Source organism: Sciurus vulgaris, assembly GCF_902686455.1.
Source record: "Sciurus vulgaris genome assembly, chromosome: 6".
NCBI classification, from domain to species: domain Eukaryota; kingdom Metazoa; phylum Chordata; class Mammalia; order Rodentia; family Sciuridae; genus Sciurus; species Sciurus vulgaris.
In genome coordinates this window covers 2336085-2408173 of record NC_136466.1, presented here as the reverse complement: position 1 = coordinate 2408173, position 72089 = coordinate 2336085, and the positions used below count along the sequence as shown (strand labels likewise).

Sequence of the window (72089 nt, the reverse complement as noted above, 5' to 3'; positions counted from 1 at the left end):
TGCACAACAGTGAATTCAGCTGCTGTATGGACTGAGATCTCTAAAACTATGTCAAAGGGACTTTCTCTTCTCCTCAAAAACAAGCAAACAAAAATATAAATGGTAGGTTTGAGTAAATCATAGAACAGGAGGATAATCATCACTACATTCCACATTATCCCACTGCTGAAGCACAATTGCGATAAGAAAGATATCCATCCTTGAACGTAGGAAGAGAGAAAGAAAATATTTTTATTTCAATAACCCATGTTCTGCTAAACAAATATAGAGGAAAACCAAAAATGGATTCAGTACACATTATAAAATCATTTAAATAGATAGCATGTGGTTTAAAATTTGCATCTCACTGTTGGAGGCAAAGAAACTGAATGAGTGAAAGTGCAAAATAATGACTGTAGATTGACATTTGGGTGAAAAATGGCAAAATGATGATCAATGAAGAGGGTGTCAGGGGCATATGAAGAGGTGGTTCTCCCCAAGGGCATCTGAGTCTAACGTTCAGGACAACCTGGAGTAGATGCTAGGAAAGAGTGATGCATGTTGCACAGATTTGAGCAAAGCTACCTCTTTCTACCTCACTTCTGTGAACAACCTGAATGTAAAGGGAAAGGAGGGCATGTGGGTGGAGTCACATGGCAGAGGGAATTACTATATTATTTTTCCAAGTCTGAGAACTTTCTAGGTCAAATTTAAACAAATCAATTTCAAGCAATGACATTGAAGAAGGCATAAAAACCCTATCAACAAAGAAAAGCCCAGGATCAGATGAATTCTCAGTCAAATTCTACCAGACCTTCAAAGAAGAGCTAATACCAATCCTCCTCAAAGTATTCCCTGAAATAGAAAAGGAGGAATCCCTTCCACACTCATTCTATGAGGTTAGAATCAAACTGACATCAAATCCAGACAAAGACATGTTAAGGAGAGAAAACTTAGGACCAATATCTCTCATGAACATAGATACAAACGTTCTTAATAAGATACAGGCAAATCACATACAAAATCATTGTTAAAAAAAAAGTGCACCATGATCAGGTGGAGTTCATTCCAGGGATGTAAGGTTGGTTCAACACATGAAAATCAATAAACACAATTCATCACATTAATAGACTTAAAGACAAGAATCACATGATTACCTTAATAGACACAGAAAAAAGCATTTGACAAAATACAGCACCACTTCATGTTCAAAACACTAGAAAAACTAGGGATAGTAGGAATATACCCCAACATTGTAAAAGGCCAAGATAATTCTAAATAGAAAAAAATTAAAAGTATTCCTTCTAAAAGTTGGAACAAGACAGGAATGACCTCTTATACCACTTCTATTCAACAGTCCTTGAAACCCTAGCCAAAGCAATGAGACAAATGAAAAAAATTAAAGGGATATGAATAGGAAAAGAAGAGCTCAAACTATTCCTATTTGCAAATGACATAATTCTATGTTTAGAAGGCCCCCAAAACTCCACCAGAAAACTTCTAGGACTCACAATTGAATTCAACAAAGTATCATGATATAAAATTAACACACATAAAGCAGATGTGTTCCTATACACCAATGATGAGTCAACTGAAAAGGAATTAGAAAAACTATTCCATTCACAATAGTCTCAAAAAAAAATCTTGGGAATCACTCAAACAAAAGAAATGAAGGACCTCTACAAAGAAAACTGCAGAACACTAAAGAAAGAAATCGAAGAAGACTTAAGAATATGGAAAGATCTTAGATGTTCTTGGACAGGCAGAATTAATATTGTCAAAATGGTCATACTACCAAAAGCACTATACAGATTTAATGCAAATTTATTAAAATCTCAATGACATTCTTCATAGAACTAGAAATGGCATTCATGAAATTAATTTGGAAAAATAAGAACCAGAAGAGCCCAAGCAATCCTTAGTGAGAAAAGTGAAGCAGGAGGTAACACAGTACCAGACCTTAAATTATACTACAGAACTATAGTAACAAAAATGGCACAGTATTGGCACCAAAACAGATATGAAGACCAATGCAGCAGACTAGAAGAAACAGAGACAAACCCACACAAATAAATTTAGCTCATATTAGACAAAGCACCATAAAACATACATTATAGAAAAGACCTCTTCAACAAGTAGTGTTTCCCAGCTGGGAAAACTGGAAATTCATATGCAATAGAAAAAAGTTTAACCCCTATCTTTCACCTTGAGTAAAACTTAAAGTGGATCAAGGACACAGGCATTTGACCAAAAACCCTGCATCTACTAGGAGAAAATGTAGGTGCAACTATCCATCATGTCAACTTAGGAACTGAGTTCCCCATCAAGACTTATAAGTTGCAAGAAGTAAAATCAAGGATCAGTAAATGGGATGGTATTGAATTAAAAAACTTATTCACAGCAAAGGATACAATCATAACATGAAGAGAGAACCTATGGAGTGGGAAAAAGTCTTTACATATGCACCTCAGATTGACCATTAATCTCCAGGATATACAAAGAACTCAAACAACTTAAAACCAACAAAAGTAAATAACTGAATCAATAAACGAACAAAGGAACTGAACAGGAATTTCACAGAAGAATAAATATGAACAATCAACAAACATAAAAAAGTTCAACATCTCTAGCAATTATAAAAATGCAAATTAGGGACTTTCAAGATGGCAGACTAGAGGGTCACAGCATTTCATGTTGCTCCAGGACTCAGGATTCAAGAAGAGGAGGTATTGAGAGAATCAGGACCAGCTCAGAGCAGATAGGTGAGTCTGTCCCACTGGGCAAGGCTACCTGGACTGGGCAGGAAACTTTGTGGGGTACAGTTACCCAACGAGACTCCCCCACTGGAGCTGTGAACCTGTACAACCAGGAGCATTGCAGAGGAGAGACCGCTCAGTGAGGGACTTCAGAGCAGAGCGAGGGTCACTGGTCCAGCAGCAGGATACACCACAGGCAGGTACTGAGAGGAGGGGCTGCCAGTGAGAGGCTTTGTTGCGGGGTGAGACTCTCTGTCACAGGCAGTAGTTCCAGACCCCAGGGAACATTGCAGAGGAGGGCTGCCCAGTCCAGGGGGTAGTTCTGGACTGAAGGAAACTTCTTGGAGGAGAGCTGCCTAGTAATACATACCCACCGGTGAGTCCTCCCCACTGGGTGGGTCTTCCCCACTGGGTGAGGCTTTCCCACCAGGATGGTAGAACTAGAGACATAGGCCCGGAACAGCCATGCCAAAGCCTGCAGCCTAGTACCCCTTCTGACTGACCATCAGTCAACAAGTGGAGGTGCCTCTGCTGACTAGCAGGAAATACACCCTACATGAAGGCCACCACCGCTAGAGGGACAGCTTCCTTGTGGAGCACTGCATTATCAAACTCCTCCAAGACTTCAGGCTACTGAAATCTAGGAGGTGAGTTATTGGAAATCTACAGGAACACTATCAGTCAATAGAGGAAATCTGCTATATCTCAAAGTTTCACTACTAGAGGGGTAGACACCTGACCAATATGAGAAAATAAGGGAAGAAAATGTCCCAAATAAACCTAGCTGCTACAACAATAAAATCCAATGACAACATGGCAGCAGAAATGTCAGAAAGGGAGTTCAGAATGTATGTAATTAAAGTGATCAGAGAAGCAAACGATGAGATGAAAGAGCAAATGCAGGCTTCATGATCACATGACTCAACAATTAAAAGAGCAAATACAGGAAGCAAAAGATCATTTCAATAAAGAGAGATACTGAAAAAATAACAAAGAGAAATCCTTGAAATGAAAGAAACAATAAACCAAATTAAAAGCTCCATGGAAAGCATAACCAATAGGACAGAACTCCTGGAAGACAGAACCTCAGACACTGAAGACAAAATATTTAATCTTGAAAAGAAAGTTGACCAAACAGAAGATGACAACAAATCATAAACAGAATCTACAAGAATTGTGGCATATCATGAAAAGGCTGAATTTAAGAATTATTGGGATTGAGGAAGGCTTAGAGAAACAAACCAAAGGAATGGACAATCTATTCAATGAAAAATTTTCAGAAAATCTCCTGCATCTGAAGAATGAAATGGAAAATGAAGTATAAGAGTTTTATAGGACTCCAAATATAAAAAATTACAACATACTCACACAAAGACACATTATAATAAGAATACATAACATTCAAAATAAAGACATAATTTTAAAGACGGCAAGAGAAAAGAATCAAATTACATTCAGGGGGAATCCAATATGGATATCAGCAGAGTTTCCAACCCAGACCCTAAAAGCTAGAAGGACCTGGAACATTTCTCAAGCTCTGAAAGAAAATGGATGCCAACCAAAAATCTTTTTTTTTTATTGTAAACAATTGGGATACATGTTGTTTCTCTGTTTGTACTTGGCGTAAAGGCATACCATTTGTGTAATCATAGATTTACATAGGGTAATGTTGTTTGATTCATTCTGTTATTTTTTCCCTTCCCCCCACCTCTCCCACCCCTCTTTTCCCTCTATACAGTCCTTCCTTCCTCCATTCTTGCCCCCCTCCCTAACTTTAACTCTAACCCTAACACTAACCCCTCCCTCCCCCCATTATGAATCCTCCTCCACTTATTAGCGATATCATTCGACCTTTGGTTTTTTGAGATTGGCTTATTTCACTTAGTATGATATTCTCCAATTTCATCCATTTGCCCTGCAAATGCCATAATTTTATCATTCTTTATGGCTGAGTAATATTCCAAAAATCTTATACCCCACAAAACTTACCTTCAGATTTGATGATAAAATAAAATCCTTCTATGATAAACAGAAGCTAAAAGAATTTACAAAAAGAAAGCCTGCACTACAGAACATTCTCAGCAAAATATTCCATGAAGAAGAGATGAAAAACAATGAGGTAAATCAGCAAAGGGAGGAACTAACCTAAAGGAACAACCAAATAAAGGAGAAATCAAGTCGTGTCAAAAAACAAAAAATGAGCTAAATGACTGGGAATACAAATCATATTTCAATAACTCTGAATGTTAGTGGTCTGAACTCATCAATCAAAAGACATAGACTGGCAGATTGGATTAAAAAGAAAGATCCAACAATTTGCTGCCTGCAAGAGACTCACCTCATAGAAAGAAATACCCACAGACTAAAGGTGAAAGAATGGGAAAAAACATACTGTGCACATGGACTCATCAAAAACCTGGAGTATCCATCATCATTTCAGATAATGTGGACTTCAAGCCAAAGTTAGTCAGAAGGGATAAAGAAGGACATTTCATACTGCTTAAGGGAAGCATAAATCAGCAAGAAATAACAATCATAAATACCAATGCCCCCAACAGTGGCTCATCCATGTACGTCAAACAAATCCTTCTCAATTCCAGAAATCAAATAGACCACAACACAATAATACTAGGAGATTTTTACACACCTCTCTCCCCACTGGACAGATCCTCTGAACAAAAATTGAACAAAGAAACCATAGATCTTAATAACACAATCAATAATTTTGACTTAACGGACATTTATAGAATATACCATCCAACGAAGAGCAAGTTCACTTTCTTCTCAGCAGCATATGGATTCTTCTCTAAAATAGACCATATATTATGCCACAAAGCTACTGTTAGCAAATACAAGAAGACAGAGATACTACCTTATATTCTATCAGATCATAATGGATTGAAATTAGAAATATATGACAGAAAAAAATGGAAACTACTCAAACAACTGAGATTAAATAATACACTATTGAATGGTGAATGGAGAACAGAAGACATCAGGGGGAAATTAAAAATTCTTTGAGGTAAATGAGAACAAAGAAACAACATATCAAAATCACTGTGACAATGTGAAAGCAGTTCTTAGAGGAAAATTTATTTCATGAAGCACATTCAATAAAAGAAGAAAAAATCAACAAGTAAAGGAACGCAGACTACAACTCAAATCCCTAGAAAAAGAACAGAGCAACACCAAAAGTAGTAGAAGACAAGAAATAGTTAAAATGAGAGTTGAAATCAACAAAATTGAAACAAAAGAAACAATCAAAGAAAATGACAAAATAAAAAGTTGTTTCTATGAAAAAAATAAACAAAATTGATAAACTCTTAGCTACACTAACAAAAAGAAGGAGAGAGAAAACTCAAAATACCAAAATTTGGAATGAACAAGAAAATATCACAACAGACTTGAATGAAATACAAAACATAATTAGAAATGATTTTGAAAATCTATACTCTAACAAAATAGAAAATCTTGACAACATCAACAGGTTTCTAGAGATATATGAATTACCTAAACTGAACCAGGAGGACATACACAATTTAAATAGATTAATTTCAAGTAATGAAATAGAAGAAGTCATCAAAACCCTACCAACAAAGAAAAGTCCGGGACCAGATGGGTTCTCAGCCGAGTTCTACAAAACCTTTAAAGAAGAGCTCATTCTGATACATCTCAAAGTATTTCATGAAGTAGAAGAGGAGGGAACCCTCCCAAACTCATTCTATGAAGCCAATATCACCCTGATACCTAAACCAGACAGAGACACATCGAGGAAAGAAAATTTCAGACCAATATCCTTAATGAACATTGACACAAAAATTCTCAAGGAAATTTTAGCATACAAAAATATATTAAAAAGATTGTGCTCCATGATCAAGTGGGTTTTAGCCCAGGGATGCAAGGTTGGTTCTTCAACAACCGGAAATCAATAAATGTCATTCACCATATTGACAGACTTAAAGTTTAGAATCACATGATTATTTCGATAGATGCAGAAAAAGTATTAGATAAAATACAGCACCCTTTCATGCTCAAAACACTAGAAAAAATAGGGATAGTGGGAACATTCCTTAACCTTGTAATGGCAATCTATGACAAGCCCATGGCCAATATCATTCTAAATGGTGAAAAAGTGAAAGCATTCCCCCTAAAAATTGGAACAAGGCAGGGATGCCCTCTTTCACCACTTCTGTTCAACATTGTCCTTGAAACTCTAGCCAGAGCTATTAGACAAACCAAAGAAATTAAAGGGATACAAATAGGAAAAGAAGAACTCAAACTATCCCTATTTGCTGATGACATGATTATACACTTAGAGGAAGTGGGAAATTTCACCAGAAAACTCTTAGAACTCATAAGTGAATTCAGTGAAGTAGCAGGATATAAGATCAATGCTCATAAATATAATGCATTTTTAGACATAAGTGATGAATCTTCAGAAAGAGATGTTAGGAAAACTACCCCATTCACAATAGCCTTGAAAAAAATAAAATGCTTGGGAATCAATCTAACAAAAGAGGTGAAAGACCTCTACAATGAGAAGTAAGAACACTAAAGAAAGAAATTAAAGAAAATCTTAGAAGATGAAAAGATCTCCCATGTTCTTGGATAGGCAGAATTAATATTGTCAAAATGGCCATACTACCAAAGACGCTACAGAGACCCTGCATCTTATAGAAGAAAAAGTAGGTCCAAATCTTCAACATTCCGACTTAAGGTCACACTTCCTTAACGGGACTTCCATAGCACAAGAAATAAAAGCAAGAATCAATAACTGGGATAGATTCAAACTAAAAAGCTTTCTCTCAGCAAAGGAAACTATCAGCAATGTGAAGAGAGAGCCTATAGAGTGGGAGAAAATCTTTTGCCCCTCATACTTCAGATAGAGCACTAATTTCCAGAATCTATAAAGAACTCAAAAATCTCCACACAAAAAATACAAATAACCCAATCAACAAATGGACTAAGGAAATGAACAGACACTTCACAGAAGAAGATCTACAAGCAATGAACAGATATATGAAAAAATGTTCAACTTCTCTAGTAATAAGGGAGATGCAAATCAAAACTACCCTAAGATTCCATCTCACCCCAATTAGAATGGAGATTATCAAGAACAATATGTGTTGGCAAGGATGTTGGGAAAAAGGTACGCTCATACACTGTTGGTGGGGTTGTAAATTAGTGCAGCCATTCTGGAAAGCAGTGGGGAGATTCCTTAGAAAACTTGGAATAGAACCACCATTTGACCGAGCTATCTCACTCCTTGGCCTATACCCAAAGGACTTAAAATCAGCATACTACGGAGATACAGCCACTTCAATGTTCATAGCTGCTCAATCTACAATAGCCAGATTGTGGAACCAACCTAGATGCCCTTCAATTGATGAATGGATCAAGAAACTGTGGTATATATACATATACATATATATATATATATATATGTATATATATATATAATGGAACATAACTCAGTCATAAAGAATCATAAAATTATGGCATTTGTGGGCAAATGGATAAAATTGGAGAATATCATGTTTAGTGACATAAGTCAATCTCAAAAAAAATCAGGATGGATGATCCCACTGATAAGCACATGATGACACATAATGGGGGGTGGGAGGGGGCAAGAATGGAGGAAGGAAAGACTGTATATAGGAAAAAGAGGGGTGGGAGTGTTGGGGGGGAAGGAAAAAATAACAGAATAAATAAAACAGCATTACCCTGTATAAATGTATGAGTACACAAATGGCATGCCTCTACTTCATGTACAAACAGAGAAATAAGGTGTATTCCATTTGTTTACAATAAAACAAATTTTAAAAAATGCAAATTAAAACTACACTGAGATTCTTTCTCACAATAGTCAGAATGGCAAGTATCAAGAATAAAAGTAACAATAAGTGTTGACAAGGATGTGGGGGAAATGATACACTCATACATTGCTGGTTGGACTGCAAATCCGTGCAACCACTCTGGAAAGCAGTACGGAGATTTGTCAGAAAACTTGAACTGGAACCTCCATTTAACCCAGTTATCTCAGTCCTGGGTATATAACTAAATGATTTTAAATTAGCAAACTACAGTGAAATAGCAACATCCGTGTTTATAGTAGCTCCATTCACAATATCTAAGTTATGGAACCAAACTAGGTGCCCTTCAACAGATGAAAGATTTAAAGAAAATGTATCATATGAACACCATAGAATATTGTTCAGCCATAAAAAATGAAATTATTCCAATTGTGGGTAAATGGATGGAACTGGAGACTAACATGCTAAGTGAAATAAACCAATCACAAACAACATAAGGTCAATTGTTCTCTTTGTTATGTGTGTGCTAATACAAAATAAGCAGGGGAGTGAAGAATAGAAGTTCATTGAATTAGACAAAGGGAATGAAGGGAGTGGAAGGTGATGGGAAAATCTTCTAGGTCAAAGATTTTATAAAGTCATTTCTGATGGCCTTGGAGTGCTCTGTATTTGCTGGTAGTAAGGTTACTGGTAAGAAAAATTATATTTTCTCTGACCTTTGTAGGAATGTCAGTGTGAAAGTCAATCAGAAAATCAAAGACAATTGAGAGATGAGTCTACAAGTACAATTTTACCTGGGGACAGAGAATAGGGTAGAAGTTTAGGACACTGGTGCACTGGCTTGGGTGTCTCTGGTGTGCCTGAAGAACTGAGGAAAGATTCACAGGTTTATCAGGAAGGGGACGTGCACATGCCTTTCAGGGAGCTGTCAATCAAGGAAGCACGTGTCCAGAGCTAGTCTGTGAAGCCCGTCTTCAGGTCATGTTCGGCAGTTGCATCAACAGATGGGAAGGGGAATGAAGTATGGTCTTAGAGATAACGAGCTGCTTTCCTGCACTGCTGGGGCAGTTCCTTGAAGCGTTGTTAGTGACCTATAGTCTAGGACTTTGTGAGACAACTCTTTATGACTAGAATGGTTTGCAAGAAATTTGAAAATGTATGGTACAAAACCATCTTTGTTTTAATTTCAATAAGAAAAGAATGCTTTATAGCCACACAGGAACTTACACTTTATCTAAGTCAGATGCTCTACTCAAAATATGGAAATTCAGTAAGTGCATACCATATGGGTATGTACTAGTTAGATTTTTGATGTTGTTGGCATGACCAAAGACCTGATAAGAGCAAGGGAGATGAAAAAAAGTTTATTTTGGCTCACTGTGATTTTTTTTAACTTCTAAATTTTTTTTTTTGAATATACATGACAGTAGAGCATTTTATGTGTACATGGAGTAAAACTTATTTTAATTAGGATCCCATTCTTCTGATTGTACATGATGTGCAGTTTCACTAGTTGTATATTCTTATATGCACAAGAGAAAGCAATGTTCAATTCATTCTACTGTCTTTCCTATTCCCAACTCCTAGATTCCCTTCATTCCCTTTGTCTAATCCAATGAATTTGTATTCTAACCTTCTCTACACACACCTTATTGTGTGTTAGCATCCTCATATCAGAAAGAACATCTGGGCTTTTTTTGTTTGGGATTGGCTTATTTCACTAAGGATGATAGTCTTCAGTTTCATCCATTTACCAGCAAATTTCATAATATAATTCTTCTGTAAGACTGAGTAGTGTTCCATTGTCGATGTGCACCACATTTTCTTTATGCATTCATCTGTTGAAGGACATCTAGTTTGGTTCCATAGCTTACCTACTGTAAGTTGTTGGCTCACAGTTTTCGAGGTTCAGTCCATGGTTGACTGATTCTGCAGCTGTGGGTCCATGTGTGAGGCAGAAAATGATGGTGGAAAGCAGCTCAGAAGATGGCAATCAGGAAGTAAAGAGAGAGAGCCACTCATCAGGCACAAAATATAAACCCCAAAACCAACCTGCAGTGACCTAATTCCTTCAGCCAAACCCTGCCTGTCAACAGTGACCCCTTCCTATCAGTGGATCAATGCACTGATCAGGTGAGGACTCTCATAACACAGTCACTGCACCTCTGAACTTTCTTGCATTGTCTCACACATGAGATCTGGGGGACTGGACCCCTCATATCTAAAACATAACATTTGTCCCTGAACCTCCAAAGCGAATGCCCATCTCACAAAGCAATACACATTTAGTCCCAGGTAAGGTCAATGAGCTCCGCAATGACTCTATCACCAGGGCTACCTTCTCAAGAGACCCATGAAGTCTACCACAGGGGCTGGACAGAGAACTGGCATATCCAGAAGAGTGAAAATACGTGAACTCTTTACCGGGTCTTCATAAAATGTTACAATACTGAATTGAACACTTACAACATATGGAAATAATCTTCCTAAAGGGTCCATTTATATGTGCCATTCCAAAATGTAACCATTCTAAATCTTGCTGTTCCCAAACCCCTTACTGGCCATTTGTCAGCACACAGATCTGGGACTCATCTGTACCAGCTCCACTGTGTCCCTTCCCGGACCTCCCACACTCCCAAAGTCAGCATGACATTCATGCCATTCTCTTGAGGACTGCCATCACAATAAGTGCCCCTGTGCTGGCAAAGTCTTTTCACAAGAAGCTCTTCCCCCTGGGAAACCCAGGTTTTCCTTCCCATTAAGTGTGAGGAATTTCCTGCTCTAAGTCCCGGGCACAAATGTACCCCATGTACAGTATTCTCTTACACTCTGGATCCCCTCCTGGATCACATTCACAAAACTCCTTACCCATAAGTTATTGTGAGGGACTGGGTGTGGGTGGCCCGTCTGTAATTCCAGCAGCTTGGGAGGCTGAGGCAGGAGGATCATGACTTGAAGATGAGCCTCAGGAACTTAGCAAGGCCTGTCTCAAAATAAAATATTTTAAAAAACGTGTGGGGATGTGACTCAGTGGTTAAGCATCCCTGGGCACAATACCTGAGACCAACAAAACAAAACAAAGCAAAACAAAACAAAACAAAACAAAACCAAAACTGTATTGTGACACACCACAGGGCCAAGTTGAGGTTCCTGCTCCTATTTTACAGCAGAGTCCAGTCATCCTGGCTTGCTCTTTTCTTCCACCATGTGTTGTTGATCCTCATGGATTTCAAAGCCTGCTGGGATTAGCTGAGCTGGCATCGTGCAGGTAAAGGCCCTGGGTGACATGCACAGGAAAGACAGAGCTGGGCACAGAAATGAGCAGTGACAGTGACAATTAAGAGCCCTGTGCACCTTTGCCTTACCCAACCCCAAATTCAAAGTAACAGAACCCACTTGTTGAGTTTGGTACGTTGTGTGTTTCCATGATGCTGGTTACAAGTATTGATTGAATAAAACTTCATTGAATAACATTGTCACATCTCCATTTTAATTTTTTTTTTTACTTTTACAGATTGCATTTTTATTCTTTGACAAAAAATGGGGTACAACTTTTCATTTCTGTGGTTGTAGATTCACATCATTCATGTAATCATACATGTACATAGGGTAATGATGTTTGTCTTATTCCACCATCTTTCATACCCTGCCCCCTCCTTCCTCTCTTTTCCCTCCATGTAATCTAAAATTCCTCCATTCTTCTCTCACCCCACCTTCCCACCCCCTTTATATATCATCATCCACTTATCAGGGAAAACATTGAGCCTTTGGTTATTTGGAATTGGCTTATTTCACTTAGTACAACAATCTCCAATTCCATTCATTTATCTGAAAATGCCATAATATCATTCTTCTTTATGGCTGAATAATATTCCATTGTGTATATATACTACAGTTTCTTTATTCATTCATTTGTTGAAGGGCATCTAGGTTGGTTCCACAATCTAGCTATTGTTAATTGAATTACTGAAAACATCGATGTGGCTGTGTTAATGTAGTATGCTAATTTCAAGTCCTTTGGGCCTAAACCGAGGAGTGGGATAACTGGGTCAAAAGGTGGGTCCATTCCAAGTTTTCTGAGGAATCTCCACACTGCTTTCCAGAGTGACTGCACCAATTTGCAACTCCGCCAGCAATGTAAAAGTGTGCCTTTCCCCCCACATCCACACTAAGATCTATTATTATTTTTATTCTTGATAATAGCCATTCTAATTGGAATAAGATGAATTCAGAGAGTTGTTTTAATTTGCATCTCTCTAATTACTAGAGATGTTGAATGCTTTTTCATATATTTTTTGATCACCTGTATATCTTCTTTTGTGAAGTGTCTGTCCAGTTCCTTGTCCCATTTATTGATTGGGTTCTCTGTATTTTTGATGTAAAGTTTTGTAAGTTCTTAATACATTTTGGAGATTAGTGCTCTATCTGAAGTGTATGTGGAAAATATTTTCTCCCACTCTGTGGGCTCTCTTTTCACATTATTGATTGTATCATTTGCTGAGAAAAAACTTTTTAGTTTGAATCCATCCCATTTATTGATTCTTGCTTTGATTTCTTGTGCTTTGGGAATCTTTTTAAGTAAGTCTGATTCAAAGCCAACATGATGAAGTTTCGGCCTGCTTTGTCTTCTCTTTGGTGCAGGGTCTCTGGCCTAATTCCTAGGTCCTTGAATCATTTTGAGTTGAGTTTTGTGCAGGGTGAGAAATAGAAGTTTAATTTTATTTTACTGCATATGAATTTCCACTTCTGCCTGCACCATTTATTGAATATGCTATCTTTACTCCATTGTATGTTTTTTGGCTCCTTTGTCTACAATGTGGTAACTGTATTTTTGTGGGTTCGTCTCTGGGTCTTCTATTCCATACCATTAGTCTAACTGTCCATTTTGGTGCCAATACCATGCATTTTTTGGTTACTCCTGCTCTGTAGTATTGTTTAACATCTGATATTGTGATACCTTCTGCTTCACTCTTCCTGATTAGGATTCCTTTAGCTATTCTGGGTTTCTTATTCTTCCAGATGAAGTTCATGATTGCTTTATTTATTTCTATGAGGAAAGTCATTGGGATTTTAACTGTAATTTCATTGAATCCGTATAGCACCTTTGGTAGAATGGCCATTTTGACAATACTAATTCTGTCTATCCAAGAACATGGGAAACCTTTCCATCTTCTAAGATTTTCTTCAATTTCTTTCTTAGGGTGTTGTGTAGTTCTCATTGTTTAGAGGTCTTTCACCTCTTTTGTTAGCTTTATTCCCAAATATTTTATTTCATTTTTTTTGAGGATATTGAGAATGGAGTGGTTTTCCTAATTTCTCTTTCAGATAATTCAGTACTTATGAATAGTAATGCATTTCCTTGATGCATATTGATTTTATATCCTGCTACTTTACTGAATTCATTTATTAGTTCTGGAAGTTTTCTTGTGGAGTTTTTGGGTCCTCTAAACATAGAATCATGTCATTGTCAAATAGTGATAGTTTGAGTTCTTCTTTTCCTATTTGTATCCATTTAATTTCTTTGGTCTGTCTAATTTCTGTGGCTATTGTTTCAAGGATGATATTGAATAGAAGTGGTGAAAGAGGGCATCCCTGTCTTGTTCCAATTTTTAGAAGGAATGCTTACAGTTTTTCTCCATTTAGAATGATGTTGGCCATGGGTTTAGCATAGGTAGTCTGTACAATGTTGAGTTATGTTCCTACTATCCCTATTTTTTCTAGTGTTTTGAGCATCAAGGGGTACTGTATTTTACAAAATGCTTTCTCAGCATCCATTGAAATAATCATACGATTCTTAGCTTTAAGTCTATTGATGTGCTGAATTATTTTATTGATATCCAGATGTTGAACCAACCTTTCATCCCCAGGAGAAATCCCACTTCATTGTGGTGCACTGTCTTTTAAAAACTTTTTTTGTATATGATTTGCCAGAATTTTCTTAAGGATTTTTGCATCTATGTTCATCAGGGATATTGTTCTAAAGTTTTCTTTCCTTTATGTGTCTTTGCCTGGTTTTGGTATCAGAGTAATACTAGCTTCATAGAATGAGTTTGGGAGGATTCTCTCCTATTCTATTTCCTGAAATATTTTGAGGAGTATTGGTGTTAATATTAAGAATGGTTTGTTTGATGCACATAGATACCCCATTGTTGGGGCATAAATATTTAAAATTCTCATGCCTTGCTAGTTTATATCTCCCTGAAGTAGTGTGAAATGTCCTTTATCCCTTCTGACTAACATAGGTTCAAAGTCCACTTTATCTGATATTAGGATGGAAACCTCCACATTTTTACTGAGTCCATGTGCATGATATGTTTTTCCCCATCCTTTCACCTTTAGTCAGTGGATTTTTTTTCTATGAGATGAATCTCTTGAAGGTGAGTTTTTCTTTTTAATCCAATCTGCCAGTCTATGTCTTTTGATTGATGAGTTTGGTCCATTAACATTCAGGGTTATTATTGTAATATGATTTGTATGCCTGGTCATTTTGGCTCATTTTTGGTTTCTAACTTGACGGTTTCTCCTTTAATTGACTTTTCCTATAGGGTAGTGCCTCCCTTTGCTGACTTGTATTGTTTTTCATTTCCTCCTCTTGAAATATTTTGCTAAGAATGTTCTGTAGTGCAGGCTTTGAATTTGTAAATTCTTTTAACTTTTGTTTATCTTAGAAAAATTTTATTTCGTCATCAAATCTGAAGGTTAGTTTTACTGGGTATAAGATTCTTCATTGAGATCCATGTTCTTTCAAAGAAATATATTGTTCCAGGTCCTTCTAGGTTCTAGTTCCTGGGTTGAGAAATCTGCTCATTTCCATATTTGTTTTCCCTTATATATAATCTGATACTTTTCTCTCACACCTTTAAAATTATGTCTTTTGTTTTGTATGGGAGATATTTTCAGTATAATATGCCTTGGTGTGAATCTGTTGTAATTTTGTATGTTTACTGTCCGGTAAGTCTCTTGTATTTGATTTTCCATTTTATTCTTCAGGTTTGGGAAGTTTTATGATATTATTTCATTGAATAGGTTGCTTATTCCTTTGGTTTGTGTCTCTGTGCCTTCCTTAATCCTGATCAATCTTAAATTTGGTTTTTCACTATATCCCATAATTCCTGGAGGTTTTGGTCATGATTTCTTACCATCTTCTCTGTTTGGCCAACTTTATTTTCAAGATTAAATATTTTGTCTTCATTGAGATTCTGTCTTTCATGAGATCCATTCTGTTGGTGATGCTTTCTATTGAGTTTTTATTTGGTTTATTGTTTCTTTCATGTCAAGGATTTCTGTTTTCTTCCCAAATCTCTATCTCTTTATTAAAGTGCTCTTTTGCTTCCTGCATTTGCTCTTTTAATTGTTTATTGGAGTAATCATGCATTGCCTACATTTGCTCTCTTATCTTGTCTTTTGCTTCACATATCATTTTAAGTATGCAGATTCTAATCTCCTTTTTTGTCATTTCTACTGCCATGTTTTCATTGGATTCTATCAAAATAGCGTCTTACTTTGTTAGGGACACTTTCTTCCCCTGCTTTTTCATATTGTTTCTGTATATTTCCCTCTAGCAGTGAAGACGCAAGGTTGCAGCTTCCCTTCTGTAGGCTTATTGTGACTCTGCAGGTTTCCAACACCTCTCCTTTGAGGGGAATATCAATATCAGCAGCCCCCAATACAAACATGCAGCCCTACACCAGATAGTCCCTATAAAGACATTAACAGTATTGCAACAAACAGGATGAGTTCCATTATCATCCACAGTATAGCCAATAGGCTTGCAATGAGCTCTACATCTTCTAGTGGTGGATGAACAGGATGGGGAGGGGTGTAGAATGTAATGTTTAATGGGACAAGAAGTGAGTAAACAGAGGAATCTATTCAAGGGAAGAATGAGACCAAAATCAAAAGAAGTTGATCTTTAGCATGAGAAAAGTAGAAAGGAACTCCAAGGAAAGAGGTAAATAAAAGGAAAAGAGTGATAAAAAAAGAAATAAAAAATAAAAAAATTAAAAAATCTATGGTTTACAATAATCCACCTCTTAAACCTCTCAGTCCTCCTGCCTGCTACTAGGAAGACCACGCACAGTCCAGGAGAGCAGGCCATCATCCCCTCTGAGCTCTGTGTGCCTTCACCTGGATGGAATGTGGACTTCAACATGTTTTGCAGGAGAGTAGTAATTACACACATTGAATTGAATGAATGAATGAATTTACACAAAGTGAGTCTTCATCAGTTCCTCAGTTTGGCATTTAGAAAGATAGAAATGTGAAGTAGGAATGCAGATTCCAAGTCTGATCCCAGGCACAGCTGCATTTGATAATGTCATTCTCCACGCCAGTGAGTCTGCCCTTTGTATTTGGAAAATGAGGGGGTTATTGTCTAAATATACAGTAGTGTGTTATGAATGGGCAAAAAAAATCATTACCATGTGAGAAGAGTTCAGAGAAATTATGGAACTGTGAAGTTTCATGAATAGAAAGAACATGTGAGTGTGTGGGTCTGTTGTCCACACCCATGTTATATTTCCATTATCACTCCACTTCTAGTTGCAAACTGCATGAAAGCCATGTGCATTATTTACTCTGTCAACTTTACATGGGCCATTGGCTTACTCAAAGAAAAGAGAATATCTAGCTGTTGGATATTGGGTTTGTAGGGCCTCAGAGAATGGACCCCTCATTAGGGAAGAGGCACATTATTATTGGGGTGATCACATAGGATACAGAACACATTTATAGTTCAAGAACAATGATGGTACATGGTGACACACTTGAAGCCCAGGAGACAATTGTCTTGTAGAAGGCGTGCAGGACCATCCTAGGGAGAAGATTCCAGTTTACTGAGTGGCAGTAGTGACATCTGTGGAGGGGAGATATGAAATGAGAGATGTGGAAGGGGAAGGTCATTGAGTACCTAGCAACAAGCTCACAGGAACACTGAGTCCACATACCATGTCTGTGGTAAACATGAGTGCTGGGTTGAGGTGATGGAAAGCAGTCCCCTGGCTTCCTCAGGTGCTGAGACCAGTTATTAGTCCTGATTAAGTTTCCTGCCAGGGTCAGGAACTACCCCATTTGTGTTTTATACTTATGGTATGTTTTCATATTATTGATACAAGACCGTAGAAGGTGTATATATGTATTATATGTGTATATATATATGTGTGTGTGTGTGTGTGTGTGTGCATATATATATATTATGTACATATGGAGAGTCACTTCCCATTCTTCTATTTGTATATATTATGGAAATTCAATTTTCCTCTATTCATATATGCACATAGAAACATTTTGTTCTTTTAATTCTAGTATCATTACTATTCACATATCCTTCCCTTCCTTCATTCCTCTTTTTCTAATCCAAATACTTCTAATCATCCCTAACAACCCCCCTTATTGAGTGCTAGCATCACATTTCAGAGAAAATATTTGGCCTTTGGTTCTTTGAGATTGACTTATTTCACTGAACATAATAGTTCCTAATTCCCATTCACCAGCAAATACCATAATTTCATTCCTCTTTATGGTTGAATAGATTCCATTGTTTAAATGTACCACATTTTCTTTATCCAGTTATCCAGGTGGCACTTGACTTTGTATTTCCTATGTGTGTCTATGTCATGCAGAGTTTGTTACTAGGGGGGATTGGAACATGAACAATCAATTCAGATTTTAAAATCACTTCCAGAAAAGGTACACTGTTGAAGGAAAAGCAATTCATTCTAATCAATAATAAAGTCAACTCCTTTTTTATTTTCCTTTTCTGTTTTATTTCAGGTTTAGTGACTAGTTTTTGCTTTTGTTTTTCTCTCAAGGAAATTAAAGCAGTGCATTTTCATGGAGAAATGGAACCAAACTTCAAATGATTTCATTTTGTTGGGGTTATTACCCCAAAACCAAACTGGCTTACTTCTCTTGCTCCTGATCATCTTTGTGTTTGTCCTCTCCTGTTTGGGGAACTCAGGAATGACTGCCCTCATCCTCTTGGACCCGCGGCTCCACACCCCCATGTACTTTCTCCTCAGCCAGCTGTCCCTTATGGACCTGATGTACATCTCCTCCACTGTGCCCAAGATGGCGTCCAACTTCCTCTCTGGACAGAAGAGCATCTCCTTCCTGGGGTGTGCCATGTAGATCTTCTTCTTTATAACCATGGGATGTTCTGAGGGCTTACTCCTGGCCACCATGGCCTATGACCGCTTTGTGGCCATCTGCCACCCCCTCCACTATCCCATCCGCATGAGTAAAATCATGGGTCTGAAGTTGATCCTGGGGTCCTGGACACTGGGTGCCATCAACTCCTTGGCATACACCATCTACACTTTTCAAATTCCTTACTGTAGATCCAGGGCCATCAATCATTTCTTCTGTGACATCCCAGCTATGATGCCTCTGGCCTGCATGGACACCTGGGTCTATGAGTACATGGTGTTTGTGAGCACAACTCTATTTCTTCTCCTCCCTTTTCTTGGCATCACTACCTCCTATGGATGGGTCCTGTTTGCTGTCTTCCATATGCGCTCAAAAGAGGGAAGGAAAAAGGCCTTTACCATGTGCTCCACACATTTGACTGTGGTGACATTTTACTATGCACCTTTTGTCTACACTTATCTTCAGCCCAAAAATCTCTGCTCACCAGAAGAAGACAAGATTCTTGCAGTTTTCTACAGTGTCCTCACTCCCATGCTCAATCCCATTGTTTACAGCCTGAGGAACAAGGAAGTCCTGGGTGCCTTGAGAAGAGTGTGTGGGATGTTCTCCTCCAGGAAGAAATAGCTTGCCTGTCCCTGCTTCTCTGCATGACTTCTCCCAAGCCACTGGAGCACGAGAGAGAAGTGCTGGCCAACAGAAGTATGAGACACATATGCAATTTAAGTTTTCTAGTCAAACATTCAACAATAAGATTTATTAAAGTAATATATTGATGATTATAAATAACTACATTATTAGTATTTTTATTTAATTGAAAAGATTGCAAGCAATGTTAATATTAAAATGGTGAAATTAATTATGAACAATTTATAGCAAATGATATTTTACATCATGTGTTGGGGCATACATTGATATTAATGTAATAATATTTGTTATGCTATTGACATTATCTTGTCTATATATTTATACATGAAATTATCACTGTACATTTCTAATTTTTTCATTCTAAGTTGTCAAATGTTGGGGGTATTTTATATTTTCAGCATATAGGAAATTGTACCCTCTGACTGGGGATGTAGCTAAGTTGGTAGAGTGCTTGCCTTGCATGCATAAGGCTCTGGATTTAATACCCAGATCCCCAAAAAAACAAAGAAGGAAAGAAAATTGTATCCTCCACATTTCAAGTGTCCACACCATATGTGACCAGGGCCTACAAAAGTGCATGAACTGGGGTGGGGGGGGAGTACCCTGCTCCTTCAGGGACAGCTCTTCCATGATCACTGTACTTAGGACAAGGAATTATCTCCTATACTCTTATCATTTTCTTTTAATTTTATTCTTGCAGAGACATGGAAAATCATGTGACTCCTAGAAACCACAGCTATTCACACCCCTAATTATTCTCCTCACATGTAATATGTAAAGAAGCTCTTTTTGCCTTGGGGACAAATGCTATACACTTTTGTTGTTGCTGTTTATTGCCCTGTTCAATTCCTGGGTTGAATATTGTGAGTGGTCCTTGACTTTCCTGAGGAATTCATCCTTGACTTTTATCATCGGTGGCTCTCTGAGCTGGATTTTGGGGTCTTGGGCTCCCTAAACTATAGACAGATACTGTTATGTGCCTCTCTAAGGGCACATGCATTCATCAACCAAAGGCTCACAGACAGACTTGTGCATATAACTGTGTTTTAGTTAGCAGCTTAGCACAGGACCATCAGAAGCAGAGAGAGCACTAAGTCACCTAGGAGAAAACTTACACCCCAAAGCCTTGTCCCCAGTGACCTACGTCCTCCAGCCACATGCTAACAGCCTACAGTTATCAACTAATTAAACCTCACCAAGGAAAAAATATGAACCCCAAAGGAACGACTGGAGGACACAATACCTCTAGACACAACCTACATGTCTGCAGTTATGACCAAGTGAACTCTAATAAAACTCTCAAGACCTGATCATTTCACATCTGAACTTTCTTACATTGTGTCACACAGGAGCTTGTGGGGGACACCTAATATCTAAATCATAACAAGTTTTCACTGTGTCTGATCTCTTCTAATCGGTTTTCCCGGTCATTTCTGTGAGCCCACAGTCACATGGAGGTAACTCCATCCTGTGACCTCTCCATATACCCCAAGTCCATGTTCATGGACTCTTGTTCGACTCTTGTTCTGAGAATCCTGGAAGAGGTAACAAAATTTTCATTTTGTCTCATGGGTGACAGTTATTAATAATTCTGTCACATGCATGTGCAGGGCACTGTCCTTGGTGTGCACATGCAACCTGATGGTTCTTTTGATGCATGTGTGGGACACTGTCCTTGGTGAGTACATGCAGCCTGATGGCTATTCTCACACATGTGGTGGAAACTGTATTTGGTGGGTACATGCATCCTGATGATGCTTCTCATGCGTGTGCAATGCACTGTCCTTGGTGCTCACATGTATCCTGATGACTCTTCTCTTGCATGTGCTGGGCACCGTCCTTGGTGTACACATGCATCCTGATGAATATAGTCCTGCAAGTTCTGGGCACTGTCCTTGGTGTGTTCATGAATTCTGATGACTCTTCTCATGCATGTGCTGGACACTATTCTTGGTGTACACAGGCAGCCTGATGTCTCTTCTCATGCATGTGCTGGGCACTGTCCTTGGTGTTCACATGCAGCCTGATGACTCTTCTCAAGTATGTGCAGGACACTATCCTTGGTGTGCAAATGCATCCTGATGTCTCTTCTCCTGCATGTGCTGGGCACTGTCCTTGCTGTTTACATGCACACTGATGACTATTCTCATTCCTACGATAGGCAATCTCCTTGGTGTGCACATGCATCCTGATGACTGTACTCATGCATGTGCGGGGCACTGTCCTTGATGTGCACATGCATCCTGATGACTCTTCTCATGCATGTACTGGGCATTGTTTTTGGTGTCAATATGCATCCTGATGACTCTTCCAATGAATGTGCTGAGCACTGTCCTTGGTGTTTACATGCATCCTGATGACTCTGCTCATGCACGTGCTGAGCACTGTCCTTCCTGTGCACATGCATCCTATGACTATTCTAATGCATGCGATGGGCACTCTTCTTGGTGTGCATATGCATCCTGAAGACTCTTCTCATGCATGTGCTGGGCACTGTCCTTGGTGTGCACATGCATCCTGATGAATCTTCTCAAGCATGTTTTGGACACTGTTCTTGGTGTGTACATGTATCCTGATGAATATTGTAATGCATGTTCTGGGCATTGTCCTGTGTGTACATTTATAGCCAGATGTCTTTTCTCATCACGTGTTGGTCACTGTCCTTGGTGTGCACATGCATCCTGATGACTCTTCTCATGCATGTGCTGGGCACTGTACATGCTGTTCATATGCATCCTGATTATTCTTCTCATGCACATTCTGGGCACTGCCCTTGATGTGTATATGCATACTGATTACTCTTCTCAGGCATGTGCTGGGCACTGTCCTTTTTGTGCACATGCATTCTGATGACTCTACTCAGGAATATGGTGGGCGCTGTTCTTGGTGTGTACATGTATCCTGATGACTCTTGCATGCATGTGCTCGGCATTGTCCTTGGTGTAAAGTTACAGCCTAATGTCTCTTCTCATTCATGTACTGGGCACTGTCTTGGTGTGTACATGCATCCCGATGACTCTTCTAATGCATGTGCTGGGCACTGTCCTTGGTGTTCATATGCACCCTGATGTCTCTTTTCATGCATATGCTGGCCTCTGCTCTTCGTGTGTACATGTATCCTGATGACTCTTCTCATGCATGTGCTCAGCATTATACTTGGTGTACACTTACAGCCTGATGTCTCTTCTCATTCATGTGCTGGGCACTGTCCTTCGTGTGTACATGCATACCGATGACTCTTCTCATGCTCTCATGCCTATGCTGTGCATTGTCCTTAGTGTGCACAGGCAATTTTATGAGTTTTCTCATGAATATGGTGGGTCTGTTCTTTTTGTGTACATGTATCCTGATGACTCTTCTACTGCATGTGCTAGCCATTATCCTTGGTGTACATTTATAACGTGATGTCTATTCTCATTCATGTACTGGGCACTGTACGTGGTGTGGATATGCATCCTGATGACACTTCTCATGCATGTGCAGGACACTGTACTTGGCTTTCATATGCATCCTGATGACACTTCTCATGCATGTGCTGGGCACTGTCCCTGGTGTGCACATGCATCCTGATGACTCTTCTCATGCATGTGTTGGGCACTGTCCCTGGTGTGCACATGCATCCTGATGACTCTTCTCATGCATGTGTTGGGCACTGTCCCTGGTGTGCACATGCATCCTGATGACTCTTCTCATAAATATCGTGGGCTGTGTTCTTGGTGTGTACAAGAATTCTGATGACTCTTCTCATGTATGTGCAGGACACTGTCCTTGATGTGCACATGCACCCTTATGACTCTTTTCATGCATGTGCTGGGCACTGTCCTTGGTGTGCACATGAATCCTAATGACTCTTCTCATGCATGTACTGGGCCCTGTCCTTTGTGTGTACATGCATCTTGATGACTTTTCTCATGCATGTCCTGGGTATTGTCCTTGGTGTACACATGCAAGCTGATGACTTTTCTCAACCACATCTGGGCACTCTTCTTGGTGTGCACATGCATCCTGATGACTTTTTTCATGCATATTGCAGGCACCATCCTTGGTGTGTATATGCATCCTGATGACTATTCTGATGGGTGTGATGTGCACTGTCCTTGGTGTGCATATGCATCCAGATGACTCTTCCCATGTATATGCTGGGTAATATCTTTCATGTGCACATGCAACCTGATGAATATTTTCATGCATATGCTGGGCAATGTTCTTGATGAGTATAGGCATCCTGATGACTCTTATCATGCATGTGCTGAGCATTGTCCTTGGTGTGCGCATGCATCCTGATGACTCTTCTCATGTGTGTGCTGGGTGCTGTCCTTCATCTGTTTCTGAATTCTGATAACTCTTCTCATGCACGTGTTGGGCATTGTCCTTGTTCTGCACATACATCCTGATGACTATTATCAAGCATGTGCTGGACACTGTTCTTGGTGTTTTCTTGCATCCTGACGAATCTTCTCATGCATGTGCTAAATATTATTATTTTGTGCAAATACATTGATGACTCTTCTCATGCATTTGCTGGGCACTGTCCTTGTTGTGTACATGCATCCTGATGACTCTTCTCATGCATATGTTGGGCACTCTTCTTGGTGTGTACATGCATCCTGATGACTCTTCTCATGCATATGTTGGGCACTCTTCTTGGTGTGTACATGCATCCTGATGACTGTTCTCATGCATATGTTGGGCATTGTCCTTGGTGTACATTTACAGCCTGATGACTCTTCTCATGCATGTGCTGGACACTGTCCTTTGTGTTTACATCCATCCTCATGGCTTTTTTTATGCATTGCTGTACCCTCTCCTTGTTGTGTACTTCAGTCAGGTTGCTCTTCCACACATGTCCTGGGCACTGTGCTTGATATGAACCTGTGTCCTATGTGCTCTGTGTTCTTCATTCCACATTTTTCTTCAGTATATGCCTTTGTATTCATGGAAAATGATTTGTTTCATTTCCTTTCCATTTAAAATCTGTCTATCACTAACTGATTCCAATTGCCTTTGAATTTAATTACTAAATTCTATGGATAGCATGAGTCATGATTACAGTGACTGAGGAGGTTAAAAATATTTCTAAATAATTAGGAGAGTAAAGAATAAAACAATTTGATTGTTTAGAGTTGTGGCATTGAAATAAATGACTCAGTTGAAAATCAAAATATCCAACCATGCTCCAATTTATGGGATACTTGCATATCCACAAAACATTGTATGGACTCACTATTCAGAGTCTAAATAACACCTTCTCCTTGAAGTAATTATTTTTTCCCATTCACACATTTTAAATGCATAAAGAAAATTGAATAATTGGGTGGAGGTAAATCTTAAAACAGGAAGTTAATGTTTATTACATTCCACATTATTACACTGCTGAAAGTCCATTGTGATGCAAAAAATACTCATCTGTCAACACAGGAAGGAAAGCCATACCATTTTCTTTCCTTAAATCAAATTTTATTACACTAATTTATAATAAAATTGTGAATGCACACATTAAAACAGTACCATGTGCTAAGAAATTTGCATCTTGTAGTTTGAGGACTACATATAATGGTGAGAGGAAGTGTAATGCAATGATTGCAATTTAGTAGTTGTCTGAAAATGGCTAAAATGATGCATAGTGAAGAGAGATTGAGGGACACTCTGAGGGAGTGATGATTTGGATATGTCTCCCAAGAGGCATTGATGCCCGACAGTTGAAATTATCTGGAGTAGAAGTTACTAAAGAAGGTATTAGATGGCAGAATTTGACCTTTCTGAATGTTATCTACATGGAACTTCCTAATGTCCTGGGCTAGGAGGAAAGGAGTGTCTTTGTGGTCAAATGTGAGGGGGTTTTATTTTTCTCCTGAGCCAGGAATTTTTAGGGCAAAGGATTTCACAAAGACATTTCCGAGAGCATTTTGTTTGTCCGTATTTGCTGGTAGTCCGGAGTTATGGGCATGAAATATTGGATTACCCGTGACCTTTGCAGCAGCAACAGTGTGAAAGTCAATCAAACAAGCAAAAATATAATGATGAATCTTCAGAAAAGGAAATTTCTCTGGGAATGAAGCACGCAGAAACCAGTGCACATGTTAAAGTGGACTTCAGTGTCTGGAAAATATTAAGAAGGTTGAAGGTTCATTAGGAGGAGGAATCTGCAGGAGGTGTTCAGTGAGCATTCAAGCTCTGGAAAGTGGGCCCAGCAGGTACTTGGTGAAGCTAGTCTCAGGTCATGGTGGACAACTCCATCAAGAGTTGCACAACATGTAGTCTTGAAGACAACCACTGTTTCCCTGGATTGGCCTGCTGAGGCTGCTCTGCTACAATTGTTTGTCACTTTGGTGCTTCCTCCTTCTGATGTCTCATCTCTACCTCAGAGGGGTGTGACAAGAGTAGATTTATTTGTGTGCTCACTTCCACAACAGCAAGAGGGCCTTGAGTGATTCCATTGCTGATATTACAAGGCAGGGTGCTGACATTTGGCTTTCCACCAAACTAAGTTCAGAGAGATGCACGAGTTCCCCTAGAACGTGTGTTTCAGAGAGCAGTGGACTAGGATCCTGCTTTCTTCCCCTGCTTGATGCCTGAAAAGAGCACATGACCTGCACTCAGCACCTCCGCTTGATTCAATTTCCATCAGGTTCTTTTCAGGGACAGCACCTGACAAGAACAGCAGAGATTGTACCCTAGTGCAGTCAAACTGTGATAACAAGACACCTTCAGGTAGAAAGCATATGAGCAATGTAAATATATTCCTGCAGATTCAGTGAATGGTGAGGGCTGCATCCTGGTTAAATATGGTGCACTCTTGCTGTGTTCTCACTTGGTGTGAACAAACTCTGTAGCAGCTTGTCCATTTGTGAGGCCCAACACTCATAACCGATTGATCAATTCCCAAAGATCCTACCTTCAATGCCATCAATGCAGGGTTAAGATTTTAGCATTCCCATCTATACCTACATTTCCATGATGACCATATCATTCTACCCCCTGCTGTCTCCTCTCCTGGTTGCCTTGGTACATGTGACCTGTGCACCTGCCCAGTGCCACACACTCTGAAGGTGCCCTCTTTTATTCATGACTGTGCTGTTGCCACATTCAAATTATTAATCATTTCATCTCTGGCATGCATGAAATCTGAGCAGGTAAGCTGTGGCAGCATGAGCACAGAGTTCACTCCAGCAACAGGGCTCACACATCTGCTCTTAAGCAACATGTACACAAAGAACTCAGCTTCTTTCATGTGCACACATATGTCTTGGAGTAGCTCTTGGTTCCAATGAACCAGAGAAGCTGCAGAGATTGAACTGGGTTCAGATGATGCTAGGGATGGTAGCAGCAGCAGCAGATGTAACAGGTGGGCCAAGTGGCCATTGCCTGGGAGAGACTAGGAGTCCCTTTGGCTGAGTTTCTACCCATGGTGGAGACTGTTTGTCCATTTTGTTCATAGCCCTTTCCTGTGGGGTGTGCAGAACCCTTTACATCTTATCTGAATTCTAGGGAAGAGATAACTAGGAGCTTAAAGATCACACATTGCCACAAAATTATTACAAAATAAAAGTGTACATATAAGCACATGAAGTTCATATTCTATGAATTTGAATACTCTTACTACAAAGTGAATTCCTACCAGTTTAATAATTGAAATAAAGCTGTAGATCACCTGAATATTTAAGAAATTCCACGTGAAGATTTTTGATAGTTAAAATGCTCTTTAATTACAAAGAGCAAGATGGACCAATTATTAACAGTAGAGGAAATCTGTAGTTACCTTGTCATTGAAAATAAGGTGATAAAATAAACAAATGAGCATTGAAACATGCATCCACTCTGGTATTTTCTTAAATAGAATTGAAACAACAACAACAACAACAAAACAACTTCTAACCCTTACCAGAATGTGAGAATCATTGAAATGCTATTGGGTAAGTTTGTATCTAAATTCAGGGCCTCAGCAAGAGCTCAGTGGTGAAGTCCTTACCTCCTATGCAAGAGATTCTGGGTTGGATAGTTAGCACTGCTAAAATTCAAATAATCAATGGACAATAACAAATGACTCCTGTAGAATTTCCAACATCAGTCATAATTACAATTTTATTTAGAAGAAATTTATCAGAAATTCATCACAATGCTTTTCATGTTGCAAGCATTCTGGACAATCCAAGAAAAATAAGAAATATTTGTCTCAAAATTAAAGGTAATTGAAATTGATTGTCATCTCATAGGTGCTAAGAATGACTGAAACCACTTGGTCCATATTGGTTGACTTTCCCTGACTCTCTTCAATAGGTGCATGAAGCACAGCACCTGGAAAGCAAAGCCTTTTCTGCAGACATGGCTGATCCATGAGTAGCAGTGTCCCCATGGGGTGTACGTGGACTGTGTGCTGAGCATGGGGAGGAGAGCTGGAGTGGCCTCCATATTCCTAAGTCCACTCATCAGACTAAACCCTCGATCCCTCTATCTTAGTGTTCACCACCCCTCACTTGACCTCTGCTGGCACCTCCCAGTCTTTATTGTTAGTCATTTCCTTAGGATTCCTCCCCTACAAGAAGCATTAATTTATCATGTCATCTAAAGTGAAGACTACAGAATCTTTAATGAGCTGTGCTGAATTCCTATACTAATGTAGCTATATTGAAAGAAAAAGCGATTGGTCCACATTAATTAAAGGTGTACAATGAAGGAAAAAACATCTATGGCTTTTTGTTAGATGTGCTCAATCATGATACTTAGTTTTCTATTTTAGACACACAAAAATAATAATAAAAAATGTAGAATGAAAATAGAAAATAATAAAAATATCATGCTGAATTCCTACTCCAGCTGGACAATTTCCATCTTTAGTTCAATCAGACCAAAGCATCTTCTCATTGACAACAAATGAGCAGAAAACAAAAGAATTGAAAAATTGATTGACGATATACCACAAAAGCTCCTATTCCAACTACACATATTAATAAGACAATTGTGTACTGGACTGAGGAAGTTTCTTATTTTATAGATGGTTTTAAATCATTTCACTGTAGGCATGGAAGTGCATTTTCATTTAATACACATTACTGAATGGACTTGCACCTGAGTCCTGGGAATGAGGCTGAAGAGTTATGAACCCTAACATAGAACAGGTTCTGAGTCAGTGATCTCAGGCCTCCATCACCTTGTTTCTCAGGCTGTAGATGATGGTGTCAAGCACTGGGGAGAGGGTAGTATAGGACACAACCACAATCTTGTCCTCTGCTGGGGACTGGAGGAATCATGGCATGATAATGTATGCAAAGGGTGCAGAGTGGAAAGTCACCACAGTGAGGAGGGTGCTGCAGGTACAATAGGACTTCTTCCTGCCTCTCCTGACTGATGTGTCAGACAGTAAGGAGAATAGCATCCGAGGACCAAACAATTCCAAAGAATGGAAGCACTAGAGATATAGTGGTGCTCACACACACTGTGTGTTCATAGAAGAAGGTGTCCTTTAAGGCCAGAGGCAGCTGGGGGACATCATAGAAGTCAACTGATAGCTCTGGATCATCAAAAAGAGATGTGGGTGCCCATATGGTGTGAGCACAGGGATTGATAGGGAACATTATCCACATCTCCGTTATTATCAGAAATCATAGTTTTGTTCATAAGAATGGGATAGTGGGGATAAAAGCAGATTGTCACATGATGGTAACAGACCTTAGATATGAACAGATGTGTTTCTGCACCTGAAAAAGTCAGGAAGAAGAAGATCAGAATCCAAAATCCAATGAGTAAATACAGACTTTAAAAATAGCAAAGCACCAAGGATCTTGAGGACTGTGATGGAGATGCAGCTTAGACAGGAGTGGGAAAGTCGACTGAGGAGGTAACATGGTGTGTGGAGATGGATGTCCAGGAGGATGAGCGGGGTCAAGTTGCCAGTTAGTGCCATCAGGAAGACGAGAGCAATGAAGACAAAGAGGAGACAGGATGGCACACGCCTCTAATCCCAGCGAGTCAGGAGTCTGAGGCAGAGGGTCCTGAGGTTAAGGTCAGGCTTTGCAAATTAGGGAGAACACAAACAACTTATTGAGACTATCAAATAAACAGAAAAAACTCTGGGATTGTTTCTCAGTGGCAAATACCCCTAGGGTCAATTCCAGGACCAAGAAATAAAACAAAATGAAGAGGAGAAGTGAAGGTCAATTCTTGATGATGAGAACAATACTAATATGATGAAATTAGTTGATATTTGATTACAATTTGACATACAGCAGTCATAAGATTTATTGCAAAGGGAGACCTCAGAATCAGTAAGCTAAGTGTGAACTATTAAGCCAATTTGGATAAATTTCTTAGTAAAATTAGACTGTGAAGTATTTGTAAAAGTTATATTTCTTAAATGAAGAACCACTCGTATCTATGTGGAAAGAAATCTGAGGTAATTACCCCAAACTTAGGACTTTGTGAGACAGCTGTCTATGACCAAAATATTTTGTAAGAAATATGAAAATGTATGTTACAAAAATCTCTTTTTTTAGTTTCAATAGGATATTAATGCTTCATAGCCTCCCATGAACTTATAAAGTATGTAAGTCAGCTGCTCTACTCAAAATACAGATAAAAAATAAATGCAAAATGAATGGGTATGTTTTACTTAGAATTTTTGTTGTTGTAATCAAAAGAACTGAGAAGAACAATGGAGTTGAGACAAAGTTTATTTTGGCTCACAGTTTTGGGAGTGCAGCCCATGGTTGACAGACTCTGTTGCTCTGGACTCAAGTGAGAGGCAGAACAAGATGGAAGAAATTGTGATAGAGAAAAGCCACCTAAGATATGGCAATCAGGAAGCAGAGAGAGAGTTCTACACACCGGGCACAAAATATGAACCCCAAAGGACCACACCCAGTGACCTATCTCCAGTAGCACACCCTCCTGCCTGCAGTTACCAGCCAGGCCATCCCCACCCATGGGTTATACACTGATCAGGTTAAGATTCTCATAGTGCAATCATTGCACCTCTGCACTTTCTTGCATTGTCTCACCCAAGAGCTTTCTGGGGACTGCTCATTTCTAAACCATAGCATTTCCCCCTGAACCTCCAAAGCAAATGTCCATCTCACAATGCAAAAAACATTTAGTCCAAACTCATCTCCAAGAGCTCCTGAAATGCCTGTATCCCATGGGCACATGAAGTCCGCCACAGGGCCTGGATAGAGAGATGGCATATCCAGAAGAGTGCAAATACTTGAACTCCTTATTGCGTCTTCATAAACTGTTTCAACACTGAATTGAACAGTTAGAGCGAATGAATATAATCACATTCCTAAAGGGTCCATTTAATGTGCCATTCCAAAATGTCACCATTCTAAATCTTGCTGTTCCCAAACCCCTTACTGACCATTTGTCAGCACACAGATCTGGGACTCATCTGTACCAGCTCCACTGTGTCCCTTCCTGGGCCTCCCACACTCCCAAAGTCAGCATGACATTCATGCCATTCTCTTGAGGACTGCCATCACAGTAAGTGCCCCTGTGCTGGCAAAGTCTTTTCACAAGAACCTCTTCCCCCTGCGAAACCCAGGCTTTCCTTCCCATTAAGTGTAAAGAATTTCCTGCTCTAAGTCCCAGACACAAATGTACCCCATGCACAGTATTCTCTTACACTCTGGATTCCCTCCTTGATCACATGATTGAAAGTGCTTATCCATACTCTCCATCTTCACATCACCTTAAAAATGGGCAACTTGATCTCTACAGAGAGAGACAGATTGGCACTCTCAGATCAGCACCTTTTATTTTTTATATTGGTTTGAAGAACAGGATTAAATTAAATATAGCCACATGTTTCCTCTTACACATGATTACATGTTTATGAGGATGATCCAGCTGAGAAGACATTTGGAGAGAGGAGAGTAAGAGAAGATATGAGGCCCCTGCAAAAGCAGGAGAGTGGATTCGGGCAGGGGAAGGGCCAAGTCCTGCACTGTCACAGGGAAGGTGGTGGGCATGTGTGACAGATTGATCAGGGAGATGTGTGTGCAGGCAGGAGACTTGCATTCTGAATGACCATGTTTTCTTATGAAATCTATTCTTTTCCCATTTGACTCAAAGGAACATGGAATGGTGCTGTAGTGTGGACAAGGCATGCATTCCTAGGTTTTAGAGAGGAAGGATTTATTGTGAAGGGATGAGGATGGGTGGCACACTGTAATCCCGGCAGCTCGGGAGGCTGAGGCAGGAGGATCATCAGTTGAAGACAAGCCTAAGGAACTTAGAAAGGCCTGTCTCAAAATAAAATTAAAAAAAAAATGACTGGGGATGAGGGTCAGGGGTTAAGCATCCCTGGGAATAATACCTGGGACCAACAAAACAAAACAAAAACCGTATTGTGACACACTACAGGGCCAAGATGAGGTTCCTGCTCCTATTTTACAGCAGAGATTGGTCATCCTGGCCTGCTCTTTTCTTCCACCATGTGTCGTTGATCCTTATGGATTTCAAAGCCCCATGATGGGCTGGAGGTGGGATTAGCTGAGCTGGCATCATGCAGGTAAAGTGCCTGGGTGATACTGCATGGGGAAGACAGAGCTGGGCACAGAAATGAGCAGTGACAGTGACAATTAAGAGCCCTGCATACCTTTGCCTTACCCAACCCGAAATTCAAAGCAACAGAACCCACTTGTTGAGTTTGGTACATTGTGTTTCCATGGTGCTGGTCACAAACATTGATCGAATATGACCTCATTGAATAACTTTTTCATCTCTTTTATGATAAAAGACCACAGGACACAGATACAAAATACCTTCAAATGCACACCTGTCTGGTTTGTATCCCATAGAGTGAATGAGAAGGTAAGAGATCCTACATATTGTGACCCTGCAACAGACACTGTGCACACACCTGGCAAGCACAGTATCATTACTTCTAGAATAGCCCCCCAATTAGTCTGGTTTTAAGGATGTGGCAACAAACTAATGTCTCCTATAGATTTTCTAGCTCAGTCTCCTAGTCAGGGTGGATCTAGCAGACTGGACTGATCTCTCTGAGTCTAAGGTCTCATTTTCTCACAAGACCTCTGAGTATATGTTCCAATTAATACCATTTCTGAGTGCAAGAGTTATTTCACTAACCTCTCAAAGAAAGGAAATATTTCATCAGAGCATAATTTAACTAAGTCCCAATCACCAATAAATGCCTTTGGAACCTAGACTGTAGGAGGTAATTGCTCCTGCTACTAATGGAGCCATTACTCGGCTGAACACTTGTAGAGTTGCCTGTGTCTTCTCGATCCTTATATCTCTAACTTAGAAACCAGAGGATTTGGGTGAACATTACCTAATGCCCCTTACAGCTCTCCATCTTGTTCTGGAATAGCTGGGTTCCTCCCTCCTGAGACTAACTCTGGGCATCAGGCCAGAGCTGCAGAGCTGCAGATCTGACCAGGTGGGAGGATTTGCTCTAAGACTGAGCTGAGTTAATTTCCACATAGGAAAGGCTGGTGAAAGGGCTGAGGCTCCTGTCCCTGTGGGCTTGGACATTGGGGATGAATTAGAGGGACGGGAGGACACGTAAGGTCTACTGGAGGAAGGCCTGCACGCCAGGTGCCGCAGCTCCTCCTTCTGTCCCCCTGTGGAACCTGAGGAAGTAAGTGTGACATATCTAACTCTGTTTCCACTTGAACAAAGTGATAGCAAAGGAAGATATGTGAGCAAAGCAATAACAGAGGGAGCCCAGCATGGGATGAAGGACTTTGTGATCTCAGCACAAAGATAATGGTAGAGGAAGGAGCAGTGGGCACTGACTGTGTTCTGAGGATTCCTTCCTGGTGCCTTTGGCTCCTCACATCAGGAGAGTTGGGTGAGATCCTGGCTGCTGCAAAGTGCAGATCTCGCTGCTTATCCGGGCAGACTATGTGGGTGGGCATGGCTTAGGGTTTAAACATCTTGAAGAATTCAATAAACTCTCAGCAGGTAAACTTTTAACTAGGACACTACTTCTCTCAAAATGCAAACTCAACGACTTTAGATGAGGTGAGTCACACTGATATTTTTATACTGGGTTGATTTTGGCTAGATTTAAATAAGAGAGATATTTTTGAAATGTGGTTTTCCCATCATAAGGATACACTTTCTGTTGACCAAGGAAGAAGTTGTTTCATAACCTCCAAGCAGAACGATCTTAAATGTAAAAGGAATTGATGTGCACCTGTTAAAATTCTACCCTGGGGTACCTTCAAGGGTGTGACTTTAATTGAGATCATAAATTTCTTTGGATCTGAGTGTCTTCAGGACTTAAAGTATGGGAGGAAGAGAGGAGAAGGACAAACCTTCAGGACCACTGTGTGCTGGATACACAGGGCTCACTGATCCATCTCCTCAGCTCTCACCTGAGGTTGATGAGACTGAGTGAGCGGAGGCTCAACTATTGCCTGATTAGTGTAGGACTGAGTGTCTACAAGACTTTCAAAACTCTTCTCCTTACAAATTCTAGAGATAAAATCAGCTTGCTACACTTGATACTTCTACATGTATGACACCCTGTCACATGAGGTTAGTTTTTAACTCTATATATTTAAGCAGCTTGCCTTGTATCATGATTTCAGAGGGAAACAGATCTTAGACCCAACTGAAGTCACAGGAACAACACACTCCAAGTTTTAATATAACCAAGAGGGTGATATTTTATGTAATGGTGATGCATGAAATAATGGTGCATCCCATAAGACAAAAAAATCACTGTTCACAGATGGAAATAGACCCTCTGGTTAGCTCCTGGATCTTAGAAGTTTCACATACCAGATGTACAGAATTCTGAAAATTACTATCTTCATTAGTTGCCTGATAATATGAAAGCTTTCAGTGTAGGTAAGAAATGTAGTGCTATAGTAATGACCATCAAATCATTCATATAATACTCTGAACTCCAATTTAGGCAACAGATAGTATACATGTAAAAACACCCTCCCTTCAAACTGAAAGGCCCATGAAAAATGTGAATTTACAGAAGACTCAGGATTTGGCACTGCTAAGGCTGCTATGGCTGCTGGCACCTTCACTCCTCTGAAATTAAACCTGGACTAAACAAAGAAAGGAGGAAAGCACCTTGAGAGGCTCCATGCCCTACAGGCCAGGGTATGATTGTTAAATATTGATTTCTAGAATGATTCAGACATATTTTGTTAGTTTGGTCTATATTACTAATACACTTGTGAGGCTCATATTTGGCTCAGTTATTCAGCAGATGTGCTGAGGCTCCTATGCAAAAGTCCCTGAGCCAGGGAGCAGAGACAGAGGATTCAGTGGGTCCCCCATGTCCCTAAGCAGCACTCAGCTCTGCTGATGTGCCCAGGCCTCAGGGGTCCCTAGCAGGCTTGGCTTCCTCTGCTAAACCCAGAGCAACCCCCCTGTCCTCACTGCCCACTGCCCAGGCTCTGTGGGGCTCCTTCTCTCACCTCTGCTCAACCAGACACCCCTGTGGGAGCTCCAGGGGGCCTGACCCATGCATACCCACTGGCCTCTCACCTGGTCCAGAACAGACTCCAAGTCCTCTTTCCTCCCACACATGTGTCCTGGAGCCTAGAGCTTGCAGAGCACTCTGTCTCTGTGCTGTGCTGAGGACAGGCAGGCTCCTCCAGGGCTGGTCCTGCTGCTCAGTGTGTGCAGAGTGTTCCAGAGCCTGATGCTCCTAGGGCACCTCCTGGAGTGGTTCTCAGTGCCCTGCCCAGCTGGCCCTCTGTCCTTCCCGCTGCTCTCCTGTTCTTGCTCATACTGATGTCCACAAACCACACAGCATGGGTGTGATCTGCTACTTCATTGTCTTGTCACACACTAAACATGAACTCCATATTGTGGGACCTCGTGTGTTTTAACAACTAAATCCAGTCGGTACCTGCAGCACTGCCACAAATCAGCAGCACCGAGCATGTTTTGAATGGTGAGTGTGTCATGATGATATGATCTTGTGTTGTGTCTTTTTCTATGAGGTCATGAGTTCTTGCTACTCAAAGTTGTTAGAAGCAGAGGACCCTGGGATCACTCTGTGCTCCTGGTGGGTATCTAGCATGTATTTTCACTCTCAGCATGTGATGACTAGAGAGAGTTAATAATTTCCGTTTTTATATAATCTCTCTTTCAAAATTTTATTCCTGTCAACCAAAATTACATGAAGCAACAATTTAAGTTACCAAAGGAGAATAATAATAACATCAAAGTACTAATTACTCTTCTTTGCTGAGGAAATATCAATAATCCAAGAGGACTGCCAAAACTGCCATCTGAGACTGGATCTGGCCTCACTGTTGCTTTCTGATGGAAGATCCAAAGCATATTAAGTACAAACTCTAAAACCACAATCAGGACAGAAGTCAGACACATATAGTAGAAATAAAAGAAATGTTAAAATACATTCTATGCACATTTTGGAGAGCAAAAGAATAATAGAGCAAATGCCAGAGAGGGAGGTAGAAAGAGAGAAAGAAAGGAAGTAATGGGGTGAGATGGAATTTCCAAGTAATGACCTGGGCATAAGAAGTCAGAAGAAAGTATTAAGGAATGTAAATTACCTCATATTTTACTGTTTTTCATTTTGTTACTGTCAATGCTGAGCATCTGACTTTTGTGACTGTCCTGTGCACTTAACTGTGGAGAGGACAACTATGGCAGATGCAGCACATGCTCCTTCCCAGCTGAGCAGCTCAGCTGCACACTGACCTTCCTGCCTGCTGCTAGGAAGACCACGCACAGTCCAGGAGAGCAGGCCATCATCCTCTGTGGATTCCGTGTGCCTTCACCTGGATGGAATGTGGACTTCAACATGATGTTCTGCAGGAGAGTAGTAATTACACACGTTGAATTGAATAAATGAATTTACACATAGTTGGAAAATGAGGGGATTATCGCCCAAATATACAGTACTGTGTTATGAATTGGCAAAAAAAAAAAAAAAAAAAAAAAAAAAAAAAAAAAAAAAAGTCATTACCATGTGAGAACAGTTCAGAGAAGTTATGGAATTGTGAAGTTTCATGTATAGAAAGAACTTGTGAGTGTGTGGGTCTGTTGTCCATACCCATGTTATATTTCCATTATCACTCCACTTCTAGTTGCAAACTACATGAAAGCCATGTGCACTATTTACTCTGTCACCTTTACATGGGTCATTGACTTAATCAGAAAAAGAGAATATCTAGCTGCTGGATACTGGGTTTGTAGGGCCTCAGAAAATGGAAACCTCATTAGGGAAGAAGCACATTGTGATTGGGTTGTTTATAGTTCAAAAACAATGATCGTGTATGGTGACACACTTGAAGGATCAGGAGAGAATTGTCTTGTAGAAGGTGAGCATTACCATCCTAGGGAGAAGATCCCAATTATCTGAGTGGCAATTCTGACATCTGTGGAGGGGAGATAAGAAATGAGAGATGTGGAAGAGGGAATGTAATTGAGTACCTAGCATCAAGCTCACAGGAACACTGAGTCCCACAGGCCATGTATACGGTAAACATGCAGGATTTAATTGAGGTTGATAAGAAAGGTGGAATTCTGGCTTTCTCAGGTGCTGAGATCATTTCACAGAGCTCTGAGGGAGGTTTCTGCCAGGACTCAGCAGGAAGAAATCCTTCTGCCACCTTACTGGGTTTGCTGGGCCTGTTATTGGTTTTTATTTCAGAGCCATGTATATTTCCATGACCTGCAGAGATGGTTCCCAGTGAAAAGCCACATTCAATTCAAGTCTTTTAAAATCAATCTAACAAAAACTATGTTGAATGAAAAATAAATTATAAACAAAGTCTAATAAAGTCAATTTCTTGTTATTCTCCTATGCTGATACTTTCATATTTACTGCTTAGTTTTTATTTTTATTATTCTGTCAAGGAAATCAAAGAAATTCATTTTCATGGAGAAATGGAACCAAACTTCAAATGATTTCATTTTGTTGGGACTGTTACATCCAAACCAAACTGGCCTACTTCTCTTGCTCCTGATCATCTTTGTGTTTGTCCTTGCCTGTTTGGGGAACTCAGGAATGACTGCTCTCATCCTCTTGGACCCTCGGCTACACACTCCCATGTACTTTCTCCTCAGCCAGCTCTCCCTCATGGACCTGATGTACATCTCCACCACTGTCCCCAAGATGGTGTCCAACTACCTTTCTGGTCATAAGAATATCTCCTTCCTGGGTTGTGGTGTACAAATTTTCTTCTTTGTGACATTGGCATGTTCTGAAGGCTTACTCCTGGCCTCCATGGCCTATGATCGCTTTGTGGCCATCTGTCACCCCCTCCACTATCCCGTCCGCATGAGTAAAATCATGTGTCTAAAGTTGATCCTAGGATCCTGGACACTGAGTTCCATCAACTCCTTGGCACACACCATCTACACTTTTCAAATTCCTTACTGCAGATCCAGGGCCATCAATCATTTCTACTGTGACATCCCAGCTATGATGCCTCTGGCCTGCATGGACACCTGGGTCTATGAGTACATGGTGTTTGTGAGTGCCGTTCTCTTTCTCCTCATTCCTTTCCTTGGCATCACTGTGTCCTATGGACGGGTCCTGCTTGCTGTCTTCCACATGCGCTCAAAAGAGGGAAGGAAAAAGGCCTTCACCACGTGCTCCACACATTTAACTGTGGTGATCTTCTACTATGCTCCTTTTGTCTATACTTATCTGCGGTCCAAGAATCTCCGCTCACCAGAAGAAGACAAGATTCTTGCAGTTTTTTACAGCGTCCTCACTCCCATGCTCAATCCCATTGTTTACAGCCTGAGGAACAAGGAGGTACTGGGTGCCATGAGAAGAGTGTTTGGGATGCTCTCCTCCAGGAAGAAATGAGCTTGCCTGTCCCTGCTCCTCTGCATGGTTTTTTCCATGCAGAATCAGGAGCAGTGCTGTGTAACTGAAGTATGAGACACATATGCAATTAAAATTTTTCACTTATACATTTCACCGTAAAATTAATTTAAATGATATTTTCATATGAACGAGAATTTATGCTAATTATTAGTGTTTAAATTTCATTGAAAGAATTGCAATCAATGTTAATGTTAATATTGTTAAAACTAATTATAAGAGGAGACCAAGATGGCAGACTAGAGGGCGACTACATCTCATGCTGGTCCCGAATACAGGACTCAAGAAAAGGAGGTATTAATTCACTCAGGGTCAACTCAGAGCCATTAGGTGATTCTCTCCCACTGGGCGAGGCTACCCTGGACCAGGCAGCAAGCCCTGACCACAGGCAACTTCATGGAGCAGGGCCACCCAGCTAGAGACTTGCGCACACAGCAAGGCTCCCCTGGGAGCCTTGACTGCAGGCCTAGACTGCAGGCAGCATCTTGAAGCAGGGCCACACAGCTGGAGACTCCTTTGCAGGACCAGACTCCTCAGCCCAGGTAGTTACAGACAACAGGGAACATCGCAGAGGAGGGTGGTCAAGCGAGAGACTCACTCATAGGGCGAGGCTCCCTGGACCAGGCAGTAGTTCTGGACTGAAGGGAACTTCTTAGAGGAGAGTTGTCCAGTGATACTTCCCCACCAGGTGAGTTTTCCCTGCCAGGTGAGCCTTTCGCACCAGAATGGTATAACCAGAGACCCAGGCCCAGACCAGTTGTGCCCCAGCCTGCAGTCTAGTCCCCCTTGGGCTGACCATCTATCAACAAGTGGAGGATCCTCTGCCCACTAACAGAGAATATACCCCACCTGAATGCCACCACCACTAGAGGAACAGCTTCTTTGTGGACCAGTGCATTATCAACTTCTACCAAACTTCAGGCTACTGTAGGCTAGGAGGTGAGTTATTGGAAATCTACAGGGACACTGTTAGTCAATGGAAGACATCTGTAATATCTCAGAGTTTCACTAGAATAGAGGAATCAATATGAGAAAACAAGAAAAATATGTCCCAAATAAACCTAGATGCTACATCAATAAAATTCAATGACAGCATGGAAGAAGAAATGTCAGAAGGGGAGTTCAGAATATATATATATATAATTATAATTATCAGGGGAGCAAATGATGAGATGAAAGAGCAAATGCAGGCTTTGAATGATTGCACCAATCAACAGTTAAAAGAGCAAATGTGGGAAGCAAAAGATCATTTCAAAAAAGAGTTGAAGATACTGAAAAAAAAAAAACAAAGAGAAATCCTTGAAATAAAAGAAACAATAAATAAACAAATTAAAAACTCCATAGAAATCATATCCAATAGAATAGAACACCTGGAAGACAGAACCTCAGACATTGAAGAAAAAAATATTTAACCTTGAAAACAAAGTTGACCAAACAGAGAAGATGGCAAGAAATCATGAACACAATCTACAAGAATTATGGGATATCATGAAGAGGCCAAATTTAAGACTTATTGGGATTAAGGAAGGCACAGAGAAACAAACCAAAAGAATGAACAATCTATTCAATGAATAATATCAGAAAATTTCCCACATCTGAAGAGTGAAATGGAAAAAGAAGTACAAGAGGCTTATAGGACTTGAAATATAAAAAAATTACAACAGACCCACACCAAGTCACATTATAATGAAAATACCTAACATACAAAATAAAGACAGAATTTTAAAGGCTGTGAAAGAAAAGAATCAAATTACATTCAGGGGGAATCCAATACAGATATCTGCAGATTTTTCAACCCAGACCCTAAAAGCTAGAAGGGCCTGGAACAACATTTTTCAAGCTCTGAAAGAAAATGGATGCCAACCAAGAACCTTATACCCAGCAAAACTTACCTTCAGACTTGATGATGAAATAAGATCCTTCCATAATAAACAAAAGTTAAAAGAATTTACAAAAAGAAAGCCAGCACTACAGAACATTCTCAGCAAAATATTCCATGAGGAAGAGATGAAAAACAATGATGTAAATCAGCAAAGGGAGGAACGACTCTAAAGGAATTACCAAATAAAGAGAAAGCAAGGCCTGTTAAGAAAACAAAAACAAGCACCTAGGTCAGTGCCATCACTGGTCGGTTGCAGTCAGGGAGCGAGCTGGCAGGTAAGCCAGGCCACCTACATCATGGAGGTAGGCAGTGGGCAGCTATTCCGCCCAGCCAGCAGGTCAAGGAGAGACGTCATAACTGAGCAACCCCGCCTGACCCCTGCACCTAAGTTGGTGTCATCACTGGTTGGTCAGAGTCATGGAGTAAGCTGTTGGCTGAGTTAGGCCGCTTCCATTGCAGAGGTAGCAGGTGGGCACCCAACCCGCCTGCCTTGTGGAGCTGGGCAGCAGGTAGTCAACCTGTCCAACTACCAGGCCAAAGATCGATGCCATCATTGAACAACTCTGCCTGACCACCACGCTGAGGTTTGTCACCATCACGGAGTTAACCAGAGGCTTCTTTAGGCTGGGGTAGGCATTTTGAATTACTCCTGAGGGTGTGGCCATATCATTGGAAGGGCAACTCCCTTCCTCAGATACCTACAGGAGGCTAGAAGACCTTTTACAAGACCGAGGAGCCAAGAAGAGGAGGTATTGAGAGACTCAGGACCAATTCAGAGCCACCAGAGAATATACCCCACCTGAAGGCCACTGCCCAAGAAAGCCAGCTTCCTAGTGGAGCACCGCATTATCAAGTTCTTCCAAGACTTCAGGGTACTGTAGGCTAAGAAGTGAGTTAATGGAAATCTACAGAGACAATATTAGTCAATAGAGGAAATCTGCAATATCCCAGAGTTTCACTATTAGAGGGGGAGATACATGAACAATATGAGAAACCAAGGGAAGAAAATGTCCCAAACAAACCTAGATGGTATAGCAATAAAATCCAATGACAGCATGGCAGAAGAAATGTCAGAAAGGGAGTTCAGAATGTACATAATCAAAAAAATCAGGGAAGCGAATGAGGAGATGAAAGAGCAAATACAGGCATTGAAGGACTAGATGAAAGGACAAATGGAGGAATTGAATGATTGCAACAATCGACAGTTAAAAGAGCAAATACAGGAAGCAAATGATCATATCAATAGTTAGAGATAGCTCACTGTCAGCATCGATCATCCGCCATTTGCCTGCCTCTCACCTGTCCATCGCCTGCCTTACTCCTATCCATCTCCCAACACTCGAGATTCACCTCCCGATCATCTGACAACAGTCAGCAAACTGATCACCAACCACCAGTGGAGCACCAGCTGCCTGCTGCTGCCTGGAAGTTCACTGTTACAGTACCTGCAGGTTTGATTACACGTGGCTGCCACCATTTTGAGACAACAGCCAGGCCCTGTAGGACCCCTGGCTGGACTGAATGAGCCCATCTCCAGGATTCCTCAGCCCGACCAATCACTCCCTGCTTCAGGGGCCCTCACATCAACTGACTGCTCCCTGCTGCTAGGACCCCCAGACCAACTGAATGTGCCCTATCACTGGGACCCCAGACGGAATGATTGTACCTGGCCTCCAGGATCCCACAACCACACCAAACACACGGGACCTCCAGGACCCCTGCCAGACCAACTGCATCCCATCTCCAGGACCTCCAGCTGAACACGTCCACCCCTGAGCTGCAGCTCCCCATTTGCCAACACATTTCAAAGCCAGAGCAGCCATCTTGTATAATCCTGGAAGCCATAGCTCTGATCTTCAAGTGGGGCAAATCCCATCCTGAGATGCCTGCTGGAGGCTTGAAGCTCATTTTCAGGTCTTTCTCATGCATCAGGCTACTGAACACCGGGAGTTTTTATTAGTATATGACAGCTATACAGTAGATTTACTTTTTTCAACTTTTTAAAAAAAATTAAACTTTTTATTTCTTTACTTTTCTTGCTCTCCTTTCCTTCTGTTTACCTGTTCTCTCAGGTCTCTTTCTCCCTGTTTTGCATGCTAATATCCAATTTCTTTTGATTACACTCTCACCCTTTCTATTTTCTAGAATGTCTGTATATTCTTTTCTTATCCCATTAGCAGCCACATTCTACATCCATCTGCATCCTCCTTGTCCTCCATAAGAAACTGAAGACATTATTGCAAATAATGTTTATTATGACAATTTTCTTATTGTCCTCATAGGGACTATTTAGTCTAAGATTGCATAGTGTCTGAAATGGGCACTGCTAATATTGATTTCCCCTTAAAGAAAAGGTTTTGGAAACCTATAGGCCACTATAAGCCTATAGGGGAGAATCTGTAATACCCCAGATCTTCACTGCTAGAGGGGTAGATACATGAACAACATGAAAAAAAAAAAGGGAAGAAAAGGATCCAAACAAATCTAGATTCTATATTAATAGAATCCAATGAGAGTACGCTAGAAGAAATGTCAGAAAAGGACTTCAGATTATACATGATTAAGATTATTCATGAAGCAAAGAATGAGACAATAGAGCAAATGCAGGCAATGAATGATAATACCAATAAGCTGAAAGAGCACCTGCAGGAAGCAAAAGATCATTTCAAGAAAGAGATAGAGATTCTCAAAAAAAAAAAAAAAAAAAAAAAAAAAACCAAATGGAATTCCTTGAAATGAAGGAGACAATAAATCAAATAAAAAACTCAATGTAAAGCATCACCGAAAGACTAGACCACTTGGAAGACAGAACCTCAGACAATGAAGACAAAATATTTAATCTTGAAAACAAAGTTGCCCAAACAGAGAAGATAGTAAGAAATCATGAACAGAATTGCCAAGAACTATGGGACATCATGAAAAGACCAAATTTAAGAATTATTGGGATTGAGGAAGGCACAGAGATACAAACCAAAGGAATGAACAACCTATTCAATGAAATAATAGCAGAAAATTTCCCAAACCTGAAGAATGAAATGGACAATCAAATACAAGAGATTTACAGAACACCAAATGCACAGAATCACAACAGATCCATACCAAGGCACATTATAATGAAAATGCCTAACATTCAAAATAAAGATAGGATTTTGAAGGCCGCGAGAGAAAAGCATGAGATTACATATAGGGGGAGACCAATACAGATAGCAGCCAACTTCTCAACCCGGACTCTAAAAGCTAGAAGGGCCTGGACCAACATATTTCAAGCTCTGAAAGAACATGGTTGCCAACCAAGAATCCTATACCCAGCAAAACTAACCTTCAGATTGGAAGATGAAATAAAATCCTTCCATGATAAACAAAAGTTAAAAGAATTTACAAATAGAAAGCCTGCACTAAAGAATGTTCTCAACGAAATATTCCATGAGGAGGAAATGAAAAACAACAATGTAGGTCAGCAAAGGGAGGAACTACCTTAGAGAAAAAGCACTCAAAGGAGAAACCAAGCCAAATTAAAAATCAAAAATAAGCCAAATGACTTTGAATACAAATTATATCTCAATAATAACCCTGAACGTTAGTGGCCTAAACTCATCATTCAAAACACATAGACTGGCAGAATGGATTAAAAAGAAAGACCCAACAATATGCTGCCTGCAAGAGACTCGTCTCATAGAAAAAGCCATCCACAGACTAAAGGTGAAAGGATGGGAAGAAACCTACCACACACATGGACTCAGTAAAAAAGCGGGGGTTTCCATCCTTATATCAGATTAAGTGGACTTCAAGCCAAAGTTAGTCAGAAGGGATAAAGAAGGACATTTCATACTGCTTAAGGGAACCATAAAACAGGAAGACATAACGATAGTAAATATTTATGCCCCATTCAATGGTGCATCCCTGTACATCAAACAAATCCTTCTCAATTTGAGGAATCACATAGACCACAACACAATAATTCTGGGTGACTTTAATGCACCACTGTCACCACTATATAGATCTTCCAAACACAATCCAAGCAAATAAACCATAGAACTCAATAACACAATCAATAACCTAGACTTAATAGACATATATAGAATATTCCATCCATCAATGAGTGGATACACTGTCTTTTCAGCAGCACATGGAACCTTCTCGAATATAGACCATATGTTATGCCACAAAGCAGTCCTTAGGAAATGCAAAAAAATAGAGATACTGCCTTGTGTTCTATCAGATCATAATGGACTGAGAGTAGAAATCAATGACAAAATAAAAAACAGAAATTATTCCAACACTTGGAGACTAAATAATATGCTATTGAATGAAACATGGATAACAAAAAACATCAGGGAGAAGATTAAAAAATTCTTAGAGGTCAATGAGAATCATGATACAACATATCAAAATCTCTGGAACACTATGAAAGCAGTACTAAGAGGAAAATTCATTGCATGAAGTGCATTCCAGAAAAAAATGAAAAGTCAAGAACTAAATTACCTAACATTACAGCTCAAAACCCTAGAAAAAGAAGAAGAGAATAACAGCAAAAGTAGTAGAAGACAGGAAATAATTAAAATCAGAGCTGAAATCAATGAAATTGAAACAAAAGAAACTATTCAAAAAATTGACAAAACAAAAAGTTGGTTCTTTGAGAAAGTAGACAAAATAGATAAACCCTTAGCCCACTAACAAAGAGAAGGAGAGAGAAGACTCAAATTACTAAAATGCATAATGCAAAAGGAAATATCACAACAGACAGCACTGAGATACAGAACATATTGAGAAGCTACTTTGAAAATCTGTATTCCAACAAAACAGAAAGTACTGAAGACACTCACAAATTTCTAGAGACATATGCTCCTCCCAAACTGAACCAGGAGGACATACACGATTTAAACAGATCAATATCAAGCAATGAAATAGAAGAAGCCATTACAAATCTACCATCCAAGAAAAGCCCAGGACCAAATGGATTCTCAGCTGAGTTCTACAAGACCTTCAAAGAAGAACTCATTCCAATACTTCTCAAAGTATTCCAGGAAATAGAAAAGGATGAAACCCTACCCAACTCATTCTATGAAGCTAATATCACCGTCATACCCAAACCAGGAAGAGACACATCAAGGAATGAAAATTTTAGACCAATATTTTGATGAATATAGATGCAAAGATACTTAACAATATATTGGCAAACCGTATCCAAAAATATATTAAGAAAATTGTGCACCACGAATAAGTGGGGTTCACCCTGGAATGCAAGGATCGTTCAACATTCATAAATCAATAAATGTAATCCATCATGTCAATAGACTTAAGGATAAGAATCATATGGTTATTTCAATTGACACAGAAAAAGCGTTTGACAAAATACATAACCACTTCATGCTCAAAACACTAGAAAAAATAGGAATAGTAGGAACATATCTGACCATTGTAAAGGCTATTTATGCTAAGCCCATGGCCAACATCATTCTTAATGGAGAAAAAACTGAAACCATTCCCTTTAAAAACAGGAACAAGTCAGGGATTTCCTCTTTCACCACTTCTATTCAACATTGTCCTCGAACCTCTAGCCAGAGCAATTAGACAGACTAAAGAAATTAAAGGGATACGAATAGGAAAAGAGGAACTTAAGCTGTCACTATTTGGGGATGACATGATTCTATATTTAGAGGATCCAAAAACCTCCTCCAGAAAACTTCCAGACCTAATCAATGAATTCAGCAAAATAGCAGGCTATAAAATCAACACGCATAAATCTAAATCATTTTTATATGCAAGCGATGAAACAGCTGAAAAGGAAATGAGGAAAACAACTCCATTTGCAATAACCTCAAAAAAAAAAAAATACTTTGGCATCCATCTAACCAAAGAAGTAAAAGATCACTACAATGAAAACCACAAAACATTGAAGAAAGAAATTAAGGAAGACCTTAGAAGATGGAAAGATCTCCCATGTTCTTCAATAGGCAGAATTAATATTGTCAAAATGGCCATACTACCAAAAGTGCTATACAGATTAAATGCAATTCCAATTAAAATCCCAATGACGTACCTTACAGAAATAGAGCAAGCAGTCATGAATTCATCTGGAAGAATAAGAAACTCAGAATAGCTAAAGCAATCCTTAGCAGGAAGAATGAAACAGGGGATATCGCAATACCAGAACTTCAACTATACTACAAAGCAATAGTAACAAATACAGCATGGTATTGGCACCAAAATAGACAGGTAGATAAATGGTACAGAATAGAGGACGCGGACACAAACCCAAATAAATACGATTTTCTAATGCTAGACAAAGGTGCCAAAAATATGCAATGGAGAAAAGATAGCTTCTTCAACAAATGGTGTTGGGAAAACTGGAAATTCATATGCAACAGAATGAAACTAAATCCCTATCTCTCACCCTGCACAAAACTCAACTCACAGTGGATCAAGGACCTTGAAATCAGACCAGAGACCCTACATCTTATAGAAGAAAAAGCAGGTACAAATCTTCACCTTGTTGGCTTAGGTTCAGACTTCCTTAACAGGACTCCCATAGCCCAAGAAATAAACACAAGAATCAATAACTGAGATAGATTCAAACTAAATAGCTTTCCCTCATCAAAGGAAACTATGAGCAATGGGAAGAGAGAGCCTACAGAGTGGGAGAATATCTTTGCCACTCATACTTCAGATAGAGCACTAATCTCCAGAATATAGAACTCAAAAAACTCTACACCAAGAATACAAATAACCCAATCAACAAATGAGCTAAGGAAATGAATAGACACTTCACCGACGTAGATCTACAAGCAATCAACAAACATATGAAAAAGTGTTCACCATCTTTAGTAATAAGAGAAATGCAAATCAAAACTACACTGAGATTCCATCTCACCCCAATTAGAATGGCGATTATCAAGAATACAATCAACAATAGGTGTTGGAGAGGATGTGGGAAAAATGGTACACTCTTACATTGCTGGTGGGGCTGCACATTAGTGTAGCCACTCTGGAAAGCAGTGTGGAGATTCCTTAGAAAACTTGGAATGGACCTACCATTTGACCCAGCTATCACACTCCTCGGCCTATACCCAAAAGACTTAAAATCAGCATACTACAGAGATACAGTCACATCAATGTTCATAGTTGCTCAATTCACAATAGCCGGACTATGGAACCAACCTAGATGCCCTTCAATTCATGAATGGATAAAGAAACTGTTTTATATATATACATACATATATATGTGTATATATATATATATATATATATATATATATATATATACACAATGGAATATTACTCAGCCATAAAGAATAATAAAATTATGGCATTTGCAGGCAAATGGATGAAATTGGAGAATATCATGCTAAGTGAGATAAGCCAATCTAAAAAATCCAAAAGACGAATGATCTCACTGATAAGGGGATGATGACAGCTAATGGAGGGCTGGAGGGGGACGAGAATGGAGGAAGGAGGGACTGTATAGAGGGAAAAGACAGGTGGGAGGGGTGGGGCGGGAGGAAAAAAAAATAACGGAATGTATCAAACATTATTACTGTATGTAAATGTATGAATATGCAAATGGTATGCTGTTACTCCATGTACAAACTGAAACAACATGTATCCCATTTGTTTACAATAAAAAAATTTTAAAAAGTGTTAGAGACATTGAACAAAAGACTAGCAGAAATCCTTGAAATGAAGGAAAAAATAAACCAAATTAAAAACTGCATAGAAAGCATAACCGGTAGGATAGAACACCTGGAAGACAGAACCTCAGATATTGAAGAAAAAATATTTTATCTTGAAAACAAAGTTGACCAAACAGAGAAGATGGTAAGAAATGATGAAGAGAATCTACAAGAACTACAGGATATCATGAAAAGTTCAAACTTAAGAATTATCAGGATTGAGGAAGGCTTAGAGAAACAAACTAAAGGAATGAACAATCTATTCAATGAAATAATTTCAGAAAAATTCCCACACCTGAAGAATGAAATGGAAAATCAGGTACAAGAGGCTTATAGGACTCCAAATATGAAACATTACCATAGACCCCCAGCAAGGCACATTATAATGAAAATATCTAACAATCAAAATAAAGACAGAATTTTAAAGATTGTGAGAGAAAAGAATAAAATTACAATCAGTGGGAAATGAATAGGGATATCAGCAGATTTTTCAACCCAGACCCTACAAGCTAGGAGGGCCTGGAACAACATTTTTCAAGCTCTGAAAGAAAATGGATGCCAGCCAAGAATCTTATACCCAGCAAAACTTATCTTCAGATTTGGCGACAAAATAAAATCCTTCCATGATAACAAAAAGTTAAAAGAATTTACAAAATGAAAGCCAGCATTACACAACATTCTCAGCAAAATATTCCATGAGAAAGAGATGAGAACCAATGAGGTAAATCAGCTAAGCGAGGAACTACCCTAAAGGAATAACCAAATAAAGGAGAAATCAAGTCGTGTGAAAAAAAAAAAAATGAGCCAAATGACTGGGAATAAAATCAATTCTCAATAATAACCCTGAATGTTAATGGCCTGAATTCATCAATCAAAAGACATAGACCCACAGATTGGACTAAAAAGAACGATCCAACAAATTGCTGCCTGGAAAAGACTCATCTCATAGAAAGAGATACCCACAGACTAAAGGTGAAAGAATGGGGAAAAGAAAATCATGCACTTGGACACATCCAAAAAGCCAGAGTATCCATCCTTGTATCAGATAATGTGGACTACAAGGTAGTGTTAGTCAGAAGGGATAAAGAAGGACATTTCATACTGCTTAAGGGAAGCATAAATCAACAAGATATAACAGTCATAAACATCTATTCCTCAAAAAGTGGCTCATCCATTTATAACAAACAAATCCTTCTCAATTTCGGAAACCAAATAGACCATAACACAATAATACTAGGTGATTTTAACATGCCTTTCTCACCACTGGACAGATCTTCCAAACAAAAATTGAACAAAGAAACCATAGATCTCAAAAACACAGTCAATAATTTAGACTTAATGGATATTTATAGAATATACCATACAACTAAGAGCGAATACACTTTCTTCTCAGCAGCACATGGATCCTTCTCTAAAATAGACCATATCTTATGCCACAAAACTACTGTTAGCAAGTACAAGAAGATAGAGACACTACCTTGTATTCTATAACATCATAATGGATTGGAATTAGAAATATATGACAGTGTAACAAACAGAAACTACTCCAACACCTGGAGATTAAAAATATGCTATTGTATGATGAATGGATAACAGAAGATATTAGGAAGGAAATAAGAAAATCTTAGAGGTAAATGAGAACAAAGAAAAAAACATATAGATGGCCTTACAATATAAAGCATAGATCTTAGCATAGATGGCCTTTACAATGTAAAGGAATGTTCCCATTATCTCTATTTTTTCTAGTGTTTTGAACATGAAGGAGTGCTGTATTTTATCAAATGCTTTTTCTGCATCTATTGAAATAATCATGTGATTCTTGACTTTAAGTCTATTGATATGGTGAATTACATTTATTGATTTCCTGATGTTGAACCAACCTTGCATCCCTAGGATGAAACCCACTTGATCATTATGCACTATCTTTTTAATGTGTTTTTGTACGTGATTTTCTAAAGTTTTGTTGAGAATTTTTGCATCAATGATCATTAAAGATATTGGCCTGAAATTTTCTTTCCTCCATGTGTCTCTGTCTGGTTTAGATATCAGGGTAATATTGGCTTCAAAGAATGAGTTTGGGTGGGTTCCCTCCTCTTCTATTTTATGGAATACTTTGAGAAGTATTGGAATGTGCTCTTCTTGAAAGGTTTAGTAGAGCTCGGCTGAGAACCCATCTGGTCCCGGACTTTTCTTTGTTGGTAGGCTTTTGATGACTTTTTCTATTTCGTTACTTGAAATTGATCTATTTAAATTGTGTATATCCTCCTCGTTCAGTTTAGGCAATTCATATGTCTCTAGAAATCTGTTGATGTCTTGAAATTTTCTATTTTGTTGGAGTATAGATTTTCAAAATAGCTCCTAATAATGTTTTGTATTTCAATCATGTGTGTTGTGATATTTCCTTGTTCATTCCTAATTTTAGTGATTTGGGTTTTCTCTCATCCTCTCTTTGTTAGTGTGGCTAAAGGTTTATCAATTTTGTTTATTTTTTCAAAGAATCAACTATTTATTTTGTCAATTTTTTGTATTGTTTCTTTTGTTTCAATTTCATTGATTTCAGCTCTGAGTTTAACTATTTCCTGTCTTCTACTACTTTTGGTGTTGGTCTGTTCTTCTTCTAGGGCTTTGATCCGTAGTGTTAGTTCATTTATTTGTTGAGTTTTACTTCTTTTATTGAATGCGCTCTATGAAATAAATTTCCCTCTAAGTACTGCTTCCATAGTGTCCCAGAGATTTTGATATGATATTTCTTTGTTCTCATTTACCTCTAAGAATTTTTTTAATTTCCTTCCTAATATCTTTTGTTATCCATTCATCATATAATAGCATATTGTTTAATCTCCAGGTGTTGGAGTAGTTTCTGTTTTTTACTCTTTCATTTATTTCTAATTTCAATCCATTATGATGTTATAGAATACAAGGTAGTGTCTCTATCTTCTTGTTTTTGCTAACAGTAGTTTTGTGGCATAAGATATGGTCTATTTTAGAGAAGGATCCATGTGTTGCTGAGAAGAAAGTGTATTCGCTCTTGGTTGGATGGTATATTCTGTAAATGTCCGTTACGTCTAAATTATTGATTGTGTTATTGAGATCTATGGTTTCTTTGTTCAATTTTTGTTTGGAAGATCTGTCCAGTGGTGAGAAAGGCATGTTAAAATCACCTAGTATTATTGTGTTATGGTCTATTTGGTTTCCGAAATGAGAAGGATTTGTTTGTTATAAATGGATGAGCCACTTTTTGAGGAATAGATGTTTATGATTGTTATGTCTTGTTGATTTATGCTTCCCTTAAGCAGTATGAAATGTCCTTCTTTATCCCTTCTGACTAACTTTGGCTTGAAGTCCACATTAACTGAAATGAGGATGGATACTCCACCTTTTTTGCTGAGTTCATGTGCACGGTATGTTTTTCCCCATCCTTTTACCTTTAGTCTATGGTATCTCTTTCTATGAGCTGAGTCTCTTACAGGTAACATATTGTTGGATCTTTGTTTTTAATCCAATCTGCCATTCTCTGTCTTTTGATTGATGAGTTCAGGGCATTAATATTCAGAGTTATTATTGAGATATGATTTGTATTCTCGGTCATTTGGTTCATTTTTAAAATTTTATTTATTTTTTTTTTTGACATGACTTGGTTTCTCCTTTATTTAACAATTCTCCTAGGATAATTTCTCCCTTTGCTGATTTGCTTTTTTGGTTTTCATCTCTTCCTCATGGAATATTTTGCTGAGAATGTTCTCTAATGCTGGCTTTCTTTTTGTAAATTCTTTTAGGTTTTGTTTATCATGGAAGGATTTTATTTCATTGTCAAATTTGAAGGTAAGTTTTGCTGGCTATAAGTTTCTTGGTTCGCATCCATTTTCTTTCAGAGCTTGAAAAATGTTGTTCCAGGCCCTTCTAGGTTTCAGGGTCTGGATTGAAAAATCTGCTGATATCCATATTGGTTTCCCCCTCAATTTAATTTGGTTCTTTTCTCTCACAGCCTTTAAAATTCTTTCTTTATCTTGTATGTTATGTATTTTCATTATAATGTGCCTTTGTGTGGGTCTGTTGTAATTTTGTGTATTTCGAGTCCTATAAGCCTCTTGAACTTGATTTTCCATTTCATTCTTCAGATTTGGGAAATTTTCTGAAATTATTTCATTGAATAGATTGTTCATTTCTTTGGTTTGTTTCTCTAAGCCTTCCTCAATCCCAATAATTCTCAAATTTGGCCTTTTCATGATATCCCATATTTCTTGGAGATTCTGTTCATGATTTCTTACCATCTTCTTTGTTTGGTCAACTTTGTTTTCAAGGTTAAATATTTTTTCTTCAATATCCAAGGTTCTGTCTTCCAGGTGTTCTGTCCTATTGGTTATGTGCCGGGGTCCAGCCCAGCATGGGTCCATGGGTTCCAGACTAGTACGGGGGCGCGGGCAGACAGCATTGGCGATGGATGGAGAATGAAAGACACAGACTCTAGTTCTGGTGCAATCATTCCCACTTTATTCTGGGGAAGGCTGGGTTTATATACATTTTTCTTCAGGCTTTGATAACAGGCTTGTGACTAATAAAATCAAAGAATTTCCAAAGCATAGGCAGAAATTGTTTTTACCAAAAGATTATGAGAAAACTGTAACCTTACAGATTATCCTTACTTAATCACCAGGGCTTACCATTGATAAAATAAGCTGGTCCATATCTAGTAGCTACTGTGGGAGGTGCTTTGTGCTTAGAACTTGGGGAAACATTGTTATATGTAAATTTCTGTGCCCCAACAGGTTCTGGCTGTGCCAGTAAATGCAGTGTTTGGTTTTTAACATAATAAAAACATTCTGGTGTTGTGAAGTTAATCATCACAGGGTTTAAACATGCGTTTTGTCTCCATGATGTTTTCCTGGAAATTTGTAGAATTATTCCCATCACCTCTAGTAAGATCCCCAGACTGAAGTGAGTAATATATTATTAGGAAAACTCCACAGAATAACATCCCAGCTAGGGAGGCATACATCTGGCTACAATCCTGTTAGGATGAGTCTCTGCAATCATCCTTCAGTGAAACTCTGTCAAGCACTGCAAGGAGAGCCAGGTGCCCCCACAGTTATGCTTTCTATGGAGTTCTTAATTTGGTTTATTGTTTCCTTCATTTCAAGGATTTCTGTTTGGTTTTTTATCAATATCTCTAACTCTTTATTGAATGAACTTTTGCTTCCTGTATTTGCTCTTTTAACTGTCAATTGGTGTGATCATTCAATGCCTGCATTTGCTCTTTCATCTCATCATTCAATGCCTGCATTTGCTCTTTCATCTCACTGTTTACTTCCCTGATCATTTTAATTATGTACATTCTGAACGCCCTGTCTGTCATTTGTTCTGCCATGCTGTCATTGGATTTTTATTGATGTAACATCTAGATTTGTTTGGGGCATTTTCTTTCCTTGTTTTCTCATATTGTTCAGGTATCAGTGGACCACTGAGATATGGCAGATTTCCTCTTTTGACTTACAATGTCCCTGAAGATTTCTAGTACATCCTCTCTTAGCCTTCAGTAGCCTGAAGTCTTGGAGGAAGTTGATAATGCAGTGCTCTACAAGGAAGCTGCCTCTCTAGGGATGGTGGCCTTCAGGTGGGGTATATTCCTTGCTAGTGGGCAGAGGTGCCTCCACTTGTTGGCCAGTGGTCATCCAAAGGGGAACTAGGCTGCGGGCTGTGGCAAGGCCTGTTTGGGCCTGTGTCTCTGGTTTTACCATCCTTGTGGGGAAACCTCACCCGGCAGGGAAGACTCACCCGGTGGGTAGGTCTGACTGGTCAGTTCCCCTCCTAGAGGTTCCCCTCATTCCACAACTACCACCTGGGCTGGGCAGTCATCCTCTGCAACGTTCCCAGGGTCCCAGGCCTACCTCCTGGGCCTTGGAGCCTCACCCTTCACAGATGAGTCTCCTTAGGCTGCATCTCCTCAGAGAATCTGCCTGCAGTCCTGGAACCTTCGCTCCACCCCTCCGATTGTCTCTGTGTGGCTCTTCTACCAAGAAGCTGCCTAGGTCCTGGGACCCTGCTCTGCACCTAATCACCTGGCTATGCGACCCCTCCTCTGAGCAGCCCCCTGGAGCCCGTACTGTCACTCCGAGTCCCACCGACCCGCCGCACTCCTCTTCCTCCATACTACCACCTGGTGTTCTGGTGCGGTCACTAGGAGTCCAAGCAACTTACTGCACACTTCTTCCTTCTGACAACTGCCCATAGCTCTGATGTAGTCACTCCGAGGCCAAGTTACCCACTGTGCTCCTCCTCCTCCTCCGGACAGCCCCCTGGGTGTTCAGGAGCGGTTGCTCTGAGTCCAAGTGACCCACCACACACCTCCTCCTCCAGGCAGCCACCCGGAGCTCTGGTGCAGCCACTCAGAGACCAAGCAACCCACTGCACTTCTCCTCCTCCTCTGGGAAGCCCCCTGGTGATCAGGAGCAGTTGCTCTGAGCCCAAGTGACCCACTGCATGCCTCCTCCTCCAGGAAGCTGCCTGGAGCTCTGGTGCGGCCGCTCAGAAACCAAGCGACCTGCCGCACTCCTCCTCCTCCTCCAGGCAACCCCCTGGTGTTCAGGAGTGTTTGCGCTGAGTCCAAACAACTCACCACGCACCTCCTCTTCTGGGCAGTCACCCGTAGCCCTGATGCAGTCACTCCAAGTCCAAGCGACCCACCACGCTCCTCCTTCTCCTCCGAGCAGTCCCCTGGTGTTCAGTGTGGTCACTCTGAGTCCAAACAGCTCGCCACTCACCTCCCCCTCTGGACAGCCACCTGAAACCCTGGTGGGTTGCTCCATGTCCAAGCGCTGTGCTGAGTGGCCTCCTCTACAATGCTCCCAGTTGTCCAAGTTCACTGCTCTGGCAGGGGAGGGTTGTCTTGTTGGGCAACTCTACTTCACAAAGTTCCCTGTGTTCCAGGACTACTGCCCCATCCAGGACGCCTCCCCAACGGGAGAGACTCACCCAGCGTCTTTGAGTTGGTCCCAAGTCTCTCAATATCTCCTCTTCTTCAATCCTGAGTCCTGGAGCAACATGAAATGCAGCCACCCTCTAGTCCGCCATATTGAAACCCCCCCCCATTCAACTTCTTGATTAAATACTGTGGATGGTCCTTGACTTCACTGAGGAACTCGTCCTTGGCTTTTATCCTCAGTGGCTCCCTGAGATGGATTTTGGGGTCTCAGGCTCCCTAAACTGTAGACAGTTACTATTATGAGCCTCTCTAAGGGCACATGCATTCAGCAACCAAAGTCGCACACACAGACTTGTGCATATAGTTGTGTTTTAGTTTGCAGCTTAGCACATGACAGTTAGAAGCAGAGAGAGTGCTAGGTCACCTAAGAGAAAACTTACACCCCAAAGGCATGTCCCCGGTGAATCTCCAACCATATCCTACCTGCCTATAGTTACCACCCAGTTAATCCTTGTCAGTGGATTAATTCATTGACTAGATTAAAGCTATCATAACCCAATCATTTTCCCTCTAAACTTTTCAAAGTATCTCACACATGAGTTTTGGGGACACCTCATAATCAAAAATAACATTGTACCACAGCACCCAAAAACTCATATCCTATTTAGAGTGCAAAATACATTTACTCCATTTTAAAATTTTCAGTAATTTTGACAGTTCCAGCATTGCCCAAAAGTTCATATCCAAATTCTCCTCTGAAACTCAGGAAAAATTCAGTATGAGCCCTTTTAAAAATCAAAACAATTTACATATCTCCAATATGTAGAGAGCAATCAACTTCATTCCAGAAGAGAGAAATAGGAGCATGGAAAGAAAGGATGGAACTGAAGCAAAGACTGAACTCCAGTTGAGAAAACGTGTCCTCTTTCTTAGTGAAGTATTCGGCATCTCTCTACTGACTGTACTGTCTCTAATAACCACAACTGTCTTGGCCCCACTTTTTCTCAATTTTTTTACATCCAACTGTAAGTTTTTCCAATTTTACTGCTCTGCTTTCTGCTCCTGATTGTCACAATAAGTGTGGATCAAGCCTCCAGCAATATCCATGCCACCATCTAAATGCCATGCTGCATACAAATTTCTTCTGCCAGATTATTCAATATATCATGTTAACTTTGATCTCATAGAAACTCTAAGGGCAGAAGCAAAATGTAGACAACTTCTTATCCAGAACATAACATGAATGGCCTTTAAGGCAATTTCCATTAGAGTCCTCCTCTCAAAGGAGTACAGCCTTCACTGTCTACAGCCCTATCTGCATTCTGGACATCAGGGTCCTCTTCTGAATCACCCATTAAACACTGCTTGAAATAGTCTAAAGGTTTTCTGGCTTGCATCTATAAACTTTTCAGAATTTCTCCCCCTAAGAAGTTTTCTAAACCATGGTCATTTTCCAAGGATTTCTAAACAACTTGGTCAGCTTATTCACAGTAATGACCCCACTTCTCAGTACTAATTTCTGATTTTGTCAACATTTTTCAGCATTGTGACAAAAAGACCTGCCAAGATAAATTTTAGTAGAAACATTTATTTGGGGCTCATGTTTTCAGAGATGTCAGTCCATATATTTCCAACTCCATTGCTCTGAGACCAAGGTGAGGCAAAGATCATAGTAGAAGAGTGTGTCAGAGCAGCTCAAACATGAAAATCAGGAGGCAGAGTGAGCCTTGATCACCAGGGAGAAAATGTAGACTTCAAAGACACAGCCAATGACACATGGTCTCTAGACATGCCCTACCTGTCTGCAGTTACCACCCAGTTAATCCTCATCAAACTCTGATGACCTGATCATTTCACTTTGAACTGTCTTGCATTGTGTTACACAGGAGCTTTCTGGGGACACAACATCTAAACTGTAACAAGTTATCACTGTGTCTCATCTTTTCTGAACTGCTTGCCTGATTATTACCATGAGCCATCACACACATGCCCAGTTCTTCCTGGAGGTAACTCTCCATTCAGAGCCCTGTCTGCATCTCACAATTTCATGCTCATGGGCTGTCTTTGTACCCCTTGCTCTGAGAGTCCTGGATGAGTTAGTACAATGTTTCTGCTGTTTCACCAGGTGACACCATTGAACAACTCTGTCTCGTGCTGGGCACTGTCATTGGTTGTTGCACATGCAGTCTTATGGCTATTCTCATACATGTGCTGGGCAATGTCCTTCGTGTGCACATGCAGCTTGAGTGCTCTTTTCATGCTTGTTGGGCACTGTTCTTGGTGTGTACACATGCAACCTGATGGCTCTTCTCATGCATGTGCTGGGTACTGTCCTTGATGTGCACATGCAGACTGATGGTTGCTCTCATACATGTGCTGGGCACTGTCCTTGGTGTGTGCACATGTAGCCTGATGGCTGTTCTCATATATGTGCTGGGGACTGTCCTTGGTGTGTGCACATGATGCCTGATGGCTCTTCTCATGCATGAGCTGGGTACTGTCCTTGATATGTATAGGCAGTCTGATGACTCTTCTCATACATGTGCTGGGCACTGTCCTTGGTGTGCACATGCAGACTGATGGTTGCTCTCATACATGTGCTGGGCACTGTCCTTGGTGTGTGCACATGTAGCCTGATGGCTGTTCTCATATATGTGCTGGGGACTGTCCTTGGTGTGTGCACATGATGCCTGATGGCTCTTCTCATGCATGAGCTGGGTACTGTCCTTGATATGTATAGGCAGTCTGATGACTCTTCTCATACATGTGCTGGGCACTGTCCTTGGTGTGCACATGCAGCCTGATGGTTGTTCTCATACATGTGCTGGGCACTGTCCTTGGTGTGTGCACAGTAGCCTGATGGCTGTTCTCATACATGTGCTGGGCACTGTCCTTGGTGTGTGCACATGTAGCCTGATGGCTGTTCTCATACATGTGCTGGGGACTGTCCTTGGTGTGTGCACATGATGCCTGATGGCTCTTCTCATGCATGAGCTGGGTACTGTCCTTGATATGTATAGGCAGTCTGATGACTCTTCTCATACATGTGCTGGGCACTATCCTTGGTGTGTGCACATGTAGCCTGATGGCTGTTCTCATACATGTGCTGGGCACTGTCCTTGGTGTGTGCACATGTAGCCTGATGGCTGTTCTCATACATGTGCTGGGCACTGTCCTTGGTGTGTGCACATGTAGCCTGATGGCTGTTCTCATACATGTGCTGGGGACTGTCCTTGGTGTGTGCACATGATGCCTGATGGCTCTTCTCATGCATGAGCTGGGTACTGTCCTTGATATGTATAGGCAGTCTGATGACTCTTCTCATACATGTGCTGGGCACTGTCCTTGGTGTGCACATGCAGCCTGATGGTTGTTCTCATACATGTGCTGGGCACTGTCCTTGGTGTGTGCACATGTAGCCTGATGGCTGTTCTCATACATGTGCTGGGGACTGTCCTTGGTGTGTGCACATGATGCCTGATGGCTCTTCTCATGCATGAGCTGGGTACTGTCCTTGATATGTATAGGCAGTCTGATGACTCTTCTCATACATGTGCTGGGCACTGTCCTTGGTGTGCACATGCAGCCTGATGGTTGTTCTCATACATGTGCTGGGCACTGTCCTTGGTGTGTGCACATGTAGCCTAATGGCTCTACTCATGCATGTGCTGGGTACTGTCCTTGATGTGCACAGGCACTCTGATGACTCTTCTCATACATGTCTTCTCATGCATGTCCTTGATGTGCACATGCAGCCTGATGGATCTTCTCATGCATGTGCTGGGCACTATCTTTGGTGTGTGCATGTGTAACCTAATGGCTCTAATCATGCATGTGCTGGGCACTGTCCTTGATGTGCACAGGCAGTCTAATGACTCTTCTCATACATGTGCTAGGCATTGTCCTTGGTGTGTGCACATGTAGCCTGATGGCTGTTCTCATGCATGTGCTGGGTCTTGTCCTTGATGTACACATACAGCCTGATGACTCTTCTCATACATGTGCTGGCTACTGTCCTTGATGTGCACATGCAGCCTGATGGATCTTCTCATGCATGTGCTGGGCACTATCTGTGGTGTGTGCATGTGTAACCTAATGGCTCTAATCGTGCATGTGGTGGGCACTCTCTTGGGGTGCACATTCACATCATGGCTTCTCTCATGCATTCCTGGGAACTGTCCTTGGTGTGTGCATGCAGTTTTATTGCTCTTCTCACCCATGTTCTGGGCACTGACCTTGGAGTGCCCATGCAGCATGATTTCTCTTCTCATGCATGTGCTGGGCAAGTTCTTTCCAAGGACAGCAACTGACAAGAATAGTAGAGATTATACCTTAGTGAAATCAAGCTGGGATAACAAGGTACCTGTAGGTAGGAAGTGTATAAACAATGTAAATCTATTCCTCCTTACCTTGGAAGCTAGGAATCTCAGGATCTTGGGATGTTCAGTATTACTGTGTGGCAGGAGAAGCATCCTGGTTAAACATGGTGCCTGCTTGCCACAATCTCACATGGTGGAGGTTGAACAAGCTCCCTAGAAACCATTTTCAAAGTCACCCAGTCCATTTGTGAGGCCCTGCATTCATGACTAATTGATCACCTCCCATTACACTACCTCCAAAGCCATCACTGTGGGGTTCAGAATTTTAGCAATTGTTGGGGAGCACACAATGCCTCTTTTAACAGTCTCATCTCCATCTACAGCTGCAGGGCTCACACATTTGTTTTCCAACAAGATACATTCAGAGAAATTAACTTTGGCTTCTCATGTATTACACACATCTTGAGGCTTTTCATGGTTTCTCTGTACCCAAAGCAGCCTTGGAGGTGGGATTGATTCACATGATGGCAGTTATGGCAAGAGCAGCAGAAGGAAAGGAAGGCACAAAGTGGCCTTTGCCTGGCAGAGCTGAGGAGCTGCTGTTGGCACAGGCCCTATCCATACCTGGAGGCTGGATTCCCTTTTCAGAGCTTTGCCCTGTGGAGTCTCCAAGAGAGTTACCATTTGACTTTAATGCAAAGACAGGGAATGCCTGTGTTTAGGCATTATATTTCACTAGGAAATTACAGTTAAATAGAGTGTATACATGATAAATGAAAGAAAAGAAAACAAGGAGTTATTATAATTCATCAAGTTCATAATCTATGGATTTAAACACTCTCAATTGCAAAGTAAATACATGCCCATTATGAAACAGAAATATGAATAAAGATCTTTGAAATTTTTAAGAAATTAATAGTAGATATTTTAGGATGGATAAAACATTTTATTCTAAAGGGTCAGATGAATCAATCATTACAGTAAAGAAGTTCTTTACTTTACTCTGCAATTGAGAATGATGTGATAAAATGTACACATCCAAACTGTGTGTTTAAAAAACTTTATAGCTTCTATAAGTTTTTATAAGGGTGAGATTTATTGAAGTGTTACTGACTAATTTTTAATTTAAGTTTAGGGTCTAGTGTGTATCTCTCTGGGGAGATCTTGCTTCACATATATAAGAACCTGAGTTAGATGCCAAGAAAGTATCCAAAATCAATACCCAAATTACAACAGCAATAACAACTCTCTCTCTCTCTACCCACCACTCCCTCCACACACACATGCACATGCACACACACACACACACACACACACACACACACAGAGACTGACATGAAATTCATTTCTATGAAGAGTTATTTCATGTTAGAAAATAAATTGCCCCTGGGAACCAATATCTTTATACATATTAGAAATTGTATTTTGAAATAATTGATCATAACCTTATCCCAAAAGTCTTTAATTTTATAAACATTTCTGAGAAAACTGTAGAAAATTAAGGAAGAACATTATTTTCATAATTAATCACTGTTTATCCTACTTGTCATCTAAGAGATGCTAGGAATGTCCACAGATGTTCACTTTCTGTAACCCACTTCTGCAGATGTAATAGACACAGTGAGTCTTTGGGATTTTTGCTGCTATGATCAAAACACCTGAAAAGAACAAGTTTAAGGAGGAATAAATAATGTGGGAGTCACATTTTAGGTCTCAGTCCATAGATGGCGACTCCATTCCTCAGGTTTCAAGTGGAGGAAAAACATTATGGCAGATGGTGAGATGGAGGGAAGCAACTCAGGACATGACCACAAGAAGCAAAGAGTAACTACTCTGCTCTACAAACAAAAAATAAAACCCCAGAGGCATACTCCAAGGGACCCACCTCTTCCATCCACACTCTACCTGACAACAGTTGCCACCCAAGTAAAGCCACCAGTGTATGAATGCACTGAGTAGATGAACCTCTCACCCCAGTCAAGTCACCTTTGCACCCTCTTCCATTGTTCCATACAGGAGCTTGGGGGACACATCACCTCCACACCATGGCATGCAGCACCAGCACATCTCATTTGACAGACACTGTTTGATCCAGGAGTGGCAGTGGCCACATGTGATGTCAGTGGATTGTGTGCTGAGCATGGGGGAGGGATTTGGATTCAGGAGTGGTCAGGTGTCCACATGCAAAGAGAAGACAGTGTCCTAAAATCTCAGGGCAGAGATTCATAGGGAGTTCTTCTCCTGATAAAAAATGAACATTGGACAATTTGCAAAATATTCCCAAGAGGCCTAAAGCTTTCATGCCTCGATGTTACCTTAGAGTCAAAGTCACTGAACTTATGAGGAAGCCTAACATCAGGAAACAGCAAATCCACACAGTGTGCAAGTACAAACAGAAACTTGCACTGAGATACACACACTAGCATGCATGCATACACAGGAGTTGAAGGTGACTTGAAGAATGAGCAAAAGAGTGATCATTCTAAATAAAAGTTCAAAAGTCCAGAGAAGACCTCAATGTGACTGAAGACACAACAGCTGTATCATTTCAGGAAGGGAAGAAAAAAGTTCTGTTGGAAAATTAATTACACTGACTGATAGAAATGCAAAAGGAAATTTTTAAAAGACAAACTGGGTAAAATCTTCCAGAAGGAAAAGAGAATAGGAGCCACAACATTAGAAGACTGACATTTAGAAAAGGTAGAAAATGCAGGTAAGGGGAAAAAGAGAACTGATATTGCTTATGTGTCTTCCTAGATATGTATATAATAAAATTTAATAAATTTTCATACTGTGAATGAAAAAAATTCTCCAAAATCAAATATCTGTGCTATTGTTTTAAAGAAGTCTGAAAATATCAAAAAGAAGGAGAAATTTTTTGAAAGCATTTTCATGAAAAATTTGCTTTGGGAACTAGATCCTAAAGGATCTGAGGGGACATTTCTACTGACAAAGAAAGGTCTGTAGTCCACCATCCCCTGAGCCAACAAGAGGGATGCAGACCCTAGGGAGACTGAGAGGAGGGTGAGCACTGCACAGGTATTGATGTGCCCAGGAGTCAGTACCCAGTCCAGTGCTCAGTCAGGGAATACATGTTGGCTGTGGGACTCAAGATGGAGGAGAGGCATGTGACCTTAAAATAAGCATTCCAGTATGGAGAAAATGAAAAGTACAAACTGGAACTCAACCACTGAAAAAGGCCCCAATTCTTTATTTATGGGGGAATACATCAAAGGCAGGGTTTCAGTGGGAGGAGTTTTGTTTGAGTGCTTGTTTCCTGGTGTGACTGGGATCTTGCAGTAAATAGTTTGATTGGCATTTGGGAAGCTACACCCATCCCAGGAAGGCTGTGCTTCAACCCGGGAAGGGAACCAAGTCAGGGTGCCCCATGAATCAGGCATTCTAAAACCAGTGCGTTCTGATTGGGAGTTTCTAAGATGAGGCTTCCCTGCTTAATGGCTCAAACATGGCTCACTTCACATACATGGTTCACAGGTGTCTGTCAGCAGGATACCCTGTGGAAATGAGTCCACTGCCCACATTGCTCTCCATAAGATCTATCTGCTGCCCAGAGATCATACACTAGAAGATCCCATGGTTAAGGTATTCAGGTACAAGAGTGATAGGTAGTGCAGATTCCTGGATGGCCTACTGTCTACTAAAGCAATGGCACAGGCTGTCAAACAAAAGCTAAACTTGTGTCTATCTGCTGGAGAAGAAGCTGACATCCTCTATGGCATGGAAGAGATCCAAACAATCACCCTGCCTCCAGGAAGCTGCTCACTGTCTCAGGGAATGATGCACCCTCAGAGGCTCAGCTTCTGTTTATCTTGTTGGAAGTTGAGATAGTAATCAAATTTGTCTTAAAGAAAAAGGTAACCCATTGATAAAATGGGTAAAGATCCAAATAGACATTCTCAGTGACATCGAGTGGCAAAGTCTATGAAAAATGGTCAACATAAGTCATGAAGGAAATGCAAATGTAACCTACAATGAGGTATAATCTCACCCAAGTTAGAAACATTCATATAAAATAGAAAAAAATCACAAGTGCTCATGATGCTAGGGAAAGGGGTTCTCTTATTCCCTGTTGGTGGAACTATAAATTAGTACTGGCATTATGGAAAACAGTTGGTGGGGTCTTAGAAAACTAAAAATAGGACTCTCCCAGGATTCAGCTGTCCTATGACTGGCTGTATCCAAGGGAAATAACGTGATTCTATCAAAGACATGCTGGCAAATCTTCCCAGAAGGACATCTGCACCCTGGGAAATCCATCCTTCCCTGACCATAAGTGGAAAGGTTTCTCCATGAGCCAAGGTCCTCTGAGTCCTGGGGACACCACCTTAGAGCAGTGACTTTCACTCTTGATGCCCTCTCTTTTTCTTTTTAAGTTGTTGATGGACTTTTTCACTATTATGATTATTTATATAGTGTGGTGAGAATTGAACCCAGTGTCTTACACAGGTGAAGTGAGCACTCTGCCACTGAGCCACAACTGCAGCCCTCTTGATGCCCTCTTGATCACCATTCTTGAAAACCCTTCTCCATAATTCCCACCATTATTCCACCTTAACTTCCATCTCTACATACAGAAGAAGCAACTCAAAGTCAAGTCAGATCCTTCAATTTTTATATGCATTTAAAAGCATTATTGAATTCCATAGACCCACCATTGTGCTCTAAAAAGTTGATGTTGCATAATTTTAAAGAAGCTGTAGCTGAGAAAAACCTGGAAAGAGGAGATGAAGGGAGGAAAGGGGGAAACTATATATAAAGTCATAGGAGTGGACTTGTGCCAGTGCACGTGGTCTCTGCACTTTCCCTGGACAGAAGGCTGAGCATGTGGGGTAGAGTGCACTGGGCTGAATGTTTAGTGGAAGGAGGTGTCAGTGCTGGCTGACCAGGTGCTCTTAGCAAACTCATTCTTTTCCAAACTGAGTGAGTCTTTGAATGTGGAATGGGAGACTCAGAGCTTGGAAAAGGTAGGCAGGCTGTAGCAAAAGCCCAAATCTATCACACACTGTGCAGTTGTGCCATGCAGAGCCAGCACAGGGAGCCCTCTGGAGCCCCATGCCCAACAGGAGAGGCCGTGATCCCTCGCCTGCACCCCTGACAGCAAGACTCCAGACTGACCTGCTTGTTAGGGGCCTGAGAGTGGACCCAATGTCAGGCTTTGTTCAGTCTCCAAAAATGGCTGGTCCTTTGGAAGTAACCTTCAACAGCTGAACCAGGCAGGCCACCATGAACGAGAGCTCCATGTCCCATACTGTGGACAAACCCAAACATTCCAAGGTCTTCAAGACATCCACAGACCACCCCACTATTCAGACATGATCAAGGCCACTATGCAGGCTGAGAAGAAATATGCCAGCTCCTGTTTGAAATCTGTCGGGGGTCTTAAGCCCCCCTGCTCTTCTTGACCATCAACAAGGGAAGGGGACACTCCCCAACAAGGTCAGACCGGAATGGGTAGGGCTGACTGACCACCCTCACCCAGCTCTCCAGGCGGAGGACAATCAGACACATCAGGGAGTTGAGTCACAGCAAGAAATCATTTATTGAGGAAGTCACACAACTTTTATGTAGGATGAAGGCTAGACAGGAGCCAATTAGCTTAAAAGTCAGCAAGACATGGGGGCAGTTCACGCAGGTGAGAGTCCCATAGGACTATATGGCAAGCATGAGCTGATCACATTCATGGAACTGTTGTTAACCAATCCCTGACAGTGGTCTGATTTATCATCATTAACCTTTGAAACCACCTTTGAGGCCTTGATCTTGCTCACCCACCAGGTGAGTAAGGAGTAAGGAGTAAGGAGTCAGCCTGAGTTAGTTAACATGTCATTAGTCCCAACATATCCCCCTTTTAAATTTTATATTAAGGGTGTGTCTGTCTTAGGTTGCCCCTGGGAGGGTCTTACCCAACATGGAACATCACCCTAGCAGTTTGGGGGTCTGCCTTACTTGAAGGCATGCCTGTCTTAGGTTGTCCTCTTCTGAGAATCTTACCCATCATTGAGTACCACCTTAGCACTTTAGGTGGGCCCCTCAGGAGGAGCAGGGCTTAAGGGAATGACACTTAAACCCCAGTGTTCTGATACGAGTGATCCATTATCCTATGGGGCTCCCAATCATCATTATGAAGGGCAATATAATGCTGTTGGACCACTGTGAGCTGCACAGACTTAGCCTGGGTTTTCAGTAATTGGATAAGCTTATTGATTATGCAAGACCCAAAGGTGAACACAAGGATAATGGTGATTAGCAGTAGCCTAAGTGGGAGGAGGTAGAGGAGCCATCCATATAACCCAGTCCAGAAGAAATTAGAGTGAATCTCACTCCTATGAGTTCCAGATCTTGTTTTTGATTTTATCTTGTACAATGCCAGAGTGGTAGAAACAGCACTCTTCACCAAGGAACAGACAAAGCCCTCCTTCCTTTGCCATTAGCAGATCCAAACCACAACAACTTTGCAGGACGACAACGGCCAAGGAATCAAGTTGAGCCTGTAGATCTAAGATGGTAGAGCTGCAAAGTGCAATGTTAGGAGCTCTGTGTAGCTCTCAAGGAAGTCCACTCTCCAAAGTCATGAGGTCAGAGACCCTAATCTTAATCACTGTTGTCCCATTTTTGCTACTGCACATTACACTCTTTCTTAAATGTCATTTTAAGCAGTTTACATATATGGACTCCTGAGTCTATATGAACATTAGTTAACACAATTTAACATTATATCTAAAACATGAATTATAGAAAGGTTGAGAGAGCTTTTAAGTTTCCTTTTTTGTGGCAAAGTGGTAAAATGCTTTCATGCTCAACCTTTAACAAATCAGGCTCTCAATAACTTTTAGAAATACATTTAACAAATTTTACATATACCCTATTGATAACAGGTCCTATAACAGAACGTTAAATGATAGGTTTACAGACAAGTTTAGCAGCTTGATAAATTTTCTGCTTTAAGGCTTGTATACCTGGAAAATATGAACACATTTCATATACAAAGAGTGACCATTTTATAATTACCTTGACACTTTTATATTACCAAATTTAGTTTTTAAAGAAAAATTTAGACTCTAACGTAGTACAATACTCTAACAGTTGTTTAATCATAATTGTATAAACCCTAATTTTTAAGACTAATTGTTCTAAAGAATAAAACTTAATAGACACAAAGTTAAGAGTGAATTAGTGTTTCTAAGAAATCCTCGTCATTTTACCATATAGATTAAACTTTGGTTTATATCAGAACATTAGTATTTTATCTTAGGAAAAACCTTAAATAGCCTTAACAATGTCACATACATACAAGCAACTTATTTACATGCAAACCTGTTGAAATCTGCCCTTTACAGACTTTCTTAGCACTTATTTAGACCATCATGTATTTTATCACTTAAGCACTTTCTTACCCAGAAACATTTTGTTCTTCACTAAATATATGTCCATATCTAGAACCTTTTATTTTTTCTTTCCTATGTGTTGACATTTTTGTTCACATTCTGAAACAACTCTTAAGAAATTTCTTAATTTATATAAATTACTCCATTTTAATAAGATTAAATATTTTGTTATTTATAGTGCTCTAATTGAAACACAGTTGAAACCTTTAGAACCCTTTGTATATAGAATTGTACCTGTTAGGACATAACTCTTAGTAACCTTGTTTTTAGTCAAGATATTAGGCAAGTGTCCTGGACAGTATTTGCACCTTTTTCTTGTTGAAGGAAAGTCCTAGAAAAATTGATGTTAGACATTTTATTAACATCAACATTTTATTAGTTTGACCACCTAGAGACTTGTGAGTTATTTTTAAAGACATTTTACTTCTATTAGTTTATCTAATTCAAATTGAACCTTTTTAAATCAAGTGAATTAAAAGTATCTGAATTCATTTTTAAATTTAAATTTTAGGAGCGCTCAATTTTGATACAGAAAAAACATGACATCAGACAGCACGACATACAAATAACACAAAATCAAAGGTCTTGTAACTTTATAGGTGAATCTCCATTGCACTGTAACAGATGTTCAAAAACTCTAGTTGAATAAAAAAAATAGAACTGATCAAAAAAGTCATAAGCTCAAAAACATTTTAGAATTGAAAAAAAAAAAAAACAAAAAAACAAAAACAAGAGTCCTGGAAAAATGATACGGCCATTAATTACTTCAGTAAGCACCATAAAGTTTAGGTAAAGACTCTTTTTACCTTTTTTTTCCTTCCTTGGATTTGAGACAGGTCTCCTACTGAGCCTTCAGGCTTTCTCTATTTACATTTCAATGTAAACCTTTATTGAGATCTGGATCTGAAAGGGGCTAAAATGTTCTAGCAGAAACTTGATGCCTAGGGCATTTTAACCCTTTTTCCTGGTTCAATTCATGTTTGGAAGCAGAAAATTGTGAAACAATTATCTCCCACTACTTGTGGGGAATGGGGCTACTATATCATACTCCTTACTAGGACATGGCTCTGATGGTTGGGCTGGTTACTCCCTCCACACTGGTGTATGTGGGGCCTCATGGCAGGAGGACTAGGTGGGCTGGGCCAGGGAATGGAAGCAGAAACAGCTGAGTCGAAGTTGGAGGAGGAGGAAGGATTAAAGGGGGAGAAGAAGGAGGGTTCAAGTTTGCAGGAAGAGCATAGAAGCACAAGAAAGAAGAGACTTGAAGATAAGAAATCCCTTTCCATCTGCCCACTCGCTCATGGAAGCTGTGTGCCAATATCTTTGGTAGCCACAATCCACCTTCCCATGGAGTGATCTTTCATCCTTGCACAGGCCAGTTTGTGATCGGTAGTAATTCCTTCCCAAACTAACATTTTAGCATTTACCCAGAAGGCCATATAGGGAGGGGGGAGGTTAGAGTCATGAGTTCTCTCCCAGTATCATAAAATGGCCACCGGGAAGATTTCCTGCCATCTGGAGGTGGTGGCTCTTTGGGGGAACCTGGGAGCCCTCTTTGGGAGGTCCTGGAGAGATGCAGGCCTTAAGGGTGGATAATGTAGGGTAGATTCCCAATGGGGGACCCTCCCCTAAATTGATTTCCCTCTTCCTAACAAGTTGTTTTACATGATCCCATGTGGACCAGTCAAAAAGATTAGTGGCAGGAAGCCAAGGGGCCACCCAAGAAAAGGTGTCCCAGGCTTTTTTCACCTGTGTATCAGACAACTCAAGGCCCCTACTCTTCAGCATGAGTTTAAGAGCTGAGAGTGCAAGGTCACCAAGTGTGGTGTGTGTTTGCCCTATCTTTTCAGAGATGCCCTTACCTGGGGACTTGCTTGGCCCGATCTGCAGGTACTTTCAGTTTTGAAACTGCCTCTTCTGCTTTGGCTGCGGATCAGCCTTGAGAGGCAGTCATGAGCAGCAGAGAGGCGAGTGACTAGAATTTGGTTTCAAGCAAGTTGACTTTTTTGATACACTCGGGATAACACAAACCTTAATATTTCTAATATCACACCTCAATCAAATAGTCCAAAGTCCTCTCTGCCTTGTCAGTTCCTACAACCCCAAATGTGACGTTATCTTAGTTGGAGAGAAGAGGACGGCTGGTCTCGGAACTCCCCTGGCCGATGGTCTGGGAATTGAGGACCGGCAGGCTCCACTGGTTGTGAAGCCATCAGAGCAGTGGATTCTCGGCAGTCTCGACAGGTGGATGATTGGTGGGGCTCACAAACCTGGCTGACGTGGATTCTTCAGGAGATCTGGGTTGAGTCGAGGAGTTATCTGAGAGGGGAGTTTATCTACCCTTCTTCTTGGCTTGTTTACAATTCTGGTCCAGATGGTGTCTTATCTCCTTGGTGCAGTGCTCTGGTGACACTTATGTCTTTTTGGCTTGCCGTCCACAAGGGGCTTGTCATTTATTCGTCAGATATCCAAGTCTCCTCCTTTCAGGGGCCCCATGTTGGGCACCAGATGTCAGGGTCTTAAGACCCCTGCTCTTCTCGACCAGCAACAAGAGAAGGGAACACTCCCCAACAAGGTCAGACCGGGATAGGTAGGGCCCACTGACTGCCCGCACCCAGCCCTCTGGGCAGAGGACAATCAGACACATCAGGGAGACAAGTCACAGCAGGAACTCATTTTTTGAGGAAGTCACACAACTTTTATGTAGGGTGGAGGCTAGGCAGGAACCAATCAGCTTTAAAGGTCAGCAAGGCATGCAGGGGTTCAAGCAGGAGAGAGTCCCATAGGACTATATGGCAAGCACAAGATGATCACGTTCATGGAACTGTTGTTCACCAATCCCTGACGGTGGTCCAATTTATCATCATTAACCTTTGAAACCACCTTTGAGGACTTGATCTTGCTCACCCACCAGGGAGTAAGGAGTCAGCCTGAGTTAGTTAACATGTCATTAGTCCCAAATAGCAGACAAACCCAAGCATTCCAAAGTCTCCAAGACATCCACAGACCACCCCACTATTCAACATGATCAAGGCCACCATGCAGGCTGAGAAGAAACATGCCAGCTCCTAGCTAGAATCCATGCAGAAATGCATCAAAAGTCACTACAAGGTGAGTGAGAACACAGAACCCAAGATCAAGTTATCCATCAACCACCAGTTTTCTCAAGCAAACCAAAGGACTGGGTGACTCACGGTCCTACTGTCTGGCCAAGAATGATTAGCCCAAGCGGTCAGTGGCTTTCAAGAAAACCAAGAAGGAAGTCAAGAAGGTGTTCAACTGAAGAAGACCACCAAGCCCAAGACAGCTGTTACCAAAGCCCCAAGCAAGGAGCCCAAAGCCCCACAAGTCAAGAAGGTAAAGAAGAAGTTGGCTGCCATGCACGGGAAAACCAAAATACCCAAGATTGTCAAACCCAAGCCCAGAAAGGCCTCCAAGGTCAAACTGGTGAAGTTCAAAGCTATGTCCAGTGCTAAGCAGGCCGACAGGAAGAAGGGACACTGGAGGCTTTTCTATGGTTGCTTCTTCTTCCCTGTTTTCTGTAAATGCTTTTCCCATTTCTGCTCTCTTGAACCTCATCTGCAACCCTTCACCCTGTTCTATTTTGACCTTACAAGATACACTTTGGATTCCTCAAAAATTGTGGATAAATCCCAAGAACAACAACCACAGATCTCATCTGTGCCATGATGAGGAATTGCTTGTGTTTTGTTTTGTTGATCTGATAGTAATTTTACAGGGTATGGATTTGGGTGTGTGTATGTTGGGTGGTTTGATTACTCTGAAGGCAGATGGAGGAAAGAACAGTAAGGACGTTTGTTTTGGCTAGCCTAGAGGGAGCCCAGGGACTGCTGGTTGTAGGAGTAGCTCCAAGTACTGAGATTGGGTGCCCCTTTTGAGAGTTTCAGAACCTTTGGTGGGGAGGAAATGGGTGGCAGCCAGCAGCAACAAAAGGGGGAGGCAGAGAGAACTCTCCCTGGGCTGACCTCCAGTGCTGAGCAGTGACCAGTTCAAGCCCAGTCTCCTTCTCAAGTCTGTTAATCTGCCCTTTGATCTCTCTGTTGGAGGGGGTTCAAGACACAGTTGTTTGGGAGAAGCTAATACTTATCCCTGTCAGCTAGAAACTAGCCTTTGGAGCATTGGAGGGTGTCTGTGGCTTCACAATTGTCCCCTGTTAAATGAGGTTGCAAACTTTTGGGGTAGTAGGGAGTCAGTCAGCCAGGTTCCTCAGTGTGCCCTGTTGAATCACTGGGGTTTTCCACGTAATTGGTGGATTGTGTGCTAGAAGGACTTTTTGTTTTCCATCCTGTATAAGATGTGGCTTTACTTGTTCTCACTACCCACTTAGAAGACTTTTGACCTCTGTTTACTTCTGAGTCTTTCATAAGTAGTTGAAGATGGGGAGGAGGAGGAGTGTGAGGGAATGGTGAGACCCTGTGGCTGATGCTGATTTTACTGAGCAGTGTTAGAGAGCCAGGCCTGTGCATGTGCGACTATGCACATGTGTCTGTGGAGGGCTAGTGCATGACATTTCACACAGAATCTGGGAGGAAGAATCCTGCACAGTGGAATTACTATTTTTAATAGTAAATTGGCACACTTACACGTCCCACCACCCACTTTTTTTAAAAACAAGTGTTATTTGGTCAGGAAAAGACATGCTATCATTGTAATTTTAAAACTTTGAAACAATATTGGGATAAGGGGAAAAAAACAAATGTGGAAGGATACTGGCATTTGGACAAGGAATGCTTTACTGAGTTTTGCAGATCAAGAACATACTGTGACATGCCAAAGCGTCAGTGTGAAACTCGTGTTCATAAGCGAAGACCCCCTCCTCCTGGCAGGTACTCTTCTCCACCATGATTCCTGGTTCCCTGTGGACTTCACAGGTAGCGGACTTGGGGTGGGTGTGGCTCGTGGGGAGTTCGCAGGCCTATACCAAGGAACCTCACCGCACCGGGTGAGAGAAGGCTTCCACCAAGGTAAACAGAAAGGACAAACACTCTTCATGTTTATAACTGATCTACTTCTCAGATTTAAACCAATGGAGCTCATTTGTCAAGGCTGGTACTTCATGATATTTCCATTATATGGGAAACAAATATTTATTAAATACAGTCCATTAAATAACATTCTGTCATTTATTCCTATGGCAAAAAAAAATCTATGGCACAGATAAGAATCCACCATAACTTGAAATGTGCAATTCTCTGATTTGACACTCTGGACTGAACAAGATGGTAACACTCTCACGTCTGATCATTCCTACCTCTGCAACAGACACTTTGTGTGAACTTGGCATACGTACTTCCACTTAATTTCCAGAATGTGATTAGTCATTTTTTAAAGAATTTGTCAGTGAACTATTGTCTTAAGAAAATTTACAATTCACTCTCCTAGTCAGTGATGGACGTGGCATGCTAGACTCATCTTTCTATGTCTAAATCCTCATTGTATCACAAGAACTCTGAGTCAACTTTTCACTATAGTGGAATAACTGACTGCATTAGAATTTTCATGACTCAATTACATACCTATCCTTAAATAGAAGAAAGAATTTTTGTCCCAGCATAAGTTACATTAGTCACAACCACTTCAACTGCTTGTTCGATTCACAGGGAAAAAACATAGTCACAAAGAACAACAATTTCCTCTGGAAACTCACTAAACTGTAGAAGGTAATTGATCCTGCTATGAATGCAGCTGTTACTCAGCTGAAGACTCATAAGTGATTCCTGCCTCTTGTTGA

At 40.5% G+C, this 72089-nt stretch overlaps 1 protein-coding gene and 1 pseudogene across 2 annotated transcripts; both read left to right on the top strand.

Moving 5' to 3' along the window:
* Positions 1 to 18379: 18379 nt before the first annotated feature.
* LOC306663273 (olfactory receptor 2L13-like) lies at positions 18380 to 19318 on the top strand (annotated as a pseudogene). Its single transcript has one exon. The product of its transcript is annotated as an olfactory receptor 2L13-like (transcript).
* A 17866-nt stretch (positions 19319 to 37184) lies between these two features.
* Positions 37185 to 38123, top strand: LOC306663270 (olfactory receptor 2L13-like; the record flags this gene model as incomplete). The annotated part of the gene is made up of 1 exon (XM_079143702.1): positions 37185 to 38123. The coding sequence occupies one exon, from the start codon at positions 37185 to 37187 to the stop codon at positions 38121 to 38123; it is 939 nt and encodes a 312-aa protein (XP_078999828.1).
* Positions 38124 to 72089: the final 33966 nt, after the last annotated feature.